The sequence below is a fragment of the Juglans regia genome, chromosome 16 (genome assembly GCF_001411555.2).
Source record: "Juglans regia cultivar Chandler chromosome 16, Walnut 2.0, whole genome shotgun sequence".
NCBI classification, from domain to species: Eukaryota; Viridiplantae; Streptophyta; class Magnoliopsida; order Fagales; family Juglandaceae; genus Juglans; species Juglans regia.
In genome coordinates, this window is record NC_049916.1 from 5,101,760 (window position 1) to 5,172,409 (window position 70,650).

General features: G+C 37.2%; 3 protein-coding genes and 1 non-coding gene across 14 annotated transcripts; 1 reads left to right on the forward strand and 3 right to left on the reverse strand.

The window, feature by feature from the left end:
• Nucleotides 1-3,442: 3,442 nt before the first annotated feature.
• LOC109004505 (CYP enzymes assisting alcohol dehydrogenase-like) lies at nucleotides 3,443-18,052 on the forward strand. 2 transcript variants are annotated; one of them, XM_018983071.2, is made up of 8 exons: nucleotides 3,443-3,644; nucleotides 5,027-5,084; nucleotides 5,503-5,645; nucleotides 6,999-7,036; nucleotides 7,177-7,579; nucleotides 7,820-8,059; nucleotides 8,192-8,350; nucleotides 12,380-12,619. In XM_018983071.2, the coding sequence occupies exons 2-8, from the start codon at nucleotides 5,048-5,050 to the stop codon at nucleotides 12,488-12,490; spliced, it is 1,131 nt and encodes a 376-aa protein (XP_018838616.2). In that variant the 5' UTR covers nucleotides 3,443-3,644; nucleotides 5,027-5,047; the 3' UTR covers nucleotides 12,491-12,619. The 2 variants fall into 2 exon arrangements, with proteins under 2 accessions (XP_018838616.2, XP_035542737.1); XM_035686844.1 differs by lacking the exon at nucleotides 12,380-12,619 and adding an exon at nucleotides 17,959-18,052 and having other exon boundaries at nucleotides 3,444-3,644.
• Nucleotides 18,053-24,372: 6,320 nt separating this feature from the next.
• Nucleotides 24,373-24,480, reverse strand: LOC118344953. Its single transcript, XR_004798680.1, has one exon. It is a non-coding gene; the product is annotated as a small nucleolar RNA R71 (small nucleolar RNA).
• A 5,099-nt stretch (nucleotides 24,481-29,579) lies between these two features.
• On the reverse strand, nucleotides 29,580-33,639 carry LOC109004415. Of its 3 annotated transcripts, none has more exons than XM_035686164.1 (5): nucleotides 33,518-33,639; nucleotides 32,956-33,091; nucleotides 30,860-30,950; nucleotides 30,035-30,115; nucleotides 29,580-29,854 (listed from the first exon to the last, which is right to left on the reverse strand). In XM_035686164.1, the coding sequence occupies exons 1-5, from the start codon at nucleotides 33,549-33,551 to the stop codon at nucleotides 29,717-29,719; spliced, it is 480 nt and encodes a 159-aa protein (XP_035542057.1). In that variant the 5' UTR covers nucleotides 33,552-33,639; the 3' UTR covers nucleotides 29,580-29,716. The 3 variants fall into 3 exon arrangements, with proteins under 3 accessions (XP_035542057.1, XP_035542058.1, XP_035542056.1); XM_035686165.1 differs by having other exon boundaries at nucleotides 29,580-29,851; nucleotides 30,860-30,953; XM_035686163.1 differs by having other exon boundaries at nucleotides 30,860-30,953.
• An 11,470-nt stretch (nucleotides 33,640-45,109) lies between these two features.
• On the reverse strand, nucleotides 45,110-56,978 carry LOC109004448. 8 transcript variants are annotated; one of them, XM_018983025.2, is made up of 15 exons: nucleotides 56,458-56,978; nucleotides 55,859-55,936; nucleotides 53,424-54,125; nucleotides 53,013-53,327; nucleotides 52,217-52,302; nucleotides 52,006-52,100; nucleotides 51,771-51,896; nucleotides 51,510-51,731; nucleotides 50,822-51,337; nucleotides 49,881-50,667; nucleotides 49,502-49,732; nucleotides 49,273-49,397; nucleotides 47,919-48,331; nucleotides 45,249-46,530; nucleotides 45,110-45,137 (listed from the first exon to the last, which is right to left on the reverse strand). In XM_018983025.2, the coding sequence occupies exons 1-14, from the start codon at nucleotides 56,524-56,526 to the stop codon at nucleotides 45,535-45,537; spliced, it is 4,761 nt and encodes a 1,586-aa protein (XP_018838570.1). In that variant the 5' UTR covers nucleotides 56,527-56,978; the 3' UTR covers nucleotides 45,110-45,137; nucleotides 45,249-45,534. The 8 variants fall into 8 exon arrangements, with proteins under 8 accessions (XP_018838570.1, XP_018838598.1, XP_035542765.1 ...); XM_018983053.2 differs by having other exon boundaries at nucleotides 49,881-49,942; nucleotides 50,069-50,667; nucleotides 51,510-51,896; nucleotides 56,458-56,977; XM_035686872.1 differs by having other exon boundaries at nucleotides 49,881-49,969; nucleotides 50,069-50,667; nucleotides 51,510-51,896; nucleotides 56,458-56,977.
• Between the last annotated feature and the right edge of the window lie 13,672 nt (nucleotides 56,979-70,650).

Consider the following 70,650-nt stretch of genomic DNA (forward strand, 5'->3'; position numbering starts at 1 on the left):
AAACCTTCAATACTAATATACTATTTTGTTCCAAATAGAATCTCTTATTATTAAACTTATTTATGATAAGATTGATAAAATCAAATTGATCTATTATAGTGCGTACATCTTGAATATTGTTACTGAAAAAAATGGGGAACTCATCCCTATACTTAAAAAAACTCCCTCATTCTGATATCATTTACTGTTACTATGATTACATTAATACTTGGTTCAAATTCATGTTATTCCAAATCCTAGAGATGATACACTATTGGTTTCTTAATTTTGACAAGAAATTCAAGACTAGTTTCTCTCTTTGGTTCTTGTGATGATGTCACCAATTTGCCCTTATTCTTGATGTCTTTTGTGATAAACTACAAAAGCCATTAAGTATTTCGCTACTGTTTTCAAAATGGATCGACATAATAAAAAATTCTCGTAGTTCCTCCATTTTTGCAAGAAATACAAGGTTCCTTGGATCTTAAAATGGAGTTATGAATGGAATGGAGATATATTGATCCGTTATTGGTTCATCAAGTGGTGGGACAAATATCCCCACATACAAGATGTCATTGATAATGTTGTCAGAGATTTTCTCCAAACTACTCTAAATCTCAAAAGAATTGAGGAATTCCCTACTGTTAAACAATTAACCTTGCCTGAATACCTAATTACTTAGGCCACTACTTCTACTAAACCATTTGCTAAACCAACTACTTCTAACAAATTTGGATCCAAGAATAAAATCTTGCTCCAAGGATTGAAGAAAAAGGATTTGATTTATTTGTTAAAAAAGTCCTTACTGGATGATGATAATTCTGATACTGAGTCTGAAGCATCCTCCAAAACTTCAGTTACTGATCCATACATCAACATGGTTGGACATGATTTAGAACATACCCCGAGATTATCTGATAACTGATTCATCAATAACTAAAGGAAGCATCACCAAAAGACTACCACCTCTGGAAAGATGCTGATTTTTCTGATGCTACTTACCCTTTGGCAAATGCCGGTGAGTGCATCAATATTTGTTACTGCAAGAGCACTAAAAAGATTCTAATGCTTTTGTTTTTCTGTTGTTTGCTTTAATGTTTTACTACTATCGAAATAATTGTAAAGGCGCCTCATTGATCTATAAAAGGAGAACCTAGTTTCAGAAGATGGATCACCTTCTTCTCCCATCTCTCCTTCATACCACCTGTTTCTCTAAAATATTCTTACACCATTGAGTTGATAAGAAACCTATTTATCCAACCTTCTTGATAATAGTTTGTAAGTTATTTTGAATAAACGATTATAACTTCTACTTACTTTCATCTTCCATTCATCTTCCAATTTATCATTATTCCCATTTGATTCTAGTTATCTGGTCTTGCTTTTATTAATATCAGTTATCTAGTCCTGTTTTCATTATTATTACTTCTAGATTTTATTTACTTACACTATCACTTTAGTTATTTGGCCTCTATTTCAACCTTTTCTTCAATAATAATGAAGGTTTACTACTTATCTTACTTTATGTCTTGCTTCCTCCCCTTTTGGTATCAGAGCCACTGTTCTAGCTGTTGGTAGATGATTTATATCTGTCAATTTCAATTTATTAAGTTATCTTCCAATCCTTCCTTGGTACTTTGTTAATTGTGTTCTATTCTTGTCTCTACTGACGCCACCCCAGTAATAAAGTGAATCCCAAGAACTGTGTCTATAAGGCTTGTTTTGCTAGAGAAAGCATTTAAGGCAAGAGTGGGTAGACGGTTGGGTAGGGTATGTGTTACAAAATACAATATGAGCAAGTGTAAAAGACATGATTAGTGAGTACTACCTTTAGATTTTGGTTGATTTCAAGATGAATAAGATGTTTAAATCTAATTCGTCTATTAGTTCTAGATCTAGTAAACCTCCCGATACTATCAATGAGAAAGATTTTTTTGTTGAAAAAATTGAATTTCAATAAATGGAGTATTCTAAAGATTAATGCAAAATCTATTTACAAAACTACCTGAACTCAAATTGTTTTAAAAACTGAGTTCAATATTAAAACTTTTGAACAAATATTTGCTATTTCAAAATTCCATGAAAAATGTTGCTTATTTAACAGAAAATTTATTCAAAAATTTCCAGTAAAAGCTTTTACAAATTTTTGTATATTGGTTATGTTCAAGTTGCTATTAAACCTCTTACGAGGGAAGACATCAATTCTTCGATACTTCTCCACTTGAGAGTTGCTAGATTCAAAAAATTTGAGATTAGCATACTTGATAGATTCAACCGTCTATGTTTGGTGGTCCTATTCATTTTAATTGTTTTCTTGATTTAACTCTTATTTTACATTATCTTAATATTTGTAAAACTTTAAATATTCTATTATTATTATTATTATTATTAGAAATATTAGTCAAAGGTCAAATTAGACATCTTGTATTGACTTACAGCCGCCGTTCATGAATATGGCAAATGCATGCAAGCCGCCGGCAAATAGTTGATGCTGATGCTGCATGCAAAGTATATATATAATTTCTGTGGCTATAATTTGATGAGATTAATATTATGTAAGATTATAATTTTTTGAGATTAATTATATATATATATATTATATATATATATATATATATATATAGTTGTACACGTAGATTTGAAAGTAAATTCAAACCTGCAGCAGTTTGGAGAGACAACTATTTTTAAGAAAAATTATATTCATAAGTCTCACATATAATATATTTTTTTATTTTTTTTATTTTTTTTAAATATATGATATATGGATGATGAGTAGAATAATTTAATTATTTTAAAAAGAATAAAACCAAAAAAAAATAAAAAACTTTAAAAAAATAAAAAAAATTGTGATGTGTAATGTTGGTGTATGAAATTTATTAATAGCAAGGCTCCTATTTTTATAAAGAGAATGCTACTTATAATATTTTATTATTATTTTGACTAATATATAAATAATCTAATATGAGAATAAGTTTTAAGTGGAATAGTCAAATGTAAAATCATATAAAATTATGTAAATTTTACATTTATATTTACATAATCCAATACTAATGCTCTAGGCCGAGAGATTAGTTTAATAAGTGTAAATTATTTTTTTTTTATTTATTTTCAATGTTTTATACTACTAAAATATTTTAAAAAAAATGATACTTGCAGTCGTGAGTGTGCAAGCGCCGTGCAGTCGCTTTGAAAAAAATGAATAAATATGAAATCTACATGAAAAGAAATTAATTTTTTAACAGTGGACCCTACTCTTTATTAAAACGACTGCACGATATTTACGTATTTTACAACTGTATGTAATATTATTTCATTTAAAAAAATAAAAAATATATTAATTCATTAATAATTACTTATTTAACCATTAAATAAAAATAAAAAATACACTCATTGTCGGTCACTATCATCGATTTAAGTATCATTCCTTATTCATATATATCAATCAAACTTTCCTTTCAACTTCATTTTCCTATTTTTCTTTCTTCGCAGAATCTCTCTCTCTCTCTCTCTCTCTCTCTCTCTGTTTCTGAACCTTATCTTTACTCGGTTATTAGTACAACTCCCTGCAAGGCTCAAGACCAGCTCGCCTTCAGTACGTCGCACAGACCGCACTAAGCCCGCGGCCGCATCTGTCTTTCCGTTTTTCTTCCTCCATCAAACTCAAGGTAGATCATTGGATGCGTTGTGTTCGTCTCTACTTGATTTTTTGAGATTTTGGAGGTGATCTTGATTGGATTGTTGATTTTAATCTCTCTGTTTTCCCCTTTCTTTCTTTTTCTTTTCGGTGAATTGATGAACTTCGATCGAAATAATTGATCGTTGGTGGATCGAAATAATTTTCGGTGAATTGATGTACTAAATATAATCGTAAAGTAGGTAAATATCGCGTAATTATTTTGAAAAGAATAAAGTTTATTATTAAAAAATTAATTTTTTACCTCTTACGTTATATTTATTTTTAAACGTTAAATTTATACGTTATATTTATTTTTAAACGTTAAATTTATTTTTTTTAAAATGATTACGTGACAGTTGTAAATATCTTTTTTTTTTTAGAAATATAATATAGATCTAAAATGTGCTATATTTTTTATTTATTTTTTATTTTTTAAATAATTAAGACAGTGATTATTAATGAATTTATATTTATTTTTTTAATGATTGATAATGTTTAAAAAATACTTAAAAAAAAATAAGAAACACATTTGCGCTAGTGTACATATTTGGAATGCAATCTAGCATTGTGCTCTTTTTTTTTTTTTTTTTTTCTTTTTACATTTCGTTTTAAAATATTTTTTTTTCTGATTTATCTTTTTTTTTTAATTAACTATTTTATGTATAGTTTAATTTTATTATCTATTCCTTTCTAAACATTTATGTAATTCTTTTATTATTTTTGGAAAGAAAAACACTTCATCTATATGGAAGATTTTATAAAAACAAACTATAATAAGTTTAATTTTAATATAATTTGATATGATATGTAAGATATAAAATATAAAAAAATAAAACAAATAAAATAAACTAGCGGGTGCTAACTAGCGGGTGCTCCAGCCGTGAGCCATGGCTGTAGAGCCACCCCAATTATAAAAGTACTAGAACTTTTAATTTTTCAATAGAGACAATTTTCTTCAAATTAAATATACGCATGTAATCTTTTAATTGGTTGACATGTGAACTTTGAGACAAGTGTTAATTAGTTGTGCTGTTAAAGGAGTTAACGGGGGAATGAATGGAATGATCTAGTTGTAAGTTTCGTTAAATCTAGACTATGTTGATTTAATAATAATGATAATTACTATGTTGACCCTACTAAATCATGCAAATGAATGGCACCGTTGCGTTAACCTTTTATGATTTTGGCATGCATTAATTTTATAATTTTGGTACGTACCTAGACTTTTAATTGCACAATTCATGACAGTCGTGATCCTGAAATTGACAATTCATCATCGTGCCTAAATCATGCAATTGGCTGTAGTTGACATTTGTTACCCCCAATTAATCCTTACAATTATATATCTTATTTAATTTGATCGATTGATAGGTCAATTTGGATTACCAGACAATGTCGAAGAGCCACTCAAATATCATTACTTGCAAAGGTATGCCTAATATTAATCTAAGTAGAAGTTCCAAAAGATTGCGACCAATAGTACTATTGGATATCTAAATTAAGAGGAATTCTATGCATTAGTTACTATTCATTTTCTCACTTTACATTTATAGTTTTTTTTTTCATAAGGTGTGTGAATGTTTTTTATAGAGTGTGAGATAATGAATAGTGACTGATGAGAATTTTTTTTTCTAAATTAATACTTGTTGATGTGACATATTTTAATCGATTTTATGTGTCTATTATTTCATTAGATAGTCTATTAAAATGTGTCACATCAAATAAGTGTGATTGAGATTTAAAATTGAAGAATATGATCGATCTTTCACTTAAGTCACTCTGATCTCTCTCGGATCCGGCCTAGATCTCTTTCACTCCATATTTTCATCATCGGTTAATCGTGGCAGCGGCGGTGTGTTGGGGTGTTGGGGAATCGGTGAAGGTGGAAGAGATACAAGTGGAGCCTCCAAAAACATCCGAAGTTCGTGTGAAAGTGTTGTATGCTAGTCTATGCCACACTGACATCTTATTCGGCAAAGGGATTCCAATTGTCAGTATCCCTTCTTTCTTGCTGAGTAATTTGTGTTTTGTGACTTTTGTCTGCTTCCGTTCCTGCTGCATATATGTATCCTATAATTTTCCCATTTTCACTACTTATATGTCGAACATCAATTTTATTATAATAAGTGACTATTTAACCGTAAATAATAACTTTTGTTGTTTTTTCGTTAAATCCGTTAAATCCTATTTTATCGAAAGACTTTTAAGACATTTGACCATTTGACGTGTAGCTCTTTTGTAGAATTTAATGAAAGATCATGTTTTACTAAAAGGTCTTTAAGACCCTTGATCATTTGACGTGTAGCTCCCTTATAGAATTTAATAAATGATCATATTTTACCAAAATGTTCTTAATAGCTCTGGTGCGCACATGAATTGACTTTTCTTTTTCATGTCCTTTTTGTTTTGACAGTGTACTTATTTCTTTTCTTTTTGTTTCAAAATTTTTAAATAAAAAAAATTAAAATGACTTTACTCTTTAGAACAGAAACGCTTTAGAGCATTCTTATTGTAAAATTCAACTTTAAGTAAATTTAACTAATAAAATACTTAAAACACTCAATATATATTATTAATTATTAATTTAATTAGAATATAATTAATATTTATATTTATATTTAATATTATTAATTTAATTATAATAGAATTATTATTAATATTTTAATTAGTAGAACTATAAAATGTGATAAAAATAAAAATTAAAAAAACTATTAAATTAATAATATTTTATTATTATATAAAGAGTAAATAGATAATCCAATATGAATGCAGACCAACGCTCATACTTCGCTGAAATTTAGATTTTTCTTATCTTATTTTTTGCCTTTATTTATTCTTGTATTTTCTTTTTCCAAATAAATAAACTACTATCTTTTTCATTTTTTTTATTTATTTAAATCATTAGTGCACCCGGGGGCTAACGCACCCATGGTCATTCCCTAGTATAAACATACGTACCAATTATTATAGATTGAATAAAAAAAAAAAGTCAAAACACTAATATTTTTTCTATGATGCTAGTTGATATATATGAAAGTTTTAAGATCAACAGTATATTGAGTATGTTAATAAGCAAACTAGTAAATATATTTTTTAAACTTTTTTCTTAAAATCTTTTTTTTTTCCTCGTTGATAAAAAAAATTCACAAAAATAAATTTAAAAATTGACGTGGCTTGATGTGATATGTCAAATTGTAAAGTTACTTTTATTCTAATATATCACATGAAATCACCTCAATTTACAAGTTTACCTAATCTTTTTGGTTGTAGTACTTCTAAAAGAAAAAAAGAAATTCCTTTGGGTAAAAGTGTTTGACATTGTTAATTCCTTCTTGTTCTACAGCCTATTTTCCCTCGAGTTTTAGGACATGAAGGTGTTGGGTAAGCTCTCGTTTTAACTTCATTGCCAATAACTACGACAAACAAATTGGATAGACGGCCTTTGATCGTCTTGCACTTTCTTACTTTTCTCGAAGTGAAAAAGTCACTTCATCTATAAGTGGTCTGAATATTGCATGCAGCGTGGTAGAGAGTGTTGGCGAGGAAGTAGCAGATCTCAAAGAAGGAGATCTTGTCATTCCAACCTACATCGGAGAGTGCAAAGACTGTGAGAACTGTCTGTCAGGGAAGACCAACTTGTGCCTCAAATTCCCACTACCCATAAGTGGTCTGATGCGCGATGACACTTCGAGAATGTCTGTAAGAGGCCAGAAACTGTACCACGCATTTACCTGCTCGACATGGTCGGAGTACACGGTTGTTAATGCTAATTATGTTGTCAAGATTGACTCAACCATACCTCTACCACATGCTAGCTTCTTATCATGTGGATTCTCCACTGGATTTGGGGCTGCATGGAAGGGAGCTGGGGTTGAAAAAGGATCTAGTGTTGCTGTTCTCGGTCTTGGCGCTGTTGGATTAGGGGTATGTACTACATGCATGACTTTTGCTTCGTCGGGATAAATACACTTTGCATTTCAAACTATTAAAACAGACACGTTGCATATTCAAAGTATTAAAACAGACACATTTCTATCCTTTTGTCCTGAAAATACAAGAGGAAGAAAGAAAAAACCCTTAGAACCCCTTATCTTTTGTTCTTTGTTCTTTCAAAATTTGATGAGCGAGCAAGTTGGAAATCATGCTTTCCTTTGTAAATCGCAGGTCATAGAGGGGGCAAGAACACAGGGAGCAACAAAGATAATTGGAATTGACAAAAATGGGGGAAAGAAAAGAAAGGGAGAAGCTTTTGGAATGACCGACTTTATAAACCCTGAAGAATATGATCATAAATCTGTCTCGGAGATGGTGAAAGAATTAACAGGCGGAATGGGTGTGGACTATTGCTTTGAGTGCACAGGGGTGGCACGCTTGGCTAATGAAGCCCTCCTTGCCACAAAAATGGTATATATGTCTATTATAAATTCAAGTTTTAAATTTAATCAAAATAAATATCTTTTTATATATATTTTTATTTTACAACACACATATTTAATTTTTAACCTTTTGTTGATCATGGTGGTGCTTGGTGAGAAGGGAAAAGGACAAGCAATGGTAATTGGTGCAGGAACTCATGCAAATGTGGAGATCAGTTGCGTTGCCCTCATGCTAGGTGGGGCTTTGAAGGGTTCCATTTTTGGAGGTCTCAAAGCCAAAACTGACCTACCTGTTATAGTCGACAAATGCAAAAACAAGGTGAGTTCTGACTAACAAAGAGTTACTAATTAAATACGCATTTATATAGAATTTTTTTATATATTTATCCAAATATTCAAACATCTTTTAATTGACAACCGCATAAAATTCAAGAAATGGCATGCAATAATATTAATAAAGAATAATAAATTATTCTTATATTCATTTAGTTTTCAGTTTGTAAAAACCTAAAATATACAAAATGAATATTATTAATGCTTAAAAATAGCGCAACAGGCCAAAATGGGAGAAATAGTACTTTTTAGCCCGTTGAGACTATTCAAGTTTCGTCTGAGATGTGGTGTGGAGCCTCCGACAATGGTCCTGTGCGGTTGTACGGTATTGATGTGTACATCAATGATAGTAAATGGAAAGTAAATATACAGAAAAAATAAAAGAGAGGGAGACATTCAGATTTACATGGTTCGGCATAATGCTTATGTCCATAGGGGTTTTTTTTTGGAGGGGGGGGAGAGAGAGATAATCCACTATAATATTCTTGTTTTATAGTCTCTCATCTTCATTGTAAAATGGAGATTAGAGCTCTATCCTAGTGGAAAAATGTTGTCATTGGTGTCTTTTGTTGTGAAGTTGAAGAAGTTAAGCCGTAGTCTAGCCAAAAAGTCATCTTCCCCAAGCGGAAAGTTGAAGTATGGCCCCTTTATCCTATGCCACTCTCTTGCTTTATGTCCAATCTTCACTTTTTCTCCTGATACATTTCCCCTTCTCAGCCTTTTGTCCCGTCCTTTTTCCTTTCTCATTTCCTTCCCGATGAAATCCCCCCTAGGGTTGGTTAAAACACATTATGGGTCTAAGATATTTTATCCCCTCCAGTTGCTCGCGATTCTTACAGTTAATTCACTTCGCCTAGGATATTTTATCCCCTCCAGTTGCTCGTGATTCTTACAGTTAATTCGCTTTGAAAGAAAGTCTTGAGAATCTTTAAGATAAAATATACGACATAGATGTAGAAATCCATAGTAATTCGTAGAAAAATAAACTCGAGGAGCATGGCCCTGGCTCTAGTTGTCCATTTTGCTTGCATAGAGTGATGAAGATTTCCAAGCACGAGGCTAGGCAGGAGTTGGGCTTGATCATGTAGTATGCGAGGGCAGAGTTTGGTTTTAGCAGGAGATAAGCTTGACCGCATAGAGTGCAAGTGCAAAGTTTGACTTTGGCAGGAGATGTATTCGACTACGTAAGGTGTGAGCACGGAGCTTGGCCTCGGTGGGAGATGGGCTCGATCGCATGAGGTGTGAGAACAGAGCTTGGCTTTGGTGGGAGAGGTACTCGACAACATAAGGTGTGAGCATGGAGCTCGACTTTTATGTGCGGGAGAGTGGTCGGGTAGTTGAGTGACTTGCCCGCCTACTCGAGCGCCTGGAAGGCAGGGGTTCCTGACCTTTCCCACCTATTAACTCATTATAAAAGTGGTGATAAGCCAGGTAGTCAAAAGACTAGACCCGTCTCTTTGGCGTGACAGAGGTCGAGCAGTTTGTAAGACTAGACTCACCTTTTAGACCCTCGTAGACGTGAGGGAGGTTGAGAAGTTCGTAAGACTGGGCTCGCCTCGTTGTTGTGGCAGAGGTCTAGCAATTTGTAAGATTGGACTCGCCTTATTACCGTGACGAAGGTCGAGCAGTTCGTAAGACTGGACTGGCCTCATTGACTCTCACGGGAAGGTAAGTAGTCGGTCCATTCGTCTGCATGAACATCTGTTGTTGTCGAAAAGCATTATACTCATCCAACATTTTTGTTTTTTATGGTGGTGAATTTTTCTTTTTCGATGTGAATTGCTATTAACATTTATATTTTGCCGTCAGTATTAGAGTTTGTTTGTAGTAACCTACTCAAAGTGGTCAGGGAGCTCGTCGACCCCCTGGGTTCACCTTAGGCGGTAGTTGAACCTGTCGACTTGTTCCCATAGGTAACCCACGCAAGGCAGTTGTGGAGTTTGGAGGCACGTTAACTCCAAAGGCTCGTTCTTGAAGGTAACCTATTCGCAGAGGTTATGGCACGAGTGCAGACACCCCGCTTTTGCTAGTGGACATGTCATCCCAGGAGTAACGTCGGGCAGTGCGTAAGACTGAACCTGCACTCCGTTGTGAGAGGGGCTGAGTAGCCTGGAGACTAGACTCACCTCTTTAGCCTCGCGAGGGAGGCAAGTAGTCGGGCAGTTCGTAAGATTGGACTCGCATCATTGACTCTCGTAGACGTGAGGGAGGCTAAGCAGTTCATAAGACTGAACTCGCCTTGTTGTTGCGAGAGAGGTCGAGCAGTTCGTAAGACTGGACTCACCTCGTTGATCGTGTTACAGAAGCCAAACATGTTAGTGTAGATAATTTCCAATCACAAGGTGAGATCTGCACACCTGAATCATCCAGTTTGCAGTATGATGAAAGTTTGAGGCGTGTCGGTGAGGCCAATGAGTAGTCATGTTTTGGAGATGACAAAGGTCCAGGGTGCTCGCTTGCATGTTAATGCCAAGAAATCAATTCTGATGGAGACATGTTGGGACATCCGAGCTGTGTCCGAGTGGGGCTATGTATATGGTGTTTTGCGCCAAAGGAACCAATTTTGTTGGTAAAAATGAAATTCACATAAATGTAGAGAGAGACAAATCGGGGCGTTTTAGCCATCGTAGCTGATTTTTGCTTGACTGACGTTGTTCGCAGCTGGTTGTTGTTTCTTCTCTTTCTTGTTCTTCTTTTCCCATTCTCTTTTTTTCAATATTTTTTATTTATTATTTTTTTTAGACAGCTTGTCCGACATATGCTATGCAGTTTTGAATAGGGATGTACAAAAATCGACGAGATCAGTCGTCACCGATGCGAACCGACCACAGGAGTTTGGAACTGGCCGGTTGGCCGACAATATAAAATTAAGGAAACCGACACCGGCCAGTTCAGTTTCAGTCTGATCTAAACCTAAGCCGTCGAACTGGCTGATTATAAATATATATATTTATATAATACGTGTATAAAACGACACCATTTCACTTACTTAAGTGAAACGCCATCGTTTTAAGTGAAACCGCGTCGTTTTAGTTATGAGTTTTATAAAAAAAAAAAAAGGTGAAATGCCGTTGTGTAATCATGAGAGGAAGACACTTAGATTTATGTGGTTCGGCATAATACATACGTACACAGGATGTTTGGGGGTGGGAGGGAGGAAGAATCCACTATAATATATTTGTTTTATAGTCTCTCATAATCTCTCATGCTATTGTACAATGGAGATTAGAACTGTGTCCTCTAGTGGAAAAATGTTGTCCCTCGTGTCTTTTGTCGAAAGGTTGAAGAAGCTAAAGCCATAGTCTAGCCAAAAGTTATCTGCCCCAAGCCCACTGGGAAAGTTGAAGCGTGGCCCCTTTATCATTTGCCCCTCCCTTGATTTATGTCACATCTTCACTTTTTCTCTTGACACTCTACCCCTTCTCAGCCTTTTGTCCCTTATTTTTTCATTTCTCACTTTCTTCTTGATGAGATCCTCCCTTAGGTTAGGCCTTGAAACTCATTATGCGTAGACATTTTATTCCCTCCAAATATGAAATTAAGTTCCTTCTTTATATTTTATCTTTTTCATTTATTTCAAATATATATATATATATTTGTTTTTCTATTTAACAAAAGGAAAATGTTAGTTGAATCTATAAAAGTGATCGATTGACTTTTTTATTTTTTTTTACTTAATAATTAAGAAAGTTAATATTAATGAATTGATATTTCATTTTCTATTTTTAAAAATGTTTAAAGAAATATAAAAAATGATTCAAGAAAAAGAAGAAAAAAAATAAAACAAGTACATTTGCATTTATCGGCTGTAATCTTTAGTCGAATTATCGATTTCTGTAGCACTACTCTTAACAAAATGTTTGCACTGATAAGTAAAACTCATGTTAAACAGAAAAATAGAGAAAATGGAAAATCTTTAGGAGACTCAAAACGTACTGAGCATAAAGAAAATAAGATGCGTGCGTGTGCATATATAAACTATATATTTGAAAAATGGTGCTGTACTCTACTGCAGGAAATCCAACTTGATGAACTTTTGAGTCACGAAGTTCCACTGCAAGATATAGATAAAGCATTTGTGCTATTGAAAAATCCTGATTGTGTGAAGGTCCTTATCAAGCTTTGATTGATCTCATCGACAATAAGATCGTCAGAGTTGGGATTCATTCAATGAATAATAAAAGTGTTGTAATAAAAAGTTAACGCTCGAGATATCCTTATTATTTATGAGTAATTCTACAAATAACTGTGAAGTGTGTAAATGTCGTGTAATTCCTTTAAAAAAGAGTGAGGTCTACTATTAAAAAATTAATTTTTTTCATGTGGATCTTATATTTTATTCATTTTTTTTAAATGATTACGCATTGGTTACATAAATCACAATCGCAATTATCTTTTCACATTATTTATAGCACTCAATATTTCTTCAATGTGGATTTAATTTTTCTATTGGATGTAAGCTATTGAATTCTGTATTTCCCCACTCTCAGATTGTCTCATTTGAGTTCTTGCTAGGTCAAATATTCCCTTAAGGGAATCGGACCAAAACTCACTTTATTAGGGTCCATTGGCTCAAGGGCCACAACCCATCCAATAGTCGCCAAAATCGCAACCGCCAAAAGATATGAGTGTTGAATTTGAACCCAACCGTCATTAATAAGGGTTTAATGAAATAACAGATTGCGAGATAAATTAATGGCCTTCCAGCACGATACTCGCTCGCAATACTTATCCTCCAACATGATACTTGCCCACAATACTTACCCTCCAACATAGTGCTCACCCACTTCCCACATTAAGGACTAAAAGGAGTCAAACCGAAAGACAAGTCTTACCAAATAAGAATAACCGACCCATATAAGTAGGGATCGTGGTACTTACCAAAAGAGTGATTAAAAAGTACAAAATAAATAGGATACACACTTTGCTATCAGTGATTTTGGCATAAGAGGTGTCCTTCACCACCCCGAACCACTTTCAATTCTTTGGTTGCAGGTTGCTAATGATTCTTGCGGGAAATTTGAAACACGTCCACAACACTTGGCCTTGTCTTTGGGATCTTTGGAGATTCAACATGCTATTCGTATGCATGCAACGACACATTCTCAAGCAACCTGCAATCAAGAAGCAATGACAATAAGCAAATAGGCAAAATTCTGGATGGAGGGAAGGTTCGTAGGTTTGGAAGAAAGACTGAGGAGAATCACTTTAGAGATGGAGAGTCTCCAACTCGAAAATGAAGCTCTGAGGAAAAAAAAAAGTGCGAGTTCTAGAGAAGACGATGCACCAAGCCATAAAGAAGAGAAGAGAAAAATGCACCATGACCTACGCAACCTCACAGACAAATATGAGGAAATGGTCAACCACATATTCAATAGCACGAATCTGCCCTACAGCACAGAGATAATGGTGGTGCCACTCTTGCCTAAATTCAAAATTTTGCAAATCATATTATACAACAGATCTAAGGGTCCCATCGAACATATGGAGACGTTCAAAACCCACATGACCCTCCACAGTTTCTACAGGAAAATCGTGTGTCAAGCTTTCCCTTTAACCCGAAAGGAGTAATGAGAGGACGATTCGAAGCTTTATAGCCGGGTTCCATTAATAGTTTTAAGGAGTTGGACAGAAAATTCTTTACTCAGTTCCTGGCCAGAAGACGTAAAAGGCGGCTAGTTGTGTGCATCCTAACTGTCAAGCAGCAGGAGGACATAAGTTTGAAGGCTTCAAGGTTCAACAAAGAGTGCATGACAGCAGATAATCAAGACGAAAAACTCATGCTGGCATCACTCCTAGCAGGCATCTAGCCCAGAAACCCTTTCATGGCGAAACTAGTGAGAAAAACTCTAACAACATTGCAAAAGTTTATGGAAGGTCAAATGACCATTTGGATTCAGAGATGAGTTGAGATAATTTGTAAATAGTAGTGAGATTTGTGAGTTGAAATTTGTGAATAGTAGTGAGATGAGTTGAGATCCCAATCCAAATCGGCTCGTCAGCACCGAGAATGCTATCAGGGCTTTGACTGACCCTAGAAAGTCTTAGTTGGAGTAAGCAGAGAGTAGGTTGAAAGAAGCAAGTGACGAGAAAGTTCAAGAGAATGAATAGAAGGTGAGGAAAGGCCAGTACAATAAAATGAAGGATGATGCGCACCCTCCAGGAATCAGAATTTGAGGTTAACGCATTCGAGTTTGAATGTGCAAATAGGGAGTGGGAAACATGCGTAGAATAATGGAAACCGCAGGAGAACCTGCCGCTACTGCACCTACCACAACATGGAAGGGCACCGAACGGAAGACTAGCACTCCCTAAAAGTAGGATAGAGACAATGTGGGACAATAGGGAGCAAAAGCGATTGGTCGCCCAACATTCTTCACGTTTGAGACAACCGTCCAATAGAGGGCAAAAACGAAACCAACTGTCTCAAAGAAGCGAAAGCCCAAAGCAAAGAAGGACTGTACGAGGAAGTCCCGAAGGTGCTCCTCGCCAAAGTCCCAACATAAACAATGCGCCCCTTGGAGAAATTTGAACAATAATGGGAGAATTCGTAGGAAGCGGTTCAATATCCTCCAATAGAAAGGCGCATGCTTAGAAGGCTAGATACGAAGAAGTATTCGCTGTGGAAAGACTACTGAAGCAAGCAAAGAACCAGAAGATGATCACCATATCCTTCAGAGACAAAAACTGCAAAGGGGTCCAATACCCTCATGATGATGTATTGGTAGTGACGTTGCTAGTGGCCAATTACACCACCCAGAGGATCTTAATCGATAACGAGAGTTCTTCTTATGTCCTTTTCTAGGACACTTTACAAAGATGGAATTGACCTAAGCTGACTATGTCCGTTGCCCATGCCACTAAAAGGCTTCTCGGGAGAAATAGTCCAACCTATAGGTGCTATTGCGCTATCCATATAGGCAGGAACATGGCCCTACACAACCACCACTACGACTGACGTTTTGGTGGTTAAGGCTCATTCCTCGTCCAATACAATCATCGGGCGCCAGACCCTAAACAACTTGAAGGACATTACTTCCACCTACCACCTAAAGATGAAGTTTCCAACGGAGGAGGGTGTATGAGAAGTACGTGGTGAACATGTGTTGACGCAAGAATGCTATGTAAAGGTCAAGAATGGAGGAAGAGACGTCCGTGTAACAAAAAAGTTTAGGATTTGGTGAAACGTCACCACCGCGACCGCCTGAGCTCATTGAACATGGGGTCAAAACATGAAACGAACAAAATTTGAGGTAGGGCGAGGCCGACGAACCCCTAGACCTTGTAACCTTGGATCCATATCAACTCGAAGTAATGGTAAGAATCGGAACCATGATCAGGTTTGAAGTCAGGCATCAATTAAAGCAACTCCTAATCAAATACAAGGACATATTTGCTTGGAACCATGAGACATGCTCAGAATTGATAATGAAGTCATTGAACATTGTCTTTGTGTAAACCCCAAGGCCAAAAGAATCAGGCAAAAATGAAGGAGCTTTAGTACAGAAAATTAAGCAGCAATAGCAGAATAAGTGGAATGCCTCATGGCTGCGAGGTTCAACAGGGAATCTTATTACATAGAATGGCTCTCCAATGTGGTATTGGTGAAAAACTCAAATGGTAAATGGAGAATGTACCTTGATTTGACTGACTTTCACAAAGTGTGCCCAAAGAACAGCTTCCCCTTGGCCAGGTATCAACCAAATAGTAGACTTTACAGTAGGCCATCAATTGTTGTGAATCATGGATGCCTATTCTGGGCATATTCAAGTTCGGATGAGCCAAGACGATAAGGAAAAGACTTCTTTCATAACAGAAAGCGGGCTATATTGCTACCGGGTGATGCCCTTTAGATTGAAGAATGTCGGGGCCACGTATTAAAGGCCAGTAAACCTTATGTTCAAAATAAAAATCGGCCGTAATATGGAAGTCTATGTGGATGATCTACTCGTTAAGAGCAACGAACTAGCACACCATATTGTAGACCTGCGGGAAGTTTTTGTCGTCCTGCAACAATACGAGATGAAGCTCAACCTGATGAAATTTGCCTTCGGCATGGATTCGAGCAAATTCATATGATCCATGGTATCAGAAAAGGGAATAGAAACCAATCGAGAAAAGATTAAGGCAATAATCAACGTGAAGCCTCCATAGAATATAAACGAAGTGCAAAAGTTTACCAGTCAGAGAGCAACACTCAATAGATTTTTATCCAAATCAACGGATAAGTGCTTGCCTTTCTTCAGAGTGTTGCATAAGGCCTAGACCTGGAATGATGAATGCGATTAGGCATTTGAAAAACTGAAGGAGTATCTATCGCAAAATTTTAATTGTACTCGTAAGAACACGAACTGTACCGAAGTATTGTTTAGCAAGAATGAGGTCGAACTCACAAAGATTTATAAAAATGTAGGAAACTAATCAAATCTAAACCAAATAAATTTTAATCTAGTTCAAAAATATGAGTTCTAAAATAAAATAAAAAAAACTTAGAACTAAACAATTAATGAATCAATACAAGAAATAATTAATTTAATGAACTAATCACAATAAAAAAAACTAAAATAAATTCTAAAGATACATATTAATCTCAATAATGAATAACTATTGACGGAGAATGAACTAAGATTATTTTTTATTTTTTTAGTCCGTACGACCCCTGCGATGCTGCTTCGTTCTTTTCTTTTTTGTCGATCTCATTCTGTCCCTCCATTCTTATAGGCCTAGACGTTGGTTTATTTATGTTGGAAACCCTCAATTTTCATCTCTCTTTCTTTTCTTTTCTTTTATTTTTCGTCTCTTTCTTTTACATTAATATGTCATTTGGATAGTAAATTGAGATAAAAATTTAAAATTAAATAAAATATTATTAAAATATTATTTTATTATTATTTTAATATTTAAAAAAATTGAATTGTTTATTATGTTTTGTCTAAAAATTTAAAAAATTTTTAATAATGAGATAAGATGAATTAAGATCACTTTTCAATCCAAAAAAGGCAAAGCTTATTTTTTTACTACTCCTATAAGAAAAATAAATATCTAAACACTAATAAAAATATAAAAATTAACACTACATAGTTGTGATAATTATTTATTTTATTTATTAAAATTATGTATAATTTGACTATTATCACACTTCCCAACCAGCTAATTGCTAGCCTTTAGATTCCGTTGAACCCAATAATAGATGAGCTGCATACGAGCTTTCTCTTGGTCGGAAACCGTCACAATCCTTGGGACCAATGGACTGAAATGATGGAATTAGGACTATTCATCTGAGCTAGGTTTTTTTCTGACTCGGTCCGGAACCGAGTTGCAAAATCTGAGTACACCCAGTCTGGATATCGGATTTTTAACCCAGTACCCAGTTTTTTTTTTTTTTAGTTTGAGTTTGAATGTTTGGATTTTTTATTTTTTATTTTACAGAAAAATAAGCAAGAGTAATTGATTTGGATATTAACTTGCTAATTAAGCAGCATAATTGCATTTTTTATGCCTAGAATATATAAGAAATAAATAAATAAATTTGCAAATTAATGTTTAAAACTGTCATGCAAAATATCTCTTATATAGTTATGTTTGATCCACCAGGCACTGATCACCAAAGCATTGAATCGGAGCAGCTCTCAATTATTGCATGTAGCATTGTTTTCCACGGTGCCGTAATTTATTTTTGTAAATTATACTGCATAATTTATGCCATAATTTAGCATAATTTCTTAATTTCTGTGAAACAATGGAATTTTTGTGGAATTTTCTTTTATGCAGATATATAAAGTTACGTTAGATGAGATTTCTCAATCAAATGAAAAAGGAAATTAAAGCAATTTCCTGATTTTGTTAAGATACCGCGTCCAAGTTTTAGCCATTTTTTAATTAGTCATAAACCTCCATTCAAACTAATTGAAAAAAAAAAAACTGGGTTCAACCTGAAATCTAGAATTCGGGTTTTGAAAAATCCGGGTTCTCTCCGGTTCTGGCCCGAGTTTGAAACCCGGGTCCCGATCTAGGTATATCCGGATTTCCGAGTTAGAACCCGAATTAACACCTTTAAATGGAATGTCCAAAGGTTACTAAAACGACACACAAAAAAAAATATATAAAAGAAAAATGAACGGAAAATAGAATATGAAATTCCCGTCACACTTGCAAAAATTTACGGGGTAACTTTTAGGTCAAATATTCATAAATATTCTATAAAGAGAATCTAACCGAATCTCACTTTATTAGGCCCATGGGCTTAGGGGCCACAAGCCCATCCAGTAGTTGCCAAAATCGCAACCGCAACACATCTAAGTGCAGAATTCGAACCCAACTATGATTAATAAGGGTTTAATGACATAACAGACAGCGAGAAAAATTAATGGCCTTCCGATACTCGGCTGCAATACTTGCCCTCCTGCACAATGCTAGCCCACATGGGCAAAATCAAGAACCTATAAGAGCCCGCGTTCTATTAAGGAATAAAGGGAGCCAAACCGAAAGAAAAGTTTTACCAAACAAGAACAACGATTGATGTATGTAACAAAAGGGTGACTAAAAAATATAAAACAAATAGGAATAGGATACACACTTTGTTATAACTGACTTAGACATCGGAGATATCCCTCACCACATCGAGCCACTTTCAATTCCCTGGTTGCAGGTTGCTAAGGATTCTTGCGAGAAATACGAAACACGCCTACGTACAACAACTTCAGTTCTTATTGCAACTAGATTTATAAGATGAGATGCATATGTCCCATATATATGCCCAATTCGTCTTTGAATCGTACCCAAACCAATTATTAATTAGAGATTGGATACTTCTCACATACAAATGTTTTAACTACAAAAAGATCCCACAAACGTAAATCTACAAATTGACGTGACATGTTAAATTGTAAAACTATTTTATTGAAAAATAGATCTCACGTATCATATGAAACCATATTAGTTTATAAATTTATTTTTGTGGGATCTCGTTATAGATGTAGCACTTCTCTTTCTCACATGTTTGATATCCATAGGACCATATGTCCTTTTCGTAGTTAGTTGGTTCGTTAAGCTAATTTATAAGTTACTTTGTCGGTCTTCAATTAGTTAGTTTGCTAATTTATAAGCAAAAGTTACTGTTGTAATCTTCAGCTAGCTTATTTTCAATAATACGTGTAATAATAAGAAAAGTTACCTATCTAGAATCAACCAAGAAAGTAGGTAGCTAATAAAGGCTCTTTGATTGAGTATTGTTCTTTGTTTTCTTGCTTGTTATTAGTTGAATTGAACAACTCACATATTATGGCGCCGGATTTGTGAGTCGTGCACGTAAAAAACTAATAGCCCTAAAGTCGTGGGTATCAAAAATCCAATCACATATTACCATTATCTTCACGGTGATCATATAAATAAGCTCAAGTTAATTCTCTCTCTCTCTCTCTCTCTCTCTCTCTCTCTCTCTCTTCGCATCACTTGTAAGCATCGGAAAGAAAACCAATATAATTTAAATAGATCGAGAAACTCTCATCAACACATTCGACTCAAGATCAACTCAAATTATTATTTGAGTTTCTTCAAGTAAAATAGAGATATACATGGTTCTATAAAACTTATTGAACATTTAATGCTATATGTATAAAACATATTGACAACAATAAATGTTGTTGGACTCTTTTTAAATATCTATCTCTCCTTCTTAAAATCCACCTTCAAATTCGTGTTCAAACTTGAAGGCCCGATCATCATTTTCCCTTAAAAAGATTATAGATACTCCATATATAGAACTGCATGCTAGAGAAATTGGAAAAAAAAAAAAAAAAAGAAGGAAAAACTAATTATAAAATATGAGCCTTATTTAAATACTAATAAGCGTACAATATTTCTCAAGGAGGCCAGCCATGCATGCCACCATGCATGCTTTTTACGTATATCCAAGAAAAAGAAGGTACAAAAGTTTATATATATGAGAGAGAGAGAGAGAGAGAGAGAGAGAGAGAGAGAGAGAGAGAGAGAGAGAGAGAGGTGGATCAGTTCATTAATGGGCCAAAATAAACCTATTAACTACAAATACGTTCGGTTTCTTGGGCGCCTGGCGATTCATAATAATACCAACGAGGATAGCGACAATAACAAAGAAGGAGAGTGCGAAGATGATTACATTCCTAATCCATTCGTAAAGGGATTGCTTATCTGTATCTTCATCCCCATATTCCATTAATAATTAGGAGTTTGTAATTAAGGAATTGAGGAAGATGATGAGTAGACAAATGGAGCTCTTCTGCTTATTCTGAAAGCTGCTTTTTCCCTCCTCTTTTATGCATGCATGCAGTAACTCGGATCCTATTTAACTATATATATATAGCCATTTTCAGAAAATTAAAAGCTGTCACTAACAGCCATTTAAACTAAAACAAATCATGTAGTTTCGTTATTTTTGTTTTATGCAATCACAGCATTTTAAGTAAAATTTTCAAACAATTTATACACCGTAAGTAAATTTGTTATTAATGTACGTTGTTAATTACATCCACTCGCGTCATTACCTAACTAATTAAATCACTGCATATGTGATATATTGTATCATTACATGGTGTCGTGTGAATCGCTAAAAAGATGTGAGTTCAGGAGATCAAACGAGAGCACTAAGCTGATAAGCCGAGTCAGAAGCCCATGGGTTAGCCCTTTGTTAAATAGGCATAGGCATAGGCATAGGCATAGGCATAGGCATAGGTATAGGCATATTCTTCGTGTATGATTATCCTGTAAGAGTGCCGGCATATTCTATTGATATTCTTTTAATTTATCTCTCTATAGAATCGATATTTTAAAACTGTGCTATAACTACTGCGTTATTCTTTGGGCGTAACTAAATTTTGGCGTCGTTGCCAAAAAACATTTTCTTCTTTCTTTTTATAGTATTTTATTTTTTTAGTATTTTGTTACCTTGCATGTACAAATATAGAGACGTCTTGGGTAGATTGCTTGTAAGTCTGTACTAGAGTCAGAATCAAACTGTTTAAATCTTTTATTTAACAATCCATCTAGTTTCAAATAAATGAGTGAACACGAAGACCAATCCACTAAAACGCTTTAGGATTACCTCCACTCTACACACACGTACAGTCACACCATCATGCATCATGTTTCCAGCTAATACTCGTCAACTGAATTTTAAAACAGGGATGATAGGTCAAGACTTGTTTATTTAACTTTTATCAGTACTTGAGCTCAAGTTTATTATTGAGCTACATTTTATACTTAAGAATAAATCATAATTTATTATTAGAGCAAGTTCAAGCTTGTTCAAGACATATATTTTAATTTTGATAAAAAATATTTTTTGTATTATATATTATAATTTTCTCTACAAATTTTAACATATAAACTATGAGTGTTTTTTTAATATTTTTATATAATTTGTATACATCTATCAGTGACAATATTCGTAAAAATACAAGTAGCATGCACTGTATTAAAAAAAATTATCTTATATTTTTAATTATTTAAAATATTTCGTTAAAAAGTTAAGAATAACGCTATAAAAAAATATGAATATTACTCTTATTTATGCACACTTATAAAAGCCAATTCAAATTCGATTTGTGTCATTTCTTACTGTGTACATAAACGCAGCCTTATTCATTTTCGACCTTAGATGATACACCCTAAATGATAGTAAGAAATGATATTTGTAGTCATAAATGTAGAAGTCACGCCACTCCTTTTAAAAAAAGTGATTAAATCCGAAACTCATATTAAAAAAATATATTTTAATAGAAGATTTATTTTTTTTTAAAAGAGTATACGAGATTTATACATCTTAAAGATTGTATCTAATATTATTCTAGCACCTCGTGTTAGTGCTGCAACTTAATTTTATAATATTAAGAAGAAAAAGAATATTGCAAAACTAAAAGATATTTGGGCAGCACCCAATTTTCAATGCGACAGAACCTCATAGATAAATACAGACTTCAAGGTTATAAAAAATAAACAAATAAATTCAGGCTTCATACATACTATTGATAGTACCTAATCAATTCTAGAAGTTAGCCAAAAGACAAAGATCAAATAAATAAATGCTATGACCTGAAACAGAAAATGCGAAGTGATGTATACATGAAAGTGTACTCTAAATATTTTATTATTAGACTAAAAAGTTAAAATGTAAATAGAAATCGTAAGAACTAATGTGTATTCTTGAATTCAATTTCTATTTATAATTACTTTGGGACATTCTTGAGCAGATTTTTATGTTTAATTTCATAATCTATAAAAGAACAAATCAAAACCTAGTCAAATTCAAAAAACTTTCAAGTGGGCAAGACACTGGAACAACTTAAGAATTTTCAACGAATATAAGACTTTTCAAATAAGGATAATGATGAGGTATGAGAGTAATTCGGATCAAAAGAAAAAGTGAGTCCGAAATTTGCAAGAAGATAGCATGTACATAATTTAGTATTTTGATCGTAACTTTCCACTCAAATATCTGATTGATGCGATGGAAAACTATTTTAAAGAGATACAAATATCTCTCTAATTATTTGGATTTCTAAATTCGAACTCCTGAAGCGATTACGTGGCTGCCAAAATGAGTCCTAAAATTTAAGCGATTTTGTATGCGGGAATATGAAGACACTAGAGTTTCTTTCCTACCCTATATAAGCATTTCATTAGCACGAAATTGAGAGTTTTAAAAGAGGGGAGATGGCTCAGTACTGAAGGAAGAAGAGACAAAATTAATTTCCATGGCCGTCATTTGTTTTATTTTTCTCTTAGGATTTTTGTTGTCCATTATATTGATGGGTAACTAAATTCTCAAGTAGGGTTAGGGATGAACTTGCACATTAGATGGTATTTTTAATTTATGTATTTGGCTTTCAATTACTAAAACTCTTTTATTTTATCATTCTCAATTCGTTGTTGATGTTTTCTTCTCTGAATAATCATAGAATTTATTCAGTTTATGGATTTAGTCATGATTTTTCTATTGAATGGATTAGGTCTTTGATTATGTTTGGATCAATTATTTATCTATATTGATTTAATTCTTTGTTGCAATATCACTCCCTGAGTATATTATTGTCATTAGATTTTCTCAATAGTGATAATAATTTACGTATTTTAAAAGTGGTGAATGATTTTTCAAAGGGTTACATTTGGTTTAATTTTGGTTTATAAATCTATACCTTCCGATTGAGAATTTTGGAAATTGAGTTCGCAATTGAGTTATTCAATGAATTAAGAATAATTAAAATACCGGATTTGTGCAAGGGATTCCCAACGCTTTACTGTTCGTCAAATTTGAGTACTTTTTCCGTTAGTCATTTTGCTTCATTTTAATTTACATTTAAAATTAATCTTTATTCTTCATTAGTCATTTAATATTTTTCTTTAGTTTCTTTGTTCCATATGCTACTCTTTTAATTTGTCTCTCTATGGAATCAACACCCCAAAGTTGTGCTATAACTACCGCGTTATTCTTTGGGCGAAACCAAATTTTGGTGCCGTTGCCAAATTTCTTTTTCTTCTTTCTTTTTATAGTATTTTGTTACCTTGCATGCACAAATATAGAGATGCCTTGGGTATATTGGTTTATAGGCCTGTGCTATAGTCGGAATCAAACTTTTTAAATCCTTTATTTGACAATCCATCTAGTCTTGAAGAAATAAGTGAACACGAAAAATCAACCCACTAGAACTCTTTAGGATTACCTCCACCCTACACGCACAACCACACCATCATGCATCATGTTTTCAGCTAATACTCGCCAACTGAATTTTAAAACAGAGATGATATAGATACTCCCTACTTTTTATGGTTTGGAAAATAAAAATTATGTGCATATTAGGGAGTTTGAGGAAGTAGTTGCGATTTTCCATAGTCAAAATACAACTGATGATGTTGTGAGACTTAACTTCTTTCCTTTCTCTTTGGGCTATACTCGCTGAGACCACGATCTATTGGGTCATGGAATGAGATGACTCAGGTTTTTTTTAATAAATATTTTTCTCAACATAAGACTAATGCTTTAAAAAGACAAATCTCTACATTTGCACAAAAGGATAGTGAGACTTTATATCAATTTTGGAAGAGATTTAAGGAGTTGTCAAGTATGTGTCATCACTATGGGTATGAGAATTGGCGCTTAGTGAGCTATTTTTATGAGAGACTTACACCTAGAGAGCATCAATTTGTAGAGATGATATGTAATGATGAGTTTTTACAGAAAGATCCTGATGAGGACATAGAATACATCAATGAGCTTGTTGAAAAAACTCACACTTGAACTGGACTTAGTGCTACTGAGAACACAAATAGGTCACGGCTTGCTGGAAATCCAAATAGTTGTGGAATTTACCATCTTAGGGAAGATGATAACTTAAAAGCTAAGGTGGAGATGCTTACTAGGGAGTTTGAAGTGTTAAGAACTAAAGATTTAAAGCCAACACACATGGCTACTCATGTTGAGTCCTTTGGACCATGTTTTGTGTGTGGTGGGGTAGATCAATTGGCTCAAGAGTGCCCCACATTTGCTGAAATGAGAGGAATTTACGAGGAACAATGTAATGCTTTAGGTATGTACAAAAAACCTTTTACACCTTCTCTCAATACCTACAATCCAGGGTGGCGTTATCACCCCAATTTTAGCTGAAATCTAAAAACCAGTAGCCTGCACAACCACCTAGAGCTTATCCTACACCGTATCATGCATCATCATCTTCTAGAAACCCCTTAGAAGATACTTTACATGTTTTTATTGAGACACAAAGTAAAAATAATCAAAGATTTGATTATGCAGGTTATTGAAGAAAATAATAAGATAAAAACCCATGTATCCAAATTGATGAGCTGTTTGAGTGTAAATGAGGGTGACAAGTTCCCTTCTCAAACTCAATCCACACCCCAATATCAACATATGGCTCAAGGAAATTGGAAAGAGGTCAATTCCATTGTGACATGAAGTGATAAATCCTTACACATCCCAACAACTGATAAGTCAGAGGATGTTGAAGAGGAACATAGCGATGACAATACTGAGTTGCCCAAGAAAGTCAAGGTAATTAAGAGCCTAGTTAAGATACCATTTCCTCAAGGTTTAAAATCTGGTATACGAACTTTGGATTCTAACAATGAAATCTTGAAGAACCTTAGGGATGTAAAAATCAATCTTTCTCTTTTGCATGTTATTAAACAAGTTTATACTTATGCAAAAGTTTTTAAAGATTTGTGTACAGTTAAGAGGAAACACCATGTTAAGAAGATAGCATTCCTGAAAAAGCAAGTTAATGCTTTAATTGAGCAACGAACTCTTCCTAAGTACAAGGATCTTGGTTGTCCAACTATTGCATGTAATATTGGGAATCATGAGTTTGGGCAAGCGTTGTTAGATTTAGGAGCTAGTGTAAATTTGATGTCTTATTCCATTTATTTACAGCTTGGTTTTGGTGAAATTAAGCCCACTTCTGTTATGCTTCAATTGGCTGATTGTTTAGTTAAGAAACCGAGATGAATAGTTGATAATGTTTTGATCCAAATTGACAAGTTTTACTACCCCATTGATTTCTTACTCCTTGATACTAGTTATGTTGTTGACACTAATTTTAAAATCCCCTTAATTTTAGATAGAAATTTCATTGCTACTGTTAATGTTCTTATTAATTGCAATAATAGTCGAATGAAACTGTCTTTTGGGAACATGACTCTTGAGGTGGAAAAACAGCCAATAGAGGATAACGAGTGCCACCAAACGTACATGATTGACACACTTATAGACAAGGGAGTTCACACAACTCATGATTCTAATTCCCTTGAATATTTTCTTGTTAGTTCTGAGTTTGATACTATGAATGATTCATCTGATGTTGTTGATATTTGTGCTATTTTTTATGAACCTTAGGATTATGACCCATATATTTGGTAACCGAAATTTGAGGAGCTGTCTAAGAAAAGTGAAAAGCGGATTCCTTTAAGCATGGATAGTCTCAAATTGGAATTGAAACCACTGCCCTAAGATCTTAAGCATGCATTTCTCGGCCGAGGCAAGTGCCTGAAGTGGAAGACATTTCACTTGCAGACTCGGTCTATCAACCTTGACCATACTATGCAGGTATATATATATATATATATATATATATATATATTTATTTATTTTGTTTTCTTTTCAATTCATTCATTTTCTTTCTTTTTGTTTGTTGATGTTTTCTTTGTTTTTTGTTTTCGGGTTAGTGTTATTTTGCCATTTCAGTTTGCCACCTCTTATGCTTACCGGACTGCCCACGTCACACATCAGGTGTATTCTACCCTCTTTAGTTACTCTCCATTCAGTTTTAATTTTTAAACATTTAGGACAATATTTTGTTTAAATTGGGGGTGGTGCAAATTATGCATTTACAAATGTTTGTTGGAACTCTGTGGCACGTTTACATGTGTCAAAATTTTTTTAATTTGCATCACACATGCATCTTTTTTACATATGTACTCATTTTCATTCATAGTCATCTTCGTGAATTCACCAAACCCACCATAATCATTTTTTGCTTAAGTATTCACAGAACCCCTAATGCACTCATCCAAGTTTTGTGGTAAGATGGTGGTTTGACACATGTAGATAGAGAACTCTTTTACTTAAGTATTCATGTGAGTTTTGGAGATGATTGAGAGCTTACAAATACAGTAAATTGTGATAAGCGTTCATTGATCTGTTGAATTGGATACTTCTTTTGGGAATATCATTACAAGATTTGTGGTAAGATGGTGGATATACTTGAGATATGATGAATGTCAACTTAAGATTAACGTTTGAACCTTTCAAGCTAACCATTTCCATCATAGACCTCTAGTAGTCAACTTTGAACCAATAAACACATGTAGCTTTTTCTTTTCATATACCCACATCATCCATGCCCCTCCACATTGGAGTATAGCCTATATACTGATTTTTCTTCCCTTTTTACTTCCAAGTGTATACTAGGTGTGGAATTTACATTTTCTTCCTTTTATGTTGAGTTCTTTGAAAAAAAAAAATTAAGCCTGGGTAGAAATGACAAGAATACCAAAGTGGCGTGTGTTTATTTATCAAATTATTGAAAAAACAAAAAACAAAAAAATAGGTGGAAGAAGAAGAAAAAGAATTATTATTCGATGATTTGAAAAGTTGGAGAGTACATCAAGTGAGAATTGTGGTCTATTGAGATATTTAATAAGATTCCCTTTGTATGTACTCGGAAGTTTTTGAATTATTTTCATTTTTTTTTCATATAGCCCCGAACCCAAGTCACGTTACAACCTATTGTGTTGACCGTTCTTATCTTAAGTAAGATTTTGGAAATAGTGGTGGAAGTCTCATTTGTTAGTGTTCTTATCATAAAATCAATATTTGTTTGTTGCTTGTACATAATTACCTAATTCTCCATGAGAGTGTGTGTACATCCATTGTCAACTCTATAGAGAGAATCCTCACACGAAGCACTTTTATACCCGTGAGTTATGGAGTTGAACATTTCGCTTGAGATGTTCTTAATGTTGTATGTATCAGGACTTCTGGTTAGATAGATATAGTTTGGAACACACACACACACTCTATGGATTGCTATAAGGGGATTGCTTGTGATAGAGTTATTGAATTCTTAAGATTGCTTTGATATGTGAATCTAGAAAGTGTGATTTGGTGGCCTTTGTGTGATTTTCTTTGGTCTCTTTCGTTGGTTTGGCATAAAAATTGTTAGGGACTAGTAATAAGCAAGTTGGGGGTGTGATAAGTATACGAAAGTGCACTCTAAATACTCTATTATTAGACTAAAATGCTAAGATGTGAACATAAATTATAGGAATTCATGGGTATTCTTGAATTGAGTTTCAATTTATTTTGGAATACTCTTGAGCAGATTTTTATGTTTAATTTCAAAGTCTATAAAAGAGCAAGTCAAAACCCAGTCAAATTCAAAGGACTTTCACGTGGGCAAGATGTTGAAACAACCTCATAAATTTCAACGAGTGTAAAACTCTTCAAATAAAGATAATGATGAAATTTAAGAGTAATTCGAATCAAGAGAAAAAGTCAATCCAAAATTCGCTAGAAGACAGCCTGTACATAATTTAGTATTTTGATCATAACTTTTCCATTCAAATATTGGATTGAAACGATTCTTGATGTGTTAGAAAACTATTTTAAAGGGCTACAAATTTGTCTGTAATAAGTATTGCTAAATTTGAACTTCTGAAGTACGTATGTAGCTGCCAAGATAAGTCATAAAATTTAGGCATTTTGTATGCGGGAATATGAAGACATTAGGGTTTCTTTCCTATCTTATATAAGCATTTTATTAGCACGAAATTGAGAGTTTTAAAAGAAGGGAGATGGCTCAGTACTGAAGGAAGAAGAGACGAAATTAATTTCCATGGCCGTTGTTTGTTTTATTTTTTTTCTTGAGATTTTTGTTGTCCATTATATTTATGGGTAACTAAATTCTCAAGTAAGGTTAGAGATAAACTTGCACAATAGATGGCATTTTTAATTTATGTATTTGGCTTTCAATTACTAAAACTCTTTTGATGTTTTCTTCTCTGAATAATCATAGAATATATTATGTTTATGAATTTAGTCATGATTTTTATATTGAATGGATTAGACCTTTGATTATGTTTAGATAAATTATTTATCTATATTGATTTAATTCTTTGTTGCAATATCGCTCCCTAAGTATATTGTCGTCGTTGGATTTTCTTAATAGTAATAATAATTTATGTATTTTAAAAGTGGTGAATGATTTTTCAAATGGTTACATTTGATTTAATTTTGGTTTATAAATCTATACATTCCGATTGAGAATTTTAGGAATTGAGTTATTCAATGAATTAAAAATAATTAAAATACCGGATTTGTGCAAGGGATTCTCGACGCTTAACTGTGTCAAATTTGAATACTTTTTCCATTAGTCATTTTGTTTCATTTTAATTTACATTTAAAATTAATTTTTGTTCTCCATTAATTATTTAATATTTTTCTTTAATTTCTTTGTTCCTTCTACTATTTTTTTAATTTGTTTCTGTGTGAAATCGACACTTCAAAATTTTGCTACAACTACCGCATTATTCTTTGGGCATAATCACGAAGCTATCGTCCAAAACATCTCGAGGTTAAAGCTATCATCCAAAACAAACCAATCGTGCATTTATTTTTTATTTTTTCCCTTCGTCAAATGCTCTTAAATACTAATCCAAAAGAGACAAAATTTAGATATTAAAAGCCATCAAACGACCTTTATTCAGAAAAAAGGAGGGCAAGACCACAGAATTACATATCCAACTTCAAATGTATAAGCAAAGGTTAAAGATTCAAAGATCATATTTTGGTAAATGGGGACAAATCTCACATGGTAGCTTCAACTTCAGGATCACTTTCAACTGGCACCGTAGGCACATTATTGGTACCCCTTAAACGTGAGGATACGTTGTCAATGGCTGAATTGAGTTGGCTTATCTTTGCATTCAAGGTCTGCCGAGTCTGCTGCTTTCCCGGAAAAGAAACGAAATCGGAGTATTAAAACTAATCAATTAGCAGAAAACATCGCACACGTGGTCGATAACAAGAATTAACTCCAAACCTTCGTCATAAACGAAACTGAATATTAAAACTATTCAATTAGCAGGAAACACTGCCACTGGGGGGTAATTAATAAGTAATTACCTCCAAACCTTCATCATAATACATTGGTCGCCTGGCCTTCCGGAAACCATATTCATCTTCATTCAGAAGGGATCTTCTGATCTGCACAACAAAAAGAGCAAACCAGGATCAAACCCAAACTTAAACCGTAAACCAAAACCCAGAGGCGTTTGACAGACCAAACAAATTTTTAGCCCAAAGGAAAAGGTGTTGTGATTGCCTCCCCAAGCAATGGATAATGCACTGATGATCCATTTTGCTTTAAGAAGATATCCGACAATGAATCATTATTTGGGGACAAAGTTATTTGGAGTACAGGGATTAAAAGAGCCATATGTATGCATGGAAATAAAATAGAGGAAAACTGCTACTTGTACAATAATATTTTCTCCATGCAGGGCTGGGGCCACCTTGGATTAAATGCGAACATAGTAATCAAACTTGTGGTGAAATGACGGCAATAAACTTTCCATGAGATAAAGAGAAAATTTGGAGTAGCGTGGATTTGCATGTATCTATGATTCTATAGTCATAGCATTGAAATAAATAGACTTCTCATGGCCAAGAAAGAAACATCGATTTCTCACAGGAAATAATAAATCGCATGGAAAGAGAATTGTACAGAAAAAACTAATAGTAGCATGCAAAACAATGTGCTTTGTACAGTTAGAAAGTAATAACTATACTCTAAACAATTCCGGCGCATCCCTGAGCAGCTGGATAACAGCTAAAAAGAGACTTAACATCTCTGTGCTTCACTATTGCATGTGCTTGATATTCATCAATAGAATTATCAAACATATAGTTTATAAATTTCCGTAAACCAAAAGTAGTATATGCATTCACCTGGGGAGCAAAAACATAAGCTAAAGTTCCAAACACGGCACCACCCAGAAGAAAACCAGCAAGAAAATCACCAGCTCCACTTCTGCTATCGCTGCTGCATATAGTTGAGAGAACATAAAAAGAAGGCCGATAAATTTACATAACCATCAGCACAGTCAAATGATGAAGTGCTGCTTTTAAAAAAAAAAAAAAAGGAAATAGCATAAGGCCACAGTAAGTAAAATTATCAAATTATAAGTTTCAATCAAACTCTGTACCACTTGTTTTATGTTTCTTTTTTAATATTAATTAAGTCTTAAAACCCACCTTACACCAAAAATACTCTGGTTAATTGGCCTTTAAGATTTTGACTTGCATTCAATGTGAATCAATCTAGAGAAATCGAGAAATCTATACCTGTGACATAACAAAGTACAAACAAGGATTTGCTGACAAGTATATGAATGTGCAGTAATTATAGGACAAAAACACTTAAACAAACAATCCTAGAGTTCCTTCTTTCTTGATTTTTCTTGATAAGCAAAAGCTATGAGGCAAGGTAAAGATGGCAGTTAACCACAAGCAGAGTCATATAAGTGAAGCAAGTGCAGGCTTAGAGTAGATATTAGAAGCATGTTTGATGCTGAGAAATAGGAACAACCAAGTTTTCTAAGAGTCTCCCTTGTTCCTTTGGTTAAACCTCAATAGCTTCCTACGCTGCTTGGTAAAAATATACTCTACAACTTGTCAAACAATGTACATATAAACACTCTACAAGACTAGCCTTATCCACACATGGAGAGGAGAACATACAAAAGCTTTATAATATTGTTTTAGGGCACCGGAATGAAACCCATTCTTAGCAGAAGCTTTAAATAATATGGCTAAAATCTTTCATTACATGCTACCATCTCCACCATACATGCTACTATCTCCACCATCAGATGGGGAAAAAGAGCCAATCTGCTAATAAATATAATTACTAGAACATGTGCTTTCTTTGTGTCATATCAATTGTGTAAAAAAAAACAATTTTTATCAGCTGTGGCAAATAAAAGAAAAGAAACTCCATAGAAGTCGAAATATGAAGAAATAGGTAGGTATGCCTAAACTTTTTAGTCTAAGGATAAAGAAAGGATCTGATTGATAGAATAGACATGGTAAATACCACTGGTGAGGTTCTGGGTTTGTAAAATAAGAACGGTTTAGTTATTTCACAATATAAGATAAAAATAAGGGATCAACTTAGGTAACAAAGTCGATCCCCCCAGGTATTGTGCAGCAAAGTAGAATAAAATCCCAGATAAGTAAGCATTTTCAGAAAGGAACTCTATCAGTTCCATAAATCAATTGAATCTTTGAAAAATATTTCTTTTGTGAGTTCTTAGTTTTATTTCATTGAGCCATTCAAGCAAATATCAAGCAGCTTTAACGCTTTGTTTTTGCTTCCCTCTTCCCCAGGGTAATTGCTTAAAGTACATGGCGCTACATGGATACGCCTTTTTTTCCTAGTTCATTTCTCAGCAAACAGATCTGATTCATTGCCTCTATGTCTTTCAATTAAAGATGTACTATAAATGATTAAATTCACATGGTATCAAAGCAGAGGCCCTGAGTTTGAACCATGACTCTATACTCTATCCCTTTAATTAAATATTCCATGTGTTGGGCTCACCTATAGAGGGAAAGTTTGGCCCATGCGTGAGGGGGAGTGTGAGGGATATAATATAAAAAATTAAATCTACATCTTCCTATAAGCTTAAAGTTTTGGGATAAATGGTGATCTCACACCCCCAACATCAATCTTAGCTCTCCCTTGAATGAGACTAAGCTCTCAAATATCCTAAATTGAACCAATAATAGGCAACTTTCTAATGAACACATAATTTTTTTTTTTTTTTTTATAAGTAAATAAGTAGCTTAATTGAATAGGATGAACACATAATTATTAATATAGCTTCACTATAACTCGAAAGATAAGTTTGAATTAACTCAAACTCAAAGCAAACCAAAAAATTATGTAAATAACGATTTTTATAAGCCGGTGAGTATGTAGATGCAGTATACAGACATAAAAATCAAAGTTAAATAGACTGAAGTCCAGAAAAAAGATATACTTGTACTCTGCACGAACAGATAGCCTGCGAGAAATTCCTGCCCGGTTCGATTTCTTCTGTATTATCAGTTTCGGAGTTTTTCCAAATGAATTTGGTTTTGTTGACCAGAGCTCACGCGCATGAAGTTGCGATCCACCTATAAGAAATAAAAACAATAATTTACAAAAGACTTATGTAGAGAAAACCCACAACGAAACAATCTCAGAGCTCTTACCAAAACAGCATAAAACCAACAATCATTTGGCATCTTTGACAGTAACACGTTATTGAGCATTCAAAAGGGAGAAACAAGACAGAAACCCAATATCCTGCAGGGTTCCATGCATAGAACCCAATATTCTTTTTTGGAAAATCATAATACATCACAGAGGAATAACAATTCTGGAATCAAAAGAATTCGGAACACAATGAATTTAACCCACAATTGAAAACAATACTGTAAAGTCATGCAGAAGTGTAGTCGGTGTTCTTTTATTTTTGTTTTCCTGAACCTCCTCCTCTTTTCCTCGTTTTTCTACGACAGTTATTTGTCAAATGGATAATGAAACCCTGAAAAATTTACCTGAGATAGACACAGGAACGAAGCAGGTCGCCATGAGAGACTATGAGATCCACAGAGAGAGAACGTATCTCCACAAAATACAAATAGCCCTACGCTTTGAAAGAAAGATGGCAATAATTTGATAAATGCGGGTAAAGGAAGGTTCATTTCGGAATGTCGGGTCTTTTTTACGGTAACTATGCTCCAGTCGGGTGGGTTTAAAACTCATTTTTGTACCAATCAATAGAATCGCGACACGTAAGCATCTCAAACACATTTATTCTGCACCCGGCAACACCAAACCTGCACTCAGATAGCTTGCGTTCGAGTCCAAACGATAGCTTACGACAGGTTGTGCAAGCAGAAGTGAAGGGCTTTTCGATTTCTGCAAAGCTAGATTTCGATGCTCGAGGTTGCTGAGAGCAGAGGGAAGGGGGCGCGAGGTTTCTTACAAATCCATCACAGAATTCAGGGAAATTAAGCTTCAGCAATGTTGAGATTCTGTGGAATTACGTCTTTCAGTTTTGGGTTCCGTTCGAATCCTGCATATGAATCTTAGGGGTTTTACGAAGGAGATTCTAGGGCTTTTATCTGGTTCACTGTGGCCAAGTTGCACACGCAAACTCCAAGCTCTGTGAGGTAAATTAATTGCCCAAAATTAGCATTTCAATGATTAAAGCCATTAATTCTGTTTTTCTTCGTTTATTCTTTTAATTTTCTTTGTTGTCTTCCGAATTTTATGACGAACTTGACCAAATTATGGAGGTTTAGTCGTGGTTGCAGAATTTACAAAGAGATCATCATCGACAAGAAGAGGGGTTTTCATGCACTGAGAATCAGTTAAGTAACTGCATATCGGTAAAATCCCTGAACTGAAATGATAACATTTATGGATTCGAAAGAGAAACTAAAGGAGGTGGACAAGTGCTTAGATCCTCAGCTATGGCATGTCTGCGCCGATGGAATGGTTCAAAAGAGAAACTAATGGTTCTGAAGCACAAGAAAAAGATGATTGCAGGTTTGGTGCAGGAAAGGGGAAGGGAGAGAGGAAATAGAAGAGTAGAGGTTTGGTGTTGCCGGTGCAAGAGAAATGTGTTTAAGATGCCTACGTGTCACAATTCTATTGGCTGGTATAAAAATAGATTTTAAACCCATCATCCTACTTGAAGCTTTTCTCAAAGAACAATAGAGATCAGCCTACTGTACATTGTACTCTTCACACACTTCACATAGTTTTTTTTTTCAACCCAGCACGTTAGATTTGCTGGGACTTCCACTAACAGCAGGCTATTAAGAAGATTTTTTCTTTCTCAAATATATGAAGAAAATGCTATATGCCCCGCTGGGCTCCGTTGGATTGTAATATTTTTTTATCTATTATTTTTAAGTTTTTTTTAATATAAAAATTATAATATTATTAAAAAATATATTTTTAATTATGAAATAAAATAAAAAATAATATTTATTTTACTTTGTAATTAATGAAATATTTTTTAATACTTTTTTTTTTAATTTTTTGATTAAGAAAGTATTTTTTAATGATATTCTAAATTTATTTTATTTTTTAAAAATATTTAAAAGTGTAAAAAAAATCTATATAAAAAAATACATATAAAAAAGTATATATTAAACCCAACGGGAGCTCTTAGCTGGAGCTGTAACATGTCCAGTTTAAATATTTAAAAAAATCATAATATTATTAAAAAATATTTTTTTAATCATAAAATAAAATAAAAAAATATTTTTTATAATTTCTTATTTTATTTCGTAATTAAGAAAATATTTTTTAATATATATTTTTTTTACTTTCTTCTTAATAATATTTTAAATTTATTTTATATTTTTAAAATATTTTAAAATATTAAAAATTTATATAAAAAAATTATTTAAATAAAATATATATAAAATAATACTACAGCTCCCATCACCCAATATATTATAGTCATTTTATAAAAAGCACGTGTCAGATCTGTTCAATCATAATATTATTACTTTTTTCGAATGAGAACATAAAATAAAGAGAGCTTTTAACAAAAGAGTCACTAATTATTTAAAATAAGTATAATTATATTCATAATCTTTATACTACTCATCACATTTATTTATCTATTTTTATTAAATGTGTGGTGTATAAATAATAAGTAGAAAAAATCAATTAATTTAAGAAGAATAAAATTAAAAGAAATTTAAAAAAATAAAAATAAATATAATGAGCGATGTGTGAGAATGATGAGTAACAAAACTTTTAAAATAATGATTATAAGAGTTAAGAGCAATGCTCCATTATCATTTTGTTTTGAATGTTGGAAGTAATGTAACAAAACGTTTGTTGGAGCAACTCAACGGCCACTTCCTCTGATATATTATTTATTTATAATGCAATTCTAATTATGGGGAGAAAACAAGAAGAAAGGGCCTTTAGCTATTTACATGATACTTGTGCACAACTCCCTCTTTGGCATTATGTTTCTAGAATATATATATGGCATATCGGTATTTCAGAAGGGTACTTTCGGCAGAAAAGCATGGATTTTTCTTTTTGAGAAACCACACTCACTGCATCCGAAGCTAAGCCCCAAAGTCTACATGCCTTTGATTTTTCCGCCTTATAATTGCAAACAGTTTTAGACTTCTTTGTCGTGAGAATAAGGCCAACAACAATGACAACTACCAGAAAGGAGAAAGAAAATTTTCTTTTTATTTTTTATTATTATTTTCAAAGGATATATTTTTTATTAATTAAGTGTATAATGCACCTGCTTGATACAATGTTAAGTGTAGATATTGTAGTCAAGAGCCGCTCTATGGAAAGATGAGTTTCCTCTTCTCTGGTTACCTTCAACCCACTTGTAAGTCCTTCATTACCTTCCATTCCCCTTTTAGTAAACCCACCAACCTTTCCCTTGTTGTATACAACCTCCGCCCCCCAAAAATGTCGAATGCGAACCAAGGCATCAACCAACTCATCGAACAAACAAAAGCTTTGACTTGGGAGGACATCATCCTGGTCCTAGCAACGAATACTGCAGCAAAGATTTCAAACCATGCCCTCATAGGTTAGCTGGTCTCTTCTAAAGCCCTTAATAAGCACATTTTCCACTTTAACATTTGTACGGTATGGAGTTTCGCACCGGGCTTAAATATTAAAGACTTGGGTATAAACACTTTCCTATTTACTTTCTCTTCAAGTCTGGAAAAGAATAGAATATTTCAGCAAAAACCATGGAATTTTAAGGGATATCACATGGTTCTCAAAGAATGGCCCCCTCGCCTTAGTATCCAAGAAATCGATCTCTCATTCTCAACATTTTGGAGTCATATATGTGGACTTCCATTGGAAATGATGACAGTAGAAAATGCAATACAAATAGGTAAAGTCTTGGGGCATCTGATAGAGCTTGACTATTCTTACCTCCCTGAGAACAGTGTTAAACCTTTCATGCACATTAGAGTTGAAATCAACACTGAAAAACCTCTTTATGAAGGTTTTAATTTACCCAGAATCAACAAGAAGCCAACAAAGATTAGTTTTAAATATGAAAGACTCTCTAAATTTTGTTATGGGTATGGTCGTTTGGGACATCTTCATCAAGGTTGTCCAATTTATACTAGTTCATCAGATGATCCTTGCTATGGTCACTGGATGCGTGCAGAAACTGTAGATAACCGTCGCATGAACACTGGCATGATAAGGGCTGAAGACTCGCTTAAAGATCAACTACAGCCACCCTTTTCCTTGAAAAGACAGCTCTCCTCCAATAACATTCAAAGAGACAAATGAAAATTTGACTTCGGCCATGAAAAATACTCCTATTGAACACCTGGGTAAAGGCAAGGCTGTTATCATCAGCACTGAGAGTGGGAACAAAAAGGAGTATTGTATAAAAAAAACTTTTTCCATGTAGTACTACTGAGTTCCCGTTCAGGCAGGATGATGACCCTGTTCAACTTCCTGAAAAACAGCTTCTTCGCCCAGAAAGAGTGGACCCAGCCGTGGACTTCATACCACCACGTGGCATCCTCCAAAGTTTTCAGCAAGCAAATCTGACTGCTTCCTTTATTGATGACAATCATCTCGTCCCTCCTTTTACCTCATAACTGTCAGTTGATGTCAGCCCCCTTTAACTAAACTCGCCATTCTGCCAAAATTGTCAACCCTTGTCCCCTAAAGGAATTATCCGCCCTTCCTTCTGAAGTCAACCCAATATCCTCAACCCCTCCCCTTAAGCCTACAAGCCCAACCCCAACTCGGCCTGAGTCCAATCCCTTATTCCTCAATCAAGTATTAGCCTAACTCCAAGCCAACAAAGGCCCATTTATCATTGAACTGTCCAAACCAAACCCAAATCTATCCCTTTTGGTTAGCCCATCTGGACATGTGTCCATTGCCTTCAATACCTTTCAACTCAACCCAGCCCCATCCCTTCCTAATACCCAGCTCTCTCCTCTTCGACCCATCCACCAGAGCAATAACCAAACCTAGAGTAGGAGATCATGGCTTCGGCATTCACAGTTCCTACATCTTCCCCAGCCTCATCCAATGAGTCAACCAAAAAGAGGAAAATCATAAGCCCAGCAAAGCCAGTCTCTCAATACCCGCACAAAAAAATCATTCTATCTTCCTCTATCACTTTGGCCGATTCTGATACGGTCAACAAGGAGCATGAAGGAATCCATCATGCAGCTGGGTCGCATATTTCTACAGATACTCCTCCAGAGTTCAAAGCTGTGCCGCACCCCTCCACAGGATCCCTTCCAGCCCGTAAAGCAAAATTGGAATGCCCACAGCGTAGGAGCAATAGGAACAGCTTGACCGCTCACTATGCTCCATACCAAAGGCAAGCCTTGACAGTTTCTGGTAATATAGTCCAGACTCAAACCATGAATCTTTTTCCCATTAATCCAATGACTGGAGTGGCAGGGTCTTCACTGCCACCAAAAAATCCATGAGGCTCCTTGCTTGGAACTGCCGAGGTATTGTCCGAACTCGTGCAATTAGATCCCACAGGGCAAATATCAAGATCTATAATCCTGAAGTAATTTTTCTTTCAGAAACCTTATTATCTCCAAGTGATAATGAACGTATTGTAAATATCCTTGGCTTTTCATTTTTTTTCCACTCCCCATCAACCAAAAAATGGGGAGGCCTTTTGTTAATGTATCGTCTTGGTTTCGATACAGAACTTGTGAATATTTCTAGCAATATGATATATGTGTTGGTCTACTCTGATCCCATTCAAATGCCATGACTTCTGAACCTTGTTTACTGCCCAGTCCCGTTTAGTCAAAAACAGCATTTTTGGGAACTTCTTAGCCTAATTATTGAGTCTTTTTTTGGGCCTTCTCTTGCAATTGGGGACTTTAACTCGATCCTATCTCAACCAAAAAACTTAGGGGGTAAATTCTTTGCTCAATCCTTTAAAATGAATGGGCTTCCTCTCTTCATGCATAGATTTGGGTTTGTTGATATCGGGTTTAATAGTCCAAAATATACCTGGTCAAACAAGAGGGACGGTTACAATCTTATCAAAGAGAGATTAGATAGAGGGATTGCCAATTTAGCTTGGCTTGATCTGTTCCCACATGCATTCATCACTACCCTCACCCGTGATTCCTCTGATCATGCTCCAATCTTATTGGACTCATCTAATAGAAAGCCTTCCCCCAAAGCTTTTAAATTTGAGGAGTTTTGGTTGAGAGACATTTCTATTTTCGGGATCATTAAAAAAGCATGGAATTGCAATTTCATAGGAACCCCCTCCTTTATCCTCTCAAAAAAACTCAAGCATACAAAAAAAGCCCTTCAAGAGTGGAATATCAGAAACTTTGGTCATATTCAAACCCAAATAAAAAATCTTTTTGAGATTCTTTCCTCAATCCAAGATCAAGATCAGATACCCTCTCCTATCTCTTTGGAATCGGACCTGCAAGCAAATCTTCATGAACTCCGTCTTAGGGAAGAATCTCTCTAGAATCAAAAATCCAGAGTGACTTGGCTCACCACTACGGATTTAAACACTAAATTCTTTCATGCTTGTACTGTGATCAGACGTAGAAGTAACAATATTGAAAGTCTTAAAATGGGAAGAAATCAATGGTCTTCTGATCCATCCATTATCTCCACTACCATTCTGGATAATTTTCAAAACACATTGACCTCTTCCAATCCTATACCACTTGTAGATCTGGATCATCATTTTCCAAGAAAATTCACTGATGCTGAAATGATTTCCTTTGCCATATTCCTTCTGATGAGGAAATTTCCCTTCTTGTTAAAGCTCTTCCCTTCTCGAAAGCTCTAGGTCCCGATGGTTTCACGAGCCTTTTTTACAAAAAAATTTGGGAAATCATCAAATCTGACATTCTGGCCACTGTAAAAGGCTTCTTCATTCAAGGAAAACTCCTAAAAAAGCTCAATCATACCAATTTAGTTTTGATTCCAAGGTGGAAAATCCAAATGACATCAAACAATTTAGACCTATTAGCCTTTCTGCTATAAGATTATAGTAAAAATCCTCGCCAATAGGTTTAAAACTATTTTGCCAAGCATCATTTCCCCTTATCAATCTGCTTTCTTGCCAAGTGGACTCATTCAAGAAAACACGATCTTGGCTCAAGAGATTTTTCACCTTATAAAAAAAAAAAAAAAAAACCAGAACTTGTATTATGGCTATCAAAATTGATATGGCTAAAACTTTTGACTCTATGGAATGGACATTAATTCTGGATGTTCTTCATCACATTGGTTTCAATCATAAATGGATTCATTGGATTAAAGAATGCATTTCTATTGTCTCCTATTCAATCATTATCAATGGGTCCCCATATGGTTTCTTTCAACCTTTGAGAGGTTTAAGACAGGGAGATCCCTTATCTCCTTTTCTTTTCATTCTTGGCACTGAAGTGCTCTCTAGACTCATCATCCATAAAGAAAACCTTGGCTGCTTTAGAGGCATAAAATTGTCAAGAGAGGGACCCTTCATCTCCAATTTGCTCTTTGCTGATGATCTGTTCTTTTTTGGTACGATCAATTCTCAAAATGCCCAAGCATTTGCAAATTGTATTACCACCTATAATTCATGGTCAGGGCAAAATATCAACAATAAGAAATCATCTCTTCATTTCAGTGCAAACATCAATCCGGACTCTAGCAATGATGTTAAAAATTTCTTTGACTTCAGAACTTCACCTCCAAACTCTAAATATTTGGGCCTGCCCCTCACCAATGGTGTTGAAAAGAAGAGATTCCTATCTGAACTTATCAAGAAAATCCAAGTCAAACTTCATGGTTGGAAAACAAAAATTTTTTCCCAGGCATCAAAATCTATCCTCATCAGATCGGTGGCAAGCTCTTTACCCTCTTTTGCCATGTCCACCTTTCTCTTCCCTAAGGAAATGGCAAAAAAAAATTGATACTTTGTTAAGGAGGTTCTGGTGGGGGTATGAAGACAAACAAAAAAAGAAGTTTACCCCAAAGTCTTGGAATTCGATTTGTCTACCTAAATCCATGGGTGGTCTTGGTTTTAAGTAGACTTTCATCTTCAATTCAGCTCTTATTTCCAAATTAGCTTGGACTTTCATCAATGGATCTACCAGCCTTTGGAAAGAAGCCCTTTCTAAGAAATACCTAAGATCAAATTCCTTTCTAGATGTATTCCCCAAGCAAACGGACTCCAGGTGTTGGAAAAGTCTCTTAAAACAAAGAGACTTCTTAAGGGCCAGTATGTGTTATCAGATCGATAACGGAGCCACCACAAGAGTTTGGATTGATCCCTAGATTCCCACTCTGCCAACCAGTACACCTCAACCGCATCTGACAAATAATATTGTTGACCACTCCATGACTATTTCGGAGCTCATCTTAGAAGAGCCAAGGCGTTGGAACACCCTTCTCTTGAATGCCCTCTTCTCAGTAAATACCACCAGAGAAATCCTAAAAACTCCCTTAGCCAACCATAACTTCCAACACATTCCTGACAAGACCAAATGGCTCCATCATGCTTCTGAGAACTTTTTTGTAAAATCAGCCTATAGAGCCTTGGTTCATCAGAATGGCATTTCTCCTACTAGTAGCCTACCCATCAATTGGAAGATCCTCTAGAAGATGAAGATTCAGGATAGACTAAAAATGCTTCTTTGGAAAATTAGCCATAATATCCTCCTTACAAAAATCATGATCAGCACAGTTATTCCCCTAGATGAAGATCAAATCCGATGCCCCCTATGCAAAGCTGAACTTGAAGATCTCCCTCATCTCTTCCTCAATTGCATTTTCTCTAGAGTAATGTGGAGACATTCTAAGTGGCTGATTAATACCTTCTACTTTGTAAGCCAACCGATATCCAATTGGATTAGCATCATCATTAATCCATCCCCCAATCTAAAAATACCTGAAGAAGAGAAACATGATTTCCAGATTTTTGCTACCGTTGCAATAGATCACCTTTGGTTCATAAGGAATAAGCTTGAACATGATTACGCAACACCCTCCTTTTCTGTGTATGTAGAATCTGTTTTTAAGCTTGCTAAACAGCACACAAGAGCATGGGCAGACCAAGAAAATCAGATTGAAGAATTTGAAGAAAGACAACTTGATGGATACCAACTCATCACATTCGATCTGGCCACAAAAAATGAAGGATCTATTCTTGCATCTCTTTGTTGGGTGGACAATGGGGAGTTATTATTTGCAAAAACCGATCTCATCAGCAAGGTAAGCTCCAATGTCGGAGAAGCATCTACAGCCTTAATGGCCATTAAAGAAGCAAAGAAGCTGAAGCTAGAAAGAATAATTTTAGAGGGCGACTCTAAAGTCACTATCCAAGCAATGTTAAACACCTCCCCAATCCAAGAATGGATCATGAGCCCAATAATCAACGACATCAGACATCACCTAGAGTCATTCAAGGAATGGAAGGCGAAGAAAATGCATCGATCACAAAATCGATGCACGCATAACTTAGCACAGTGGGCCGCGACAATGCAAGCCTTTGGCAATATCCCACAAATCCAAATTACTCTGTCACTGCTACAATTCCATAGTGGGAAAGACCCTCCCAACAATGTTATATTTCAGTAATTTCCAGTTTCCAAGACTACATTGTATGATGTTTCTCTTTTTTTTAATGCAACTTGCTTAAAAAAAAAAAAAAAAAGTGTATAATGCACCTTTTTTATTATGGATCTTGCTATTGTACCGATAAAAGGTACGATTGTTTGAACCGATCATTTGAATTTTAGGTTAATTACCCTTTGTCTCCTTAAATTTTTACTCAATTCGTAATGTACTTTCAAAACTAATAATTACATCAAAGTGGACCCTCAGACTTTCAAAACTTCTCAATCCCCACCTTCCGTCTACTAGCAGCGTCAAATTTAACAGAAATTTACTGTAAAGATATAATTTTCATCTAATTTATTATCATTGACCATATAAAATATAAAATAATATATGTTATCAATTAATAATAAATCATTAATCATTAACAATATATAAAGTTATTTTATACCTAAGTTGCAAGCAAGTATGAATAATATATATATATACAATGAAATTATTTGATATTCATTAACCATATATAAATTAATAAAAAAAATTATTTAATGATTTATGATTTATTATTAATTGATAGCATATATTATTTTATATTTTTTATGGTCAATGATAATAAATTAGATGAAAATTACATCTTTACAGTGAATGTTATGCACATAGTAGCACGTGTTGTGAATTTCCGTTAGATTTAACGCTGATGGTAGATGGAAGGGGTGGATTGGGAAGTTTTGAAAGTTCGAGGGTCCACTTTGATGCAATTATTAGTTTCGGAGGCACATTATGAATTGAGTGAAAGTTCGAGGGGGTAAAGTGTAATTAACTCTTGAATTTTTCTTTTACATATTTTTTAAATATCTTTAAATATTTTTTTACAATATATATATATATATAAATTCACTAATAACCACTTATTTAGTTATTAAGTTTTTTGTTTTTTTATGGAAACAGACTTCCTTTCATTCAATGAACCGAAGTTACAACTTTGACTTATCAATACAAGAAAAACCCAGACTATAAGATAAACTACGCATCTACTCTGGGGCATCCCCGCACACATTTTGGCTGATATTGTCTTAACTTCTCAACAACTCTCTCCTAACAGAGAAAGCGCTCTATAAAAACAAAACTGAATAGCCCCCTCCATCCTCTCAGGGAGGAGGAGTACGAGATACTGCTGCTATGGACACCAAGTCCAATAGCCTATTTCTTATTTATTAATAACTAAACAACAAAAACTACAATATAAAACAACAAAAACAACAGAACCACAGAACCACAAGCACCGACATGAGCCCAGACGGCACGCCCACCGCAAGTATCGGCTTCACGAGCCTAGACGGCAAGAGCACCCAGCTCTCGCACGAACATTAGCCTCCACTGCGTAGGCCGGCTGTAGCATCGCCCACCACTCTCGACCAGCCCTTGCCCCAGATTGCTTCTGATCTAACGGCTCAACACCTCACTCGAGTCAAAAAGAAGAAAATGAACAAAAACACTAAGAAAATGGAGGGACAGAGCACAAAGCGGCATGAGTGGCGTGTGTAAGACATGCCCCACTCTAGGAGGAAAGCCGACAGTCGATCTTTGAAGTCCCAGAGTTAGAGGTCCTAAAAAAGCCAAGTATTGCATCGGCAGAAGGCTCCTCAGTGGCACGTGAGGGCCACGCGCCGACGAGCTACGAAACTTCCCCTCGCGCGTGTGGTTACGCTCCACTCCAATTGGCGTCGCGTTTGGTAAACGTGAAGATTGGCGAGTGGGCATCATCCAAGTGGGGCGCATGTTAGCTAATGGGCGTCGAAAAGTCCCGAACGACGATCCTCCCTTATTTGGCCTAAAAAAACACAAAAACAAAAATCAAAACACTACACAAGAAAAGAAAACAGACAGAGGAGAGAGGATGGGGGAAAGGAAGGAGGGGGGAAGGAGCTTAAGCTTCCACCCCCTTTAGCCGGATCTAATGTTTGGGAGTTTAGAGAGAAGGGAGAACGTTTTAGAAAGAGAGAGACAAGTTTTAATAATATCTACAAATATGCCTCCATTAACTTATTTGAGTTTTTTTTTAAAAAAACATGTATAAATCTACTTAGGAGTCCAGTTTATCGGTCCCCCAAGCTTCCACCCCCAACAGCCGGATCTAGTGTTTGGGAGTTTAGAGAGAAGGGAGAGAGTTTTAGAAAGAGAGAGACAAGTTTTAATAATATCTACAAATATTCCTCCGTTAACATATTTGAATTTTTTAAAAAAGATACATGTATCAATCTACTTAGGAGTCCAGTTTATCAGTCCCCCAAGCATTTTTGTTTTCTAATTCAACATGTTAACTATATACTGCAGTACTGCACCTTTTTATTTATTATTAATGATGAGTTAGGGCCTAGACTCTCATGTAATGCATTTTCTCATCATGCAAATGAGGTAAATCACTTGTTGAATCCAACGGTTCGAAGATTCGACCCCTAGAAGTTGTTAGCACCCAACGATTCGAAACTTAGATCTAAAGGGAGCACAGGGCCAAGAAGCTTACCAGTTGAGCCAACTCCAAGGGTTCAACCTTTTTATTTTCAATTTCAACCCTTGCATGCAAACCTGACACCTTGAAAAATTACTACAATCAAGGTGTGTAAGGTTCGAGAACTGAATCAAGAAAAGTTTGGTTAAAATGACATAATGAGAAAGGATGAGGAATGACACGAAAACCTTTCGATGAACACGTTGGTTTGCAAAGTCCTACTGACATTTCGATAAGTCTGCCTGCTATCATTCTCTTTATATACAGATAGTCGTAGGTATGCACTCAAGAAAAACAGACAAGAAATTAACCAAAATGACAAAAAAAAAAATGGTAAATCCTGTATTGGTATGAACATATGGAAAATAGGTTTCACCTATGATGCCCTGGGAGATCAGCGTGCACGATCCAGTACACATTCACCCCAACCATGTGGGGCACTATAATGTACATAATGCTAACATTGCCGCTGTTCTATTTGCCCCGGAAGCCCCCGAAAAGCAGCCTCGAGTTACTCAAATTGTTTCTTTCGGGCAGGGGCTGCTCCGTTTTCGAAACAGGTTTTACAGTCAGTTCTTTGTCTTGGAATGGGAACGAGAGAGAAAGGGAGAGGGATGCAGAGACATCATCCTCATCCTGCTCCTTTGCCTTATTCGGGGGCTTATCTTGGTTATTTTTGCTGCCTACTTCCCCAACAAAGAAAGGCAGCATTCCTTTACTTGCCGGCTTCGTCTCAGCCCCTAAAGCAAGCTCAAGATTTGGAACCCCATCATGTAATTTATCATCATCATCAGGTGAGAGCTTTTCCCAGGGCATTGAATTCTCCCTGGATCGAAAATCCCTTGCTTGATGTGAATCCACAGGAAAAAAGTACCTTTCATGATTTCCCAAATCCTCTAAAATAACTTTCTCATCACAAGGTTCGTCATATTTCTTCTCAACGGAGGAACAGGGACCAGGATCAATTGTTTGAGACGTAAATTTATCACTCCCAGAATTTCTACCCGTAGAAATTTTATGTCCAAACATAACACCAAAACCTGTCTTCAGCCTTTTATCATCGCTTCCTCCATCAACCATCATTCTACTTGCTTCATTCCAGGGCATGCTCTGACTCATGCCAGAAGTCTGGGGAGGCATCTCTGAAAGATCCGAGTAGGGGCGTTTCCTGTGATTGGTCATGTCTCTCTCCATAGCTGCCTCCCTATCCACATACCCAACATCTCCCATCAGTTCCCTCTCAAATTTAACTTGATCCTGGACTCCATTCATTCTATCCTGAACATTCCCCAAGACACCTACCTCCTTATGGCTAAGGGGAAGAATTTTCAAAGACGTCTTATTTTCTCTATGAGAAGAATTGTCCCAATGCATTGCTACCTTGTCACCATTGTTGGAGCCACTCTTTTCTGACACCTGAATTGAGGTTTCAAGCTCTGCCTCCACTCTGTCCGGAAGAATCAGCTCTTTCTGCATTAAGAAAGAACTTTAATATGCATCACAGAAACCAGTGTGCATGACTAAGAGGAGATCGTGATTGAAATTAAGTTGAATAAGAGTTAAAGCTACAAATTTAACACAGAATAAGGGAATCATTTGCAGGATTTATTTCCTAATGCATATAATTAACTAGATGTGTCCACCTAAGATAGTTTTTTCTCCCCCCTCCCTCCCTCCCTCCCTCCCTCTCTCTCTCTCTCTCTCTCTCTCTCTCTCATGTGTCGACATACAAGAATTATTAAATTCTCAAGACCATAAGCTTTCAACTAAAAAGAACTGACAAAACAAGCAATCTGGCTCATATCAATATAAAGTTTAAGAATAAGAAGGCTCACTGGACTTTAACCAACAGCAAGAAAAGCCATAAAAAAACGAATCAAGGCTAAACTTGGCTGAAATTTGCGCTTACTTGTAACCTTACAGTCCTTACTGGTGAGAGTGCAAATTACTGTTTTCCATATGTTCATATTCATACAGGATATACTACTGTGTGCACGTCTCCATCAGTCTGTATATTTGTCAGAAAAGCCACTAAACTACTTGCTAGTAACAACAAATAAAAAATAGAAGGAAATACAGGGGGAAAAACCACAATCCATTGTGGTTTCCATGATTTTGGCCTCAAAACCTCAGCTTTCAGCTAGATAAACTTGAGACTCCAGTTTAGCTCAATTCCAATCAGAGACCTTTGTTGGGCCCTCCGTTGAAATTGATTCTACAGTTGCTAATGTAAACCCCACTCAAATCCATGGGGAAAAAATAAACCAAAAGCAATAATACAAAACGAAGGAAAAAAGAAAAAACAGATGTAGTAACCGGGGCACCCCATGCCACGTAAGGAGGGATGGGATCCCCCCTCCCCATGGTTTCCAGATCCCCCCACCTTTTTTTCATCCCTTTTTTTTTTTTTTTGCTTTTATATTTATCATGGTTTTTACCCTTTTCTCTACACGTGAAAGAAGCGTTAGACTGGGCATCCACATGACAATACTTCTATTTATAGAGGCCTCAAATTTAGGTTAAATTAATGTCACAAATTTATCAAATTAAAAACTGGAATCTCAAGGTCAAATTGCGACTCTTTTTAAGTAGCAATATCTTGAAAAGTATGAGGGCTTTCTTTTTCAATTAACCAAAGCTAAACGAAGCCTAAAAATTGAAAGAGCTGCAAGAGGTAACAGAGGAGGAAAAAAATGTATGTGAGTGTCTCAATATATGAGCAACAGTCTGCATGCGTGTGTGTGTCCGTGAGAGAGAGAGAGAGAGAGAGAGAGAGAGAGAGAGTTTAATCTTTTTTGAAAGTTTGAGAATATGCATGTTCACATCCTTCCATGAATTTGGGAGGAAATCAAAGTTACCGAGGATGCACTGCTACGTCTCATTTCTGGGCCTAACTGCACACTGCTTGCTCCTATCTTTGAAATGGATTTGGAGTCAAGTTTACTATCATGCTGCTCCGAATTTTCTTGGTATCCTGAACACACCTGTTCAATGGAAGTTACAGGATTATCATAATTCCCACTTACTGTGGCACTAGTCTGATTAGCATTGGATGTTATGACCGTATTGCAAGATCTGTCACACCCTGGTAATTCTTCATCCATACACCTTGGTGAACATAGCTTCTCGGACATGGTCACAACAGCAGGGGGAACATCTTTGTCCAGTGGTACCACATTCAAACTGGGAATATGTAACTTCTTTGTCGAATCAGTATAATCCACCCTCTTTCCCCTGAACACACCCCATAGAAAAAACAACATATTCCAACCTGCCAATACCAGAACAAATTTCAGCAGAAATGTCATTCATAGACATGGTACTATGTACTCGTGCACAATGAGGAAAGGAAAAGGAAATATTTTCACCCCTAGGCATGTAGACCACAAGCCATTACGCTTAAGCTAACTTGATTAATTCAAACCTAATGGAAAATCAAATATTTGCAAAATTTTTGCCAAAAAGACAATAATCTTAGTTGTTTTTTTAGGCAAAATATAGAACAACAATAATCTTGCAAGTAAAAAGGATAAGAATGGTACATGCAAAATTCAAGAGGCTCAACTTATAAAAGAACAAATCAAGAGGCTCGATAAAAAAGCAAGATTAACACTTACAAAAAATAATCAACAAGATTAACAGATGGATTTATTTTTAAGTATACACTATCCTAGGAATATATTTGATTATCAAATTAAATGGACTTATTGTTCTCATTTGCCTTTCTGTGTACCTCTAGCGTTATTCATTCTGGTCAAACATTCTAAATGTTAGGGTTTCTAATTTAAGGGTCTCCTGGAGAATCAGGAGTGCCCGGCAGCAAATAAATATCAATTTACTAATACAATAAAAGGTATATCTCTGTATCTCCTGTCGATATCCATATTTAAGGAGTCACAGCATAGACATCCATATTAGTAACCTGCACCATATCCAGTGCTGTTTAGGTGTGGGTGAATATATATTGACATATCATCAACATATATGATTCCACTTGTCCTGCAGTCACAGAATCTGTCTATCCATACTGTGTCATAGTCAGTCTTCGTATTTGTTATGATGCTCATGGTACAGGCCATGCAACATCAGCAAACTAGTTGTCAAGCCTCAAATTAGTGTAAAACTCTAGTAAACCCCAGAAGCCTATCATAGTGTTATTGTTACAAGATACTACAATGTGTCCTGGTGATAAAATTTCTATTTGATCCTTACGCTGTGACTTCTCAGGAAGTTGGTTGGACGGAAATATTAAAAGTTCAATGCCTTCAAAGTTTCCTTTCAGGGCTAAATCGTTCTTGATCATATTATCCAACAGGCTCTTGTAGTTTCTCTCATAACTGTACCACAAGCAACAGAAAAAATTATTATCACAATAAGAAACAAGAGACATGCATAAAGAGTACCACTTCAATTATTAATAAATATTATTACATATGCATACCTCCCGTGATCTTTTGCAAAGAAGTATAGAGCAATGTTATCTTCTTTAGCACCACTTTCATAAAACTGGGATGGCCAGGTGCTAAAGCGAGGTACTTCATGTAGGGAAATTTTGTGGGGAAACTTGTTCACCACTTCGAGAACTTTAGGTGATGCACAAGTTGATAGATGTGCTTGAACTCCATCACATAATTCCAGAAGTTTTCCACCTCTGTGCAATTCAAAACGTCCCCTGCATATGAATCACAAACTCTTATCTAGAAGACCATTTTCGAAAAGCAATATATGAGTGACATAGAAAATGAAAACAAATGATGGTGACAAACGCTTTCTCAGCAACAGGCAGATACATGATTTACAGATATGTATATGAATCTTACTGCCAGATAGATTCATATTCAGGAACGATTGACGTCTTCAGGAGAACAGACGTTATAGAAGCCTGACAAGAGAAATCTGTTACTGTAGGCTTTCCAACAGAAACAATGGTTGAATATGAGTCCCCCAGTTTGGAAAAAAAAGCATCAGTTTGGTTTGAAGCAGACTGCTTCAAAGTATTGGTGGTAACCTGTTTAGAAGAGTCCGAGATAGAACTCCCAAGAATAGCTAGCTTCTCATGACTTCCTTCAGACGAGACAATGTCCTTGGATTTATTCGAAACCAATAATTGATCCGGAGAAGCTATTTTGTAATTCAAGTCTGTGTTTGACACGGACAAGTCATCAGGTTGATCAAGTACTCCTTTCTTCCTGTAAATTTCAGGCCTTCTCAGCAAAGCAGCATGAATTGCAGCTTTCAACTTATTGCCTTCATGCTTTTCCCCTTTAGAACTTCTTGCGGCAGATGCATCTGTAGTAGAAGCCTGCAGCATACTCATTGTGCAGAACTCTGCAGCATGCCCAGTATCTTTACATTTTTGACAGAAAACACTTTTGGAGGCACTTGTAGCAGTAGGCCTTGTGCGAGTACTGCCCTCCCTAGTTTTCTCACATTGATTTGTTATCTCCTGTGACTGAGGCAAGCCATCTTGCACAGTTCCATCAGCATAATTGGATGGTCTCCCAGCATTCAAAGAATGAGTGGATAAGGGTTCATCCTTAACAGTAACTTGATTCAACTTTTGTTCAGCAGCAGAACTGCACATCCCACTAATAGATGAAGCTCCAACTGCATTAAGCAAACACAAAAATATCATCTTGGCTTCACTTGATCAACAAAAGAAAAGTAGACTAACCACATAAAAAAGCATCAGAGAAACAATAAGCGTAAAAGAAATTGATATGGAATTAGCAGTCCCTTCAGGAAGAAGGCAAGATCGCACCTGAAGTAACTGGAATTTCTACACCTTTACGACCTAGACTGCTGTGAACTTTTGATAAACTTAATTTCCCATCAGACTGGACAGCCTTTGACTCTCGGTTGTTGCTTAAATATGAAGGCAGACTGGTTTCACCACGAGACGTGAGCTTTTGGTCAACCTTAGGTGTTGAAACAGTGGAACTAGTTGTCGTTGAACTGACCATAGGACGATCCTGTTTACAAAAATTTTTTCTTTCAAGTGTACCGCGTTCTTTTGCTTGTTTCGATCCTTTTAGATCTTGAACATCAGTAAATTTAGATGAAAGCATTTTAACTTTTGATTCAGCAGCATTTGTACGTCCTGAGTTTGCAGATTTAAATGATATAGATTTGCTTATCCTTCGGGCACACCCGTCATTCGTCTCAATGGAGGTATGTTCTCTAGCACCCTTCTGCTTTTGAGGAAAGTCTTCATCTACAAGTTTAACGTTTGTTTTGTAATTTAAGGTGTTGAATGAATTGGATTTTACAAAAGTACCTGTACATGGAAAAATAATCAATTGTTGCTTAAGATAATAAATCATTAAAAAACTCAAGTAAAGGTACGCGTACAATGAGTGACCCATAGCTTTTGCACAGGTAATGATATACCATATACATAGAGAGAGGGAGGGGGGCAATGTTCCCACTAGCATAATCTATTTGCTTACCCTTGGGAGTTTGAAGCTGTGGACCAGTCATAGAAGAGCGTGCAGTTTCAAAAGTATCATTACAGGAGTGATTGGAAAAAGATGTTTGATCAGCAGACTTTACTTTTCCCTTATCTAAGCTCTTGGATGATGAAGTTCGAGATAGTTCAACTACTCTGCTGGGACTTGATGGCTTTGGTGATCCTGTAACTATTCTGCTGGGACTTGAGGGCTTTGGTGATCCTATAACTATTCTGCTGGGACTTGAGGGCTTTGGTGATCCTATAACTATTCTGCTGGGGCTTGAGGGCTTTGCTGAAGCTACTTCCATATTCTCTGCATGCCTCTTGCCAGAAATATGTGTACTTGAAATGACTTTCTTTGTTCGTTTTCCCTCAACTTCTGAACCTTCAAATTCAATTTAAAACTGAGATTAGAGAATATTTAAAACAGACCATGTACGGTGTCCATGTTCTCTCCTTCTCTTTTCCATTCAATCTGGTTATTTAAGCTTTACCTTGCTTCTGATTTTCAGATTCCTCAGCAGACTTGCATTCTTCACACAGCCAATCACCTTCAGGAAGTTTTTGGAGCATTTCACGCATGCAATAGCTGATTGATATCAACAGTGTTCAGAATCATGCTTATCACAAACTTATATATCAAAACAGTATAAGCAACTAACAAAAAAGGTCAACCAAGAGGGTTTATAGGTTTTTTATGCTTACGTGTGCTCTGCACCATCACTGCACCTACTACATATCGCAAGTAAATTCTCACGACCTTCATCCCCACAAATATCACATACTTTTACCTGTTTCCAACATATTAAATCAGCAAGATGTTGATTTTCTAGCTAAAACAATGATTTCAACATTAAGAGCAAATATCAAAGAGTAAGGGGGGTTCTTCCATCAAAGGGAAAAATAATGCAACAGAAAAAGATAATTACTGGCAAAAAAAGTGGGGCAGGAGAGAGAGAGAGAGAGAGTACAAGGAGCAGGTAAGCCCCAACTTCTCTTAAAAAAATATCATGTACTAAATTAGCCCATCTAGGGATCCAAGGCCAATACCTAACCGTAACCTTTAGAAAAATCCCTTCTTTTCTTCAGCATAATGTAAATAATTCCTAGGAGTTGTTTTCTATTTTATTCATTTCACAATAAGAAGATCCATTTCCATAACATCAATCACATTTGAGATACCCACTCAAGGAGAGTTATGATTTCTAAGCATAGCACCTGAAATTAGTAGAAGTACAACTGTATTCACATTCATGGGAATCACAACATAAGCCGCATTCTTGTTACAGTAAGTAAGCAATCAAATGCACTCATGCAATGATATTTATCTGAATTCCGGTTTCAAACTATCTAGAAAAACACCCAAGGATAGCCAGGATGCATTGTGGAAAAGAGGGCAAGGACCTACAGGTAAAGTCAAATGATTATAAACAAAAAACAGAAAAAAAAAATCAAATTAGGAAGAAAAAAGGGAGGGAGAGAAGGCAAAAATAATACGCACATCTTGCTCCACAATGTCAGACTCATCACTTCCATCCCCAGAAACAGATTGCAAAGGAGGCTCATGCATGTCAGGTAACTTAACCAATTCCATGGACCTGACATTGTGCTCATCCTCACCTAAAGTTTTCAAAGTTTCTTCTGGTGAGTCCGCCTCTGCTTCGGACTTCGGAAATTTTTTCATGGAAACCTCAGAACTGCCACAAATATGGCCACCTTTATTTGCAAAAGATTTCTGGACAGAAACAATGTCGGACGCTGCCTCTTTAATCAATGACAAATTGGTATGTTCCATAGAGCACTCCAGAACTTTATCCTGAATATGAGAGGGTGGATTATTTTCCAAATCCATAAAATTTGTATTGCAAGAAAGAGATATACCACTATGAGAATGGGAGTATGGACTGCGCACCTTCGGTGTACTACTGCTACCATCTGCATCTTTCGAAATAGGGAACTCTAATGAGCCAAACTTGTTGAATTGAGTTGCCTTGCATGATCCCTCTGGACCTAAAGTACCAACTATAGCTTTACTACTGATATTCCTGTTGTGATTACTAATTGCTACATTCGCATCATTCGCTCCACTCACACATGAAATGTTATCATCATGACCTTCTGATTTAATTTCCTCAAACTTATTTGAGAAGATTCTCTTATCCAAAGCACACTGTGCTTTGGACGAAATTTGATCATCTGAGCTACTTCCTCCAGAAGCCAGCTTTGGAAGCATCTCAAGATCTTCTGAGGCATCAGATATCACAGAAGACCTTAAGGTTGCTTTACTATCAGCATTTTCACAGAAAGAATCATAACCGGAATTAGCACTGAGCATGTTACTGGTTTCACTGGTGGTATGCTGTAAGCAATCAGATGCTCTACTCTTAATAGAAGATAAGGGACCACTCTCATTTAGAGAATACTGACTAGTAGCATTTACACGACAGCTTTCATCAGAAAACTCCTCAGTCTTTGACCCCATCAGAGCTCGGTTCAGATGCAGACAAGATGAGCAAGGAGCGAAGCACACATTACAAGTCCCAGACTCGCCTCTCATATGACCCCTCTTACTCATGGTACACTTCCCAAATTTTGTTTCAGGTCGAGAACATGCCTGATAAAAACCAAAGCAATAACTGAGGAAGAAAGGCAGAAAGAAACCACAATAAAATGTTGACTTTCTGGTTCTACCATCCAAAAACAATATACATCACATAAACATTCTAAGGCCTAGTAGCTCATGCACCAATTAGATGCCTTTTGGTTCAGCTAACTTACATTGAACTCATGCCCCAATCAGATGACATAGCATACCATAGATAAAATATATAAGTTGTATAAAAAGTTAAATATAAGTCATGTTTGACTTGGTAATTGTGATTCGGTTACACGTGTTCCTGGATTGGGTATGGTGTAAGCCTAGGGTTCACCATTTAGTACTTGTTTTAAAAATAAATAAGTCATTGTATCCAAATAGTCACAAAGTCGAAATGCTAATTCATCTTCTCCCTGTCAACAGCAAGACAAAGTGAAACACAGCACAACATAGAACAAGTTTATTAGTCCATGAAGTTAATTACATACTTGATAATAAGTGCATGGAAGAACAACAGAATATTAAGCTCTTCAGAATTTGGTAACATGACACAAACATTCGAAGCCACTTCACCTGATTCCTCACGCACTATAGAATATTATATGAACACAATCAATTCTCTTTAAGCTAAACCTAGAGTCTATGCACATGTTTGGCTTTACTTTTCAATATTTTTCAAAAACTTTCCGGAGAAATTTTCATCTACAATCTAAATGTCTTTGAAACCCCAAAATTTTGGAATCCCATAATATCTGTATTTCTTGAAAAATAAAATTACTCTAAAAATATTTTATCTAAACAACTTTTCAAATCTCCCTACCCACTTTTACAAATCCCAATGCAAAACATATCTCAAATTCTTTTCCAAACAACTTCTCGTTTTTCTTATATGACAATAGAAAACCACATTTCAAAATTCTCTTTCAAGAATTCTAACAAATTCCCACACAAAATATAATAAACAATTCAACTTTTTCAAATCACAAAACAATAATAATATTCTAATAATATTTTATTCAACTTTCAACTTTTATCTAAAACCATCTCATCTCGCTATTCAAACAACTCCTAACTAAACATGCCCACAGAACTGGAAAAATTGCATACCTAAATGTTGAAAACCTAAAAATTACATAACCACACTCATCTACAACTGTTTTTTTATCGGTAACACTCATCTCCATATGCACAAGTAACTTATTGTCTAAATAAATTCTAGAAGAGTGAAGCACCTCGCATTATACAAAAATAATAACTCTATTTGTTAATTTGAAAGAATAAGATGCATAAAAGAAAAGGATAAAGATAGAAAATCCACCAAGAAAGATTAAGTTACAAAAAATAAAACACAACAAGGAGAATCCTTTAACTCTCTCTGTATTACCAAATTACATCATTAGGCAGGCGAAGACTGTCCAAAGGAGATGTAACCGGGAGTGAGCCGGATTTTGAAAATTGGCAAAAGACCCAGATTGGGTACTTTGTTCGCCAAAAGTTGCATTTTCTGGTGGTAAAATCCAAAGTGTTGAACAAAACAACTGTCCAACTTTCAATAAACAAATCATATACACTTGTCCAGTAAGGCGTATTCACACACATATAAACGGAAAAATACTTATTTCTACAATGTTGAAATTAAAGCAAGTGAAAAGCTTCATCAAAAGGAAAAGACAAAGTAGATGATAAAAACTTTTTGGGGGTAAGCAAATAGAAGATACTAGCAACAGATATAAAGTAGCCTGTCATCTCACCATGTTCTTTTCAATATCATGATCTTTCTCATCTACAGGCCCTTGCATCCGATAACTCCCTCTCAAGACTGGTGATATCTAAAAAGCATATCCAAATTACATCAATTGCTATCACCACAAAAAGAGAACGCTTCCAATGCACCTAATAATTATACCAACGTAGCAACAAAACACTGGTAGCAACCAAAAAGAAATTTCATGCCAAAAGAAGCCAAAAACCCGACAGGCAAAAGATGGAAATATAGGCAGATGACCTTCACACTTGTCAAATATCATCACCTCAGACATAATTGCAGCCATACATAGATGTACAAACAAATTGGGCTGGAAAAGAAATGTTCCAAAGTAAAGCACTATCATGAAATATTAAGGACACCAAATTCAGACAAATTTCCTCATGAACCAAAACCTTAATAAACTAGTATATAACCAAACAAACCCTAAACCAACTAATACACTGCATTCGCTCATGGAAAATTATGTCATTTCAATCCCAGAACAAAGTTGACAGAAAAAAGAGTTCAAAATCGAAAGCAAAATCAATTAAGACAATTGCAATTAGAAAAAACCAAAAACCCCTAATTTTGAATTTTACATGCCTCCGCTTCGGCAATCGACTCGGTCGCATTGTACAACTCCTCCACAGTACGTTCTCTCCGCTCGGCCATCACCGCCACAACGATCAATCGGCGGTACAATCAAACGCGAACTCCTAAGAATCTGTAAAATTTCTCAGTAATTGCAGAGAAACTTTTACTCTGATTACTACCCAGCAAGTTGTGCCAAAATTTTAGGTTCCAGAGAACACAGCCAGATGAGCTTCCTACTATATATTATTACAGAGGATCTGATACATATCTTGCCATTTATTACGCGTAAATAAGAATAAATGCAGATAAAATAAAGAATCGTATACCCTGTTTCTCTCTCTACTTTCTCTCTCTATGATCCGAAGAAAAAAATCGTTGAAACGAGTCTCTGAGAATCAACCTTCGTGTGAGCTTAAATTGCTCCTCTCTCTCTCTCTCTCCCAAAATTTGCTCTCTCTCTAAAATGAGGGAAAACTCTCTTTATCTCTCTACTTTTTTTTGTTTCTCACTCCAAACTAAATTTTTCGTTTTTTATACATATTCTCTCTCTCTCTAGATTTTCTCGCCGTTCTCTCTCAAGATTTTCTAGGGAAAATGAAATAAATATTTTTGTATATTTTGCAGTTTTATTATTATAATTTATTGTGAGGCTCAGGTTTGAATTTTTGTATAAAAGACCATAATGCTGCGGAGGATATAAGCGAATTGAGCGCGCGTGCCAATCTTCTGTACTGTCATTTTGTCTACGTGCGTACTGCGTAAGTATTTCTACTATAAAACGTGCGAGTTGCAAAGGTTTGGGGTGATTGTACACGTGGGACCATCCTAGCGGGGGATCTGTGTTTGGCTATTGTAATCGTGTGGTGATCAAAATCTTCTCTCTACGATCACTTGTTTGAAAAGTTCTGTTCAATTAGAAAAGAGAGACGGCACAACTTGTTCATTGATTCACGAAAAGAAGTCACAAAAATAAAATTTATAATTTGATATAATTTGTTGTGACACAATAGATCTATTTTTTGATAAGAAGAGTTTTACAATCTAATGTATTATAATAAACAACATCAATTTATGAGTTTTTTTTTCTTTTATATTTTTTTGTAAAACGGATGTATACATCCCTTACCAGACTGTGCTTAACTTATCCCAAGGAGCTCACTTATCCCAGAAACCCCTGTAACCAAAGTGTATCAGCCTAGAAGCCAGCGAAAGGAGAAAGGGGCCGATCACCCATGCGGAAAGAGAGTACATGTGGGGACGCTGGCATTTCTGACATCGCCCTACACACGCATGTAGTGGTAGGACCATGTCGTTCTCAATGACAGATACGGAAGACGAACAGGGATCCCAATATGGCCACATGTCCCTAACAAAGTGCAAGGTGCAAATCCATGTCCTTGACATAAAGTACAGAAAGTGGCCACACTCACCAACCTGCCACAAGGACATGGCCCAGGGAGGTCATGCTGCATTAAAGACGACAACGTAGTATCCCGTCCTAAAGATAGACACTTCTAATACAGGATACAAAGGACCACCTAGGCAAACAGTATAAAAGCCAAGCACCAGGTTAGAATTACAAACTTACAATCTCTCACGCACTGAAATTCTCTCTAAGAGCTGGAAACTAATTTGGTATCGAAGATGTTTCATCAACATCGACCCCCACTTTCCTTGTGTTGTAGGTGGTTGAGACCAATGACTTATGTTCGAAATACGTCGTCAACAGTGGTACCGTCTGTGGAATCTAGCGATAAAAGTAACGTGTCATTCGTATGCCGACAACAACGCGTTCTCAAACAACCTGCGGACAAGAAGCATCATCGAGGAACATGGAAGGGAGATTCGAGGAGATGGAGGAGCGCATGAGAAGAATGGTAGAGGAGATGGAGAATCTCCATCGAGAAAATGAAGCCTTAAAAAGGTGGAACATCGAGCCGAGGGAGGACGCAGGGCCAAGTAAAAACAAATATGCTGAATCTCGAAGCACTGATGGGGCAGACACTGGCGAGGAAGAAAGGAGGAAAATGCACCATGAACTGTGCAGCCTCATGGATAAGAGCTTTGTCGTCGGTCGATCAATTGTTCACGAGCACAAATTTGCACTATAGCATGGAGGTGATGGCAGCATTGCTACCTCCAAAGTTCCGAGTTTCCCAAATGGAGATATATGACAAGTCCAGAGACCCTCTCGAGCATCTGGAGACCTTCAAGGTCCAAATGACTCTGGATGAGTTTTCCGGAGAAATAGCTTGCAGAACCTTCCCGCTGATCTTAAAAGTCGCCGCGAGAGGGTGGTTCGGGGCACTACCGCCCATCTCAATTGACAGTTTTGGTGAGTTGGCCCAACTATTTCTAACACATTTTATGGCAAGCAGAAGAATAAAGTGTTAGGATACTTACCTCCAGTTCGTCAAGCAGCTGGAAGATGAGAGCCTAAAAGCATACTTGGCTAGCTTCAACAAAAAGCGTATGACGATGGATGACTAGGATGAGAAGATCAAGCTAGTAGCGCTCCTGGGTGGCATATGGCCTCAAAACCGGTTCATGGCAGAGTTGGCAGGAAAAACTCCCACGACATTGCAGGAGTTCATGGACAAGGCAGATGATTTCATCAATGCCGAGGATACTCTTCGAGCCCTGACCGCTCAAAGGAAAACCGAATTAGAATAGGCTGATAGGAGGTCCAGCACATCGGGGTGCGTAAAAGTGTCGAAGAAACTTTAAAAAAAAGCGCAGTAGGACAAGAGGTGAAATGAGGGCACTTCCTTAAAAGGGCAAGGAGCCAGACATGCACGATCTAGCCTAAACATGCAAGAGAGAAGTAAACCAAACACTCAGGAAGCTAACAACCACAACTGCGGTAATCGCCATTATTGCACCTACCACCAGACGGAAAGTCACAACACCGAGAACTGTTACACCCTAAAAAAGAAAAGGGATGAGTTGGAGCGCCTCGTTGCCCAGTACCCTACGGATCGAATGAGGGAGTTAAAGCAAGGTTGAGGCAAGTCCTGAGGGTCTAGGATGAGCGAAAGCCCTAAAAGGCCGAGGGAGGACCGATAACCCATAAAAAAAAAAACCCGCCTCGCTGAATCTCAACTCATGGAAATAGCCCACTAGTAGAGATTTGTACCGTAGTTAGGGGGTTCGCCGGGGGCGATTCCACCTCATCCAACAGAAAAGCACTCGCCCAAATGGCGTAATATGAAGAAGTGTATTTGGTGGAGAGACCCCAGCCAAGCAGAGGAGGTGTTTAGCAACAATAGTAATCTCCTTCAACGACAATAGAGAATGGGTCCTATACCCCCATGATGACGCGTTGGTGGTAAACATTCTCGTCGCCAACTTCACAACCCGGAGGATCCTAATTGACAATGGTAGCTCAGCAGATATCCTCTTCTAGGATGCTTTCACCAAGATGGGAATCGATCCCAACCGCCTGTGACCGCCACCCATGTCACTCAAAGGGTTTTCGAGGAGCGTTGTCCAACTAGTTGGAACCATTACTTTGTCAATCTTGGTCGGCAAGGCCCTAACACGGCCGCGATGATGGTCGATTTCTTGGTGATGAAAGCTCCTTCATTCTACAATGTCATATTGGGGTGACCAACCTTAATTAATCTAAAGGCAGTAACGTCAATTTACCACCTAAAGATGAAATTTCCGATGGCAATCAGCGTAGGAGATATTTGGAGCGAGCAAGAGAGTGCTATGTACAAGAACTGAAGACCGAGGTAGGGTATGTTCGCATAGTCGAAGGCCCAACCTACGGAATAGAACCACCACCCCTCCCAAGTTCACTGACAAAGAAGAACAACCTAAACGAGCTAGTCATTCTAGATCCAAATCGCCCCGAGGAAACTGTTAGACTAGGGACTAGGATGGAGCCAGAGATAAAGCGGGCAATGAAGCAACTCCTCACCGAGCACCAGGATCTGTTTACCTAGAGCCACAAAGACATGCCCGTGATAAATAATTTGATAATTTAGCACCACTTCTATATGGATCCTGAGGTAAAGAAAGTTCTACAAAAGCACCAAAGTTTCAATGTAGAGAAATGCACCGCCATAGCCAACGAAGTCAATCACCTTCTAGCCATGGGGTTCGCCTGAGAAGTACACTACCTGGAATGGCCATCTAATGTAGTATTAGTGAATAAGTTGAATGAAAAGTGGAGGATGTGCGTCGACTTCACCGACCTAAAAAAGGCATGCTCGAAAGATAGCTTTCCATTGCCCTGCATTGACCTGATCATGGACTCCATCGAAGTTCATCGCATGCTGAGCTTTATGGAATCTTACTAAAGGTATAACCAAATCCGAATAAACCCCAAAGATGAGAAGAAGACGTCGTTCGTAACGGGCCGAGGACTATATCGCTATCAAGTCATGTCATTTGGGCTAAAAATGTGGAACCACCTACCAATAGTTGGTTAATTGCATGTTCAACAGCTATATAGCAATATGGAGGTCTATGTGGATGATCTACTCGTCAAGAGCAAAGTGCCAAGCAGCACTTGGCGAACCTGCGCGAGGCCTTCGCGATACTACAACGATATCAGATGAAGCTCAATCCGACAAAATGTGCTTTCGAAGTCGAGTCCAAGAAGTTTTTTAATTTCATGGTTTCAAACAGGGGAATAGAAGCAAACCCGAAGAAGGTAAATGCCATAATAGACATGCATCATCCCCAAAATGTAAACGAGGTGAAAATGTTAGTCGGGCGAATAAGCAGCGCTCAACCACAAACACCTACTATTCTTCCGGATATTTTGGAAGGCGCAAACTTGGAACAACGAATTCAATCGAGCATTCGGGAAACTCAAGGAATATCTTACCACTATAGCCCGCAGCATAATCTTGGACACAGGGCTACAGTTTGATTCAAACCACTATCGCGAATGGTGCATGGAATGAGGGATCAAGTTCAAATATTCTTTTCTGGGCCACTCACATGCCAACAAGCAAGTCGAAGAAACCAACAAGAAGCTACTCAGGATACTAAAGAAGAAGGTAACTGATAAGACGAGAAGTTTGGCAGAGGAGCTCCCTTTGGTCTTATGGGTCTACCGGACCACGGTTAGAATACCAACAGAGGAAACCCCTTTTGCTTTCATCTACGAAAACAAATCAATGGTGCCCATAGAAGTAGGAATGCTGACCTACAGGGTCCAACACTTCAACCAAAGGCCTAACGACAAAAAAGTAGAAGAACAATTGGACCTATTGGAACAAAATAGGCAAGAGGCCAAGACGAGGATGTAGTTCAACAAAAGAAAGACTGGGCACTACTTCAACAAGAGAGTCCGACCAAGGTCCTTCAAGGTGAGCAATCTGGTGTGTAGACAGATAGAAACAACCACGCAAGAGGAAGGAAAGTTGGGGTCACAATGGGAAGGATCGTTCATCATCACCACTAACGACAGTTCAGGTTCTTATCAACTTCAGGACTCTCAGAGAAACAAGCTGCCTTATCCCTGGAACGCAGAACACTTGCGAAAATACTTTGCTTAAATGTACTCGAAAAGTGTATGGATAAATGTTGAAAATCATGAATAAAATTATGTGTTTGGTTTCGTAGGATACCCCAAAAAGACGAGTCACTGGACTCACTGCAAACCCAACAGGTGGGGATAAGTCACATGTGTGCGACCTTCGCGCATATAAAGTCGAGTCACTGAATTAGCAGCGACCCAACAAGTGGGGACAAGTCACTTGACTGCACAACCTTCAAACACATAAAGTCGAGTCACTAGACTTGCCGCGAACCCAACAAGAGAGGATAAGTCACTTTACTGCCCAACCTTTGGGCACAGAAAGCCGAGTCAATGGACTAGCCGCGAACCCAACAGGTGCGGACAAGTCACTTGACTACCCGACCTTCGCTGACATAAAGCCGAGTCACTGGACTCGCCGTGAACCCAACAGTAGGGGACACGTCACTTGACTGCCCGACCTTCGCGCACATAAAGCTGAGTCACTGGACTCACCGCGAACCCAACAGGCGTTGACAAGTCACTTGATTGTCCAACCTCTGCACAAATAACACACATAAAACCAAAAGGAAGAAAAAAAACTAAAGGAAAAGAGACAAGAAAATCGAGTAAGAACATCTTTATACATTGAGAAAAATTATCCTTATTTACATTAAAATAAATAAATAATGAAAATACATGTGGACACTCAAGAGCCCAGAGCCGTGTCCGGAAAAGCATTGGGCATTAGGTCCTTGCCCAAGGAATCGGCAAGCATAAAGCCTCGTTGTCGGTCTGGGGATTCTATAGCAAACAATCCCCCACCCTGTCCAAGCCCTCTTTGTAGCTACAACCCCAGGGTTGGTTGAGGATTCTTTTCGTCGCCGGCATACCCACAGAAAGGCAGGCGATGGTCCCTTGGGTGTTGGCTAACTCGGATCATAAGGCTTCGATCTCTAAGTCCCGGGTGGCTAGCTCCTCTTGGGAAGTAACTAACCCAGACTCCAAAGCCTCCACCTATAGATCTCGCACCTCCAGCTCTAGAGGTATGCCCCTTATGCCCTAATTGCTAGAGGGACAAAGAAGGGACTCGGATTTCGCCCCCTTGGGCTCCAATTCAGGCGGCATTTCAGTATAGCCTACGACACCATATCCTAACGCCTGCACGGGCATTCCCACAACATTGCCACCCGCCAACCCAAACTCGGATGCCCCCTTGACTTCATGCCTAGTGATGATCTCTGGTTCAGGTGTACCCTCAGCCTTGTGGCCAGTGGTGGTCTCCAACTCAAACGTTCTGTCAACTTCGTGACCAATGGTGGTCTCTAACTCGGGCGTCCTCTCATCTTTGTGGCTAGTTGTGGTCTCTTGCTCGGGCTTCCCTTCAGGCTCATGGCCAACTGCAATCTCATCTGGGACATCTGTGACAGTCACCGGTCTTGACACTGATGGCACCGCGACATCCCCACTAACTAAATGATCACCATCACCCACACACTACTTGTCGGGACGTTAGTCCCACCCAACAATTCTAGTTTGGGACCTCCTGGGGAACTCCCGACAACGATCTGCTCCTATATGGCTCGGGCAACCCCTTGGTTAGGTTGGATAGCCGAGCAGACGTCACCAACCTAATAATTGCCCGACACCTTCATATTGGCCAAATGGAGGAGGTCACCTTATTGGATTCCTCTAAGTCCTCTCCGATGAGATGACCCCAAGCTTAAGGGATACAAAAAGGAAAGTCGGGGAAGGAGATCCTGTCCTCACCAAGACCGACCACCAAGGGATGACTAGGAGACGACTCCCCAGACCAATTCGAGTGCAGACAATGAACATCCTCACTGTCGCTCGAGAACGTCGCAGGCCTAGTGTCGACCATCACTTCTAAATCATCAGCGCTAAGGGAAGGAGCCATTTCTGGGGCATCCTCAGATGAAGGGACAAAGACGCGATATTCCCTTAGAGCAAGCGCTAAGGGAATGAGCCATTTCTAGAGCATCCTTAGATGGCGGGACAAAGGCACAGTATTCCCTTGGAGCAGGGTCAAGGTATGGCAAGAAGAAGACTATCTTGAGCTCTTCCTCCCCTTGGCTAAGGATCCTCGCTGGCCTCACATTGCTCGACAGGGTAGGAGACTAGAACACAGCCTGCAATGAAGTGGAAAATTGTTCCAGTCGGGAAGCGCCTACACTGCTCAAGGAAAGTCGTTGATCCCGAGCTGGCTCCAAGGCCTTCGACGTACAAGAGGCCCTGGAAGACTGGCCCGGGGTGGCATTCTTGGGACTTAGGAGCTGTTACCACTACTACTGGATCCTAACGGCTTCTGGGCCTCCACAACTTCAGTGTGAGACTTCTTCTCTTTCCCCTCTGCCTGAAGACTGGGAGGCCTCTTATAGCCCCGAGAAGCAGATGACCCCCTCGAAAGGTGTTGCCCACTAAAACGGGATCTATCTAGAGACACCAAGAAGCAGCCTATGTTAATTATGGTCAGAAGAGCATCAATGTGGACTTCCTCATGATACGTCCCCACCTAAGCATAGATCGCCACCAACCAAGCTTGCTCCTGGCCAGTCAACTCCAAGCAAATCTTCTTGTTCTCTAGCATGACCCCCCAAAGATTGCAAATGGATAACTCGCTGCAAACTTTCTCCTCGAAAAGAAACTCTCAACCTTGACCCAACCAAAAAAAAAAAAAAATTGCTTGAACCAATTTTTGATGCAGGAAAAGTTTCCAGGTGGAACCCTATACCCTGGGCGGGAATGGAAGCTACACAGATTGCCGTCGAGCCATTGCACCCCATGCGTGAATAGAAACTCTCTGGCAGTTAGGTCTGGGTAATCTTCGCCTACGGTCCCCAAGACCATACGCCAAACGATGCAACAGGACAACAAAATCCTCCATGCACTATGGTGACGATGGGGCCAGTCTAAAGAAGTCCAAAACTTCTCAGATGGGACGGCAGAAGGAAGCCATAGTCTATTGGAAAAAATCGAAAGGTACAATGCCACCTTTGTGGCAAAGCCCTCCAAATCCATGGCCCCTTGACGAGTCATTGGAGCCTCTAGGTTGAAGGAGTCAGGCACTCCGAAAGAAGATTTCAGTGATCTCAGCTCAGTAGGGGAGTCATCAAGGTCCATTGATACCCGTCGAAGAACTGAGAATCATCACAGATCTCGAGGGATCCGAACCCCTAAGGACCCTAGAAGGCCCCTCAGGATGGGATGAACAAGAGCCCCGAGTAGCGAAACGGGAAGTATTATTGGGTGCCATGGAAGGGAGGAATGGAAGGAAAGAGTTTAAGGGTGATAGGAATGGAAGGGAGCAGAGAAGAATAGAAGCAAGTAGGTTGGATTGCAACAAGAACGGGAGAAATGAGAAAGAAGGAAGATAAAGATGTATGAGACTTGGGTTTAAATAGGTGACTGCACCGATTGGACTACCCAAATGGGAGAGTGACAAGTGTCACCAAGGGCAAAGCAATGGGGGAACAGATCCTGCAATTTTCGCTACACGAGGGAGCATGGGATCAAGTTGTTAGACCCAATCAACATGGTGGGTAAACAGACAAGCGGACATGACAAGCAACCCATTCGACAGGCATTACAAACTGCCAAGCATCGCAAAAAGATAAAGAGAAATAAAAGAATGGAAAAATTCACACCATACACATAAGGTAGGAATTTGATGGGTAACTGAAATGGATGCTTACATCACCTATCGGGCTGGGCTTGAATTATCCCAAGGGCCCCACTTATCTCAGCAACCAAAGTGTGATTGAGCCCACAAGCTGGCAAAAGGAGAAAAAGGCCCAAGACCCATGCAAAAATAGAGTAGGCGTAGAATGATGAGATGCCGGCATTTCTGACATTGCCTTGCACATGCAAGTAGTGGTAGGGCCACATCGTTCTCAAGGATAGATGCAGAAGACGAACAAGGATCTCAATACGGCCCCATGTCCCTGATAGAGTGCAAGGCGCAAACCCTTGTCGTTGACAGAGCGCACAGAAGTTGTCCGCACTCGCCAACCTACTACAAGGATGTGGCCCGAGGAGGCCACGCCGCTTTAAAGACGACAGCGTGGGGGTACCTCTAACACAGGATATGGAGGACCACCTCGTTAGGTAGTATAAAAGCCGAGTACTAGGTTAGAATTATGAACTTACAATCTCTCATATACTAAAATTCTCTCTAAGAGATGAAAACTAACTTAAGCATCAGAGATATTTCATCAAGCTCAAGATCCCACTTTCCTTGTGTGTCAGATGGTTGAGACCAGTGACCAATGTGTGAAACATGTTGTCAACAGTTTGTGAACCTAGTACTTCTCAAATGTTAATTCAAAAAATACGACATTGGTATTATGATCAATAAAACGTTGTGTTATATCACTTATTTTTTTGTGCATTATAAGGTTCTGGGGCAGGCCAGCTCTAGCTCTAGCGTTATATATATATATATATATATATATATATATATATATATAATGAGCCATGCACGCACTATATATGATCATGCGATAAGTACATGATATTCAAAATACTGGTGCGATCGATCAAGAAGTTCTTGGAGATCTAATTTATTTATTCAATTTAATTGAACTTTTTTTTTTGTCAAAAATATTTATTGAATGTAATATATTTGTTTTACAATTATCAGTTATATATTTATTGATCGGTCTACATGTGTGTACAAATTGCAATATTGGAATCACTTTAATCCATTTGTAAAACAAATATATTAGCATGAGAATTATTAACATGATTTGGATGGAGACCTACATTCACGTCTTCACTATATAAAAAAATAATAATAATAAATAAATAAAATATTTATGATGAATTTATTACGATAAATATAACTATTTGTGAAGAGAATAGACTTATTTTAATTAAAAATAGTCATTTTAATATAAAATAACTGACAGCAAATAAATAATTTTTTTAAGCCTAGATCATGAATATAATATGTTTATCTATTTATTTTCTTTCTAATATCGGCTTTAAATATTTATTTTCTTGTTATATTTTAGACATTTTATAATCTTCGATACATTAAAATTGAAACCCAAAGGATGAGTCAGGGCATCCCAAACAAAAACCTCATTACAGTCACTCTTGTACATAGAAAAAATAAACAAAAACTTGATAACGAACTAAAAGCTCAGGTCCGTAATTATTCTTTGACTCTTATAAAGGAGAGACGGTCAAAAGCAGACAGTTTGCTGAACATGAAGTGGACAAACAAATTGCACTCGGGAGATGCTGATGCTGTAATGTATGACTATTATGACTTTCTTTGAAAAAATATTTCATCCATTAAAAAAATTTTATAAAAATAAATTTATAAATTAATATATTTTATATTCCAATCTATTCCACAGTCAATAAATTGGCGTATTACGGATTGAATAAAGAGGAGAGCTGGATGGGACATATCTAAACAAACGGTAAATATACATTAACAAGCAAGCAAAAGCAACAAGGTGGAAAAGCTGGATGATGATAGCTCGTTTTGGAGTACCATTATATATGCGATATTCTTTCTTCGATATTCTTTCTTTATTCTTTAACTATCGGGGGAAGGGATGAGAAAAGAAAGGCAAGATTAAATTCTCATTCAACCAGTTCAATGAGAATTAGTGGATAATAGAGAGGGTAAAAAGATTCAGTCCAAGAGTCTGAAATCTCACAATCTAAAAGAGACCTATCGGTCTAGCAAAGTGAAGATAATGGCCTTCGGTGGGCTTGTCCCACCAAGTGAGAAGCATGTTCAGCCCGGCCAAAGACTAATGAGACGCCGACAGAGATTGTCAGAGGTAACATGCGCCGACCTCTCAGCCGTCTTGAATTATCACCAGAACATGGCTACCAGGAAGCGTGTGCGAGAAGCTATAACCACTGTTCACCTGGGAAAAGGAAGGTGGACACCGCCAGGACAGGTTGAGGAGGCGCAAACTCCTCAAGTCCCTAGACAACAGCTGCTAGGAAGCATGCGGGAGATAATCATGACTCCTACCCTGAAGAAGGCAAGGTGGGCACTGCCGAAGTAGGTTGAGAGACAATCGAAATGATGGTCGTGAAGCAGTAGCCGTGGGAATGCATGCCGAAAGAATGCATCGGAGGGTAAAGAAAACACTTCCTTAAAAGGAAAACTAACTTAAGCATTGGATGGTCCCCTAACCACCCTCGAGCTCCATTCTTTATTTGTATGTTTGCAAGTCCCTTGGTTCACCTCCCAGCTGTCCGAGGAGTCCTCCCAGAAAGTATGAAATACATCTAAAACAGTGGCACCGTCTATGAAATTTTCTTAACAAATTAACGTGTGCTTTGTACACCAGAGGCACTTCAGGGCAACTTGGGTATGGTAGGGTCATCAGTAACCATGGACACACCACAGCTGGAGAAAGATGAGTTGATGAAAAGGTTGATGGAGCGGGTAGAAGCACTTTAGAAAGAAAACAAGGCTTTACAAGAAGGCCCCCAAAGACCAATGGAAGAATCGGAGCTAAGTCACAACCAGGAAGAAGAGTCACATAGAGTCATAATGGAGGACGACAAGGGAGGTAAAACAAAAAACAAAAAAATGCAGTAGGAGCTCCAAGATAGGTACAAAGAAATGGTGAGAAGAGTAGGAACATCATCCTTGGTGGACCAAATGCTTGTCTGCACTGGCCAGCCTTACAGTGCGAGCAGGATGGCGATGTTGCTACCGCCAAAGTTCAAAGTCCCCCAAATTGACCTATATGATGGGTCTAAAGATCTGTTGAAGCATTTGAATACCTTTAGGGCTCACATGACCATGCACGGGTTTCTAGGAGAAGTTGTATGTCGAGCCTTCCTTGTGACCTTAAAAGGGGCGACATAAGCCTAGTTAACATCCTTGGCACCAAACTCAATTTGTCCTTTTCAGGATTTGTCGCGACTCTTCCTCACGTAATTCCTGGCCAGTAGTAAGAGGTGACGACCGACGGCCTATCTCCTGATGGTTAAGCAGTAAGAGGATGAGAGCCTGAATCCTTACTTGTACAGATTCAACAAGGAGCGTATGACATCAGACGAAAAAAATCACGCGAGCAGCCTTCTTGGGGGGCATTTGGCCTCAAAGTCCATTCATAGTAGAGTTGACACATAGAACACCGAAAACGTTGAGACAATTCGTGGACCAGGCCAACAGGTTCATTAATGCGGAAGATACTTTGCGAGCCTTAACTGCCCGAAGAAGAACATAGCTGGAATAGGCCGACAATAAGGCTAAGACTTCGGCACAAGCAAAGCTAGCAGAAAAATGTGGACGGAATAGGATGCCAGGGACCTCCCAACCTGGGAGCTAAGAGCGCGAGAATGAGAAAATCGCTATTGTCATTTTCATAGGATTATTACGCACTGCACCGCAAAATGTAAAACCTTAGAAGGAAGGAGGATGAACCCCCGTGGGAAAGCAGGCAAGACCGACGGGGCAATCAGAAGTATGGTCGAAGTCAGGATGACAGGAATAGCGAGAGCTTAAGAAGGCAGGAGAGGTGGGGAGTTCGGGAAGATTGATCTCGAATGCCCCCAAGTCAGGGCCCTCCACTAGGAGAAATTTGAACCATTGCAGAAGGGTTCACCGGAAGAAGGCAGACATTTTCTGGAAGAAAGGCGCATGCGAGGAAAGCACGCTTTCAGAAGATATATGTAGTGGAGCATCGACCAAGGAAGGAGAATGGCGAGACCCCAATCATCTTCTTTGGAAAGGCCAACGAGGAAGGGATCCTCCAACCACATGCATTAGTGGTCATTCCATTCTGTTGGTTGTCAACTTTACCCTTCGGAGGATCTTCGTTGATAACAGCAGTTCTGCAGACATCCACTATTGGGATGCCTTTTGCTGCATGGGTATTGATCCTACTCCCTTGCGGTCGACGCCTATTCCACTGAAGGGTTTTACAAGAGACGCCGTTCAGCCTATAGGCGTCATCACCCTACCAATATTGGTGGGGGAACACCCCCATGTTTCTTCAATCATGGCAAATTTTATAGTAGTGAAGTCGCCCTCATCCTACAACACCATCTTAGGGTGCCCTATACTGAACAGATTAAGGGTTGTAACGTCAACCTACCATTTAAAGATAAAATTCCAACCGGCCACAGGCGTAGGAGAGGTAAGAGGAGAACAGGTGATGGCCAGGGAGTGCTACATGAAAGAGTTAGCCGCCCACTAATATGGGCATTCATGCGATAGAGCCCGCGAACGAACGAGAGGTCGCCATCCCAAGTCCCCCCAGATCAATCCCGCAACAACAGAAAGCAACGAACAAGCAGGTATTGGCACGGGTGGAACCAGGTGAGCCACTTGAATTAGTCAATTTTTACAATGATTGGCAAGGAACCACTGTTATGATAAGGGGAAACATGGGATCAGAAGTGCGACAAGTTATGAGACAGTTGCTGACAGAACATCGGGATATGTTCACGTGGAACCTTGAAGATAAACACAATTTATGTGTGGATCCTGAGGCAAGGGTAGTCAGACAAAAGTGTCAAAGTTTCAGCTCCGAAAAATGCGCCACCATCGCCGAGATTGGCCTATAGAATAGCCCCTTAAATAGATTTGTGTCCAGGTCGATGAACAAGTGCCTTCCCTTTTTTAAGGTGTTATGAAAGGCCCAAGAATGCAACGAAAAATGCGATAGGGCGCTCGAGGCCCTCAAAACTTACCTCGCCAACCCTTCTTTTCTAAGCCA

Excerpts from the sequence above, each read along its gene's own strand:
- LOC109004448 (XM_018982999.2), bottom strand. The coding sequence starts at position 56,526 with ATGGCCGAGCGGAGAGAACGTACTGTGGAGGAGTTGTACAATGCGACC. Across the intron at positions 52,101-52,216 it reads AGTGATGGTGCAGAGCACAC|CTATTGCATGCGTGAAATGC; the intron begins GTAAGCATAAAA and ends GATATCAATCAG. Across the intron at positions 48,332-49,272 it reads ACTTCCTGAGAAGTCACAGC|GTTGGAATATGTTGTTTTTT; the intron begins GTAAGGATCAAA and ends TGGTATTGGCAG.
- LOC109004505 (XM_018983071.2), top strand. The coding sequence starts at position 5,048 with ATGTCGAAGAGCCACTCAAATATCATTACTTGCAAAG. Across the intron at positions 7,037-7,176 it reads TTAGGACATGAAGGTGTTGG|CGTGGTAGAGAGTGTTGGCG; the intron begins GTAAGCTCTCGT and ends TATTGCATGCAG. Across the intron at positions 8,351-12,379 it reads TCGACAAATGCAAAAACAAG|GAAATCCAACTTGATGAACT; the intron begins GTGAGTTCTGAC and ends ACTCTACTGCAG.
- LOC109004415 (XM_035686163.1), bottom strand. The coding sequence starts at position 33,551 with ATGGCGACCTGCTTCGTTCCTGTGTCTATCTCAG. Across the intron at positions 30,954-32,955 it reads TCTGTTCGTGCAGAGTACAA|CAGCGATAGCAGAAGTGGAG; the intron begins GTATATCTTTTT and ends AACTATATGCAG. Across the intron at positions 29,855-30,034 it reads ATTATGATGAAGGTTTGGAG|CAGACTCGGCAGACCTTGAA; the intron begins GTAATTACTTAT and ends CCGGGAAAGCAG.